Source organism: Heloderma suspectum, chromosome Z (assembly GCF_057233095.1).
Source record: "Heloderma suspectum isolate Gila_16-S chromosome Z, 16-S_ref, whole genome shotgun sequence".
NCBI classification, from domain to species: Eukaryota; Metazoa; Chordata; class Lepidosauria; order Squamata; family Helodermatidae; genus Heloderma; species Heloderma suspectum.
Window position 1 is genome coordinate 10,664,081 of NC_139476.1, and position 54,780 is coordinate 10,718,860.

Sequence of the window (54,780 nt, forward strand, 5' to 3'; positions counted from 1 at the left end):
CCTCACCCCCATTCTAAGCTTCTCCTAAGGCTTCGCCACTGGCAGTAAAATCTTTACGTTGAAGTATACTTGGTCTTTTGGCCCACCGGCTTTTCCTTTGGCCCTGCCCACCACTGGAATGCGGCCCACAAGTGCTTCTCATGGGATGCAGCCCTCATTCTGAAAGTGGTTCAGCATCCCTGCTATAAGAAGTCCAACCCACCTGTCTCCACACCGTCTCTCTGCTCTGTCCAACGAAAGTGACTCCCACTTCTGCCATTCAAGCTCCACCCATAGTAGCCCCTCCTACACCCACAGTGGTTCTGAGGAGCTTCCATGTTCAAAAGCATTCTACCTCTCAATACCAGAAGCTGAGGACCCACATAACAAGAGGCTGCTTTTGCTCTCGTGGCTCACTCATAAATAAATCCCCCATTCCTTTTCCCTCTCAAAACTTAACTGATGGCACGGAGCATCTTTTATCAGCGTAAGCTAATACACTGACTATGACCCCATCTGTAGCCTAGATGCAGCTATCCACACACTGGGAACCTCATGTCTAGATTACTGCAATGCGTTACGTGTGGGGCTGCCTTTGAAAATGGTCTGGAAACTTTAGCTGGTCCAAAATACGGCAGCGAGATTGTTGACGGGGACTGGCTGATTTAATTGTATTACGTCAGTACTTTTATGATCTCCGCTGGGGCCAGTCCATTTCTGGGCCCAATTCAGAGTGCTGGTATTAACGTACAAAGCCCTAACCCATTTGGGACCAAGTTACCAGAAGGATCTTCTCCTCCCATATATATATACCTGCCTGGACTGTAAGTCCACCTTCTGCAGAACACGCTCCCCAGAAAGGCTTATATTGTGGTCTTTTTAGCACCAAGTGAAGACCTTTTTTTATTTTCTCAGGGTTTTTAGTCCTTCAGTTTAAGAAAAATTGTGCTAGTGCATTTTATTTATTTATTTATTTATTTATTACATTTATATCCTACCTTTCTTCCATTGTGAGACTCAAGGTGGCTAAATATGGTTCCCAGGAGGTCTCCCCTCCAAGCACTGACCAGACCCAGACCTGCTTAGCTTCAGCAAGGTGGCTCCCTCTGGTGCCTTCAGAACATGCCCTGGAATTTTTAGATCTTTGCACTACTGCTGACTTCTACTCTGTTTTTTACTGTTTTTACTTTGGTTTTATACCATTTTAAACTTAAGGTTATTATAGTATGTTTTACTATGTTATTTTATTTTGTGTTAATTTTATTTTGTGAACCAGAGGGCTTTGGCTATTGGGCATTATAGAAATGTAATAAATAAATTAATAAATAAAATGAAGAACTGTCACCCCCAGCAGCCATTCCAGCAGGCTGTATGGAGGGAGATGAGAAGAAGAGTAGGGCTATTCCACCAGCTCTGCCTTGGGTTCCTTGCAAGAGGAATAAGGGCGGGATATAAATGCAATAATAAATAATAAAATAATCATCTCAGAAGAGGCATTCCAAGCCCTCACCCTTAGAAGAGGCATTTCCTCTCGTAGAAGAGCAGGAAACTGCCTCTTATAAAATAATATGATTAATATTACCAATTGTTGTTGTTCAGTCGTTAAGTCGTGTCTGACTCTTCATGACCCCATGGACCATAGCACGCCAGGCCTTCCTGTCCTCCACAATAATAATAATAATAATAATAATATGATTGCTTTGTCAAATGGATGAACACAGTTAGTTGACTAGCAATACATGTCTGCTCAAAAATAAGTCCCATGGAGTTTATTCAATGGCGCTGGCTCCCAGGTAAGCTTATACAGGATTTCACTGTTTATATTTACACAGATGTAGGCCCCATTTCGTTCAGTGTCGCTTATTCCTAGGGTACTTTATGCATACAATTGCATTGTAAAGTGCCTTCAAATTGGGAGGCAGGTAGCCCCCACCCCACAATACAGTTGCCAGAATTGGGAGGGGGCCGATTTCACCAGGACTCCCAAAGATCCCCCTGCTCAGATCAAGAATCAGAGATTCGGGTCCTCTCCCTCCAAACACACAAGTATACTGAGCGCCCCCGCCAACCCCCCCACCCAATTTCTTCATAAAGCTTTTTCAAATTAAAAAATCGGGGGTCGACAGACTCAAGCCACAGTATCAAAAATAGGTGCTGGTTTTATCCTTTTAAGGAAAAAAATCTGATTTGTTTTCTTTCTACTTTACATTGTAGGTTTTAAGATACGGACGCTGCCTACAGAACTTTGTAGCATTGGGCGGTTTTAAATAAATGACACAAAACCAGCAGCGCCCTCCCCAGTTCGTCACTTCCGACGCGGGACGGCTCGCCCTCTTCCCACGCAGGACGCTCCCCAGTCGCCGATACCTGCAAACGGAGGGAGGCTGCAACAGCCAAAGGACAGGAGCATCACCGCCGGGAGCGCAGGCAGGCAGACAGGCAGGTGCCGCAGCCCCCAGAGCCGCCTTCCAGCCGCCGCCGGGGGAGGGCTGCCCGGCCCCATAACCCTCCAGCCATCGGCCTCGGGAGGAGCGCGGCCGGCCGCCAGAGTAGCGAAAGAGGCGAGACTGGAGTTGCGCGTCTTCCCGCTCCACTGCTGGAAGGAGTAACGCGTTCTCCGTTTCCTTCATCCGCATAATTCCGAGCGCCGCAGCCAACCCGGTGGCAGGCACGAGGGCTGATTTGCATAACCAGAGAGGAGCTGGCCAATGGGAATGTAGGGAAATAGAAAAGAGACGGCGGCGGGGGAAGAGGGGAGGCTCATTTGCATATGATTACCTACCAGCCAAGCAGAAAGCTGTTTTCATCTGGCTGGTTGAGGCATTTCATAGACTCATGGAAGAGTAGGGTTGGAAGGGGCCTACAAGGCCATCTAGTCCAACCCCCTGCTCAATGCAGGAATCCAAGTCAGAGCATCCCTGACAGGTGGCTGTCCAGCCTCTTCTTGAACGCCTCCAGTGTGGGAGAGCCCACCGCCTCCCCAGGTCATGGGTTCCATTGTCATATTGCTCTGACAGTCAGGAAGTTTCTCCTGATGTTCAGCCAGAATCTGGGTTCCTGTAACTTGAGCCCATTATTCCGTGTCCTGCTCTCTGGGATAATTGAGAAGAGATGCTGGCCTTCCTCTCTGGGACAGCCTTTCAAGTCCTTGGAGAGCACTATCCTATCTCCCCTTGGACTTCTCTCCTCAAGGCTAAACATGCCCAGTTATCTCAGTCTCTACTCACAGGGCTTTGTTTCCAGTCCCCTGGTCATCTCTGTTGCCCTCCTCTGAACCCACTCCAGTTTGTCTGCATCCATCTTCAAGTGTGGTGCCCTGAACTGGACACAGTACTCCAGATGAGGCCTAACCAGTGCTGAGTAGAGGGGAACTAGTACTTCCCGGGATTTGGAAGCTATGCTTCTATTAATGCAGCCCAAAACAGCATTTGCCTTTTTGGTAGCCACATCACATTGTGGGCTTATATTCAGCTTATGATCGACAACAATTCCAGGATCCTTCTCACTTGTAGTAATATTGAGCCATGTATCCCCCATCCTGTAACTGTGCTTTTGGTTTCTATTTCCTAGGTGCAGAACTTGGCATTTATCCCTATTAAAGTTCATTCTGTTGTTTTCTGCCCAGCGTTCCAGCTAATTCAGTTGCACTTGGGAAGGAAATTCTCACCTTCTTCCCCCATTCTCCCTGTCAATGCAATCCTAGAATCATAGAATGGTAGGGTTGGAAGGGGCCTACAAGGCCATCGAGTCCAACCCCCTGCTCAGTTCAGGAATCCAAGTCAGTGCATCCCTGACAGGTGGCTGTCCAGCCTCCTCTTCAATGCCTCCAGCGTGGGAGAGCCCACCCACTGCCTCCGTAGGGAATCGGTTCCATTGTCGTATTGCTCTAACAGTCAGGAGGTTTTTCCTGATGTTCAGCAGGAATCTGGCTTCCTGTAACTTGGGGCCATTATTCCGTGTCCTGCACTCTGGGATGATCAAGAAGAGATCCTGGCCTTCCTCTCTGGGACAACCTAACAAGGACTTGAAGAGCGCTATCATATCTCCCCTCAGTCTTCTCTTCTCAAGGCTAAACATGTCCATTTCTTTCCATCTCTCCTCACAGGGCTTTGTTTCCAGCCCACCGATCATCCTAGACACATTTGCTAGGAAATGTGTCTCCTTACTCGGGGCTTACTTCCGAGTAAACATGCATTGGATGGCATTGGCTGCTCTTGCCAGAAAATAATAATGAGCGAGCCCATTATTATTATTATTTTCATTTTATTATTACCATTGTTATTATTATTATGCTACCTTGATGGTCCTGTTCCTGATATTTCAAGAGATGTTTATTTATAATAAATATATTTTGTCATTATTTGGATCAGAACCGTAATAAATAAATAGGCTATATAATCTGAGAGTACCTGAGAGTAAGCTCCATTGAAGTCAGTGCGATTTACTTCTGAGCAGACCTGTAGAAAGATGTCTGAGGGTGCATGGGTGCTCACAGGTGCCATTTTGCCTATCCCTCATCTTGTCATGCCTCCATCAGATTCCTCCGAGGACGAAGGGGAATGGCAGGTTCCAACCTGGGAGAAGGGACTAGCACAGAAACAGCTTGAGCCCCGTCTCCACCTGTTGACCATCAAGGCCCTGCTGCAGCCCCTCCTTTGGATTCAGAGGGCAAAATCCTGCTGACCCCAGCAGAGCAAAGGTGGCTTCATGTGAAAGAACAGCAGAGGCGAGTTTGTCCATTTCAGATTGCAGTTAAAAGCAGGAAGCAGGCAGGGGCAATCCTGCTGGAGAACAATGTCCTGCCTACATGTCGGATCTCATCAGCCTTGCCTTAGACCCTGACCCTGGATTCCACCCTATACTCTTGAATTCCTGGCGCTTGACTCTGGACTGCTAAAAGGACTTCTCTCTGCCTCGCCGACTCATTTCTGTTGAATTAGGGTTGTGCAAACTCACCTGAGTCCGCCCCATGACCCGCTCGGAGGATCCTTGCCTGCTGCTGGACCCGGCTCGGCTGGGAAGCGAGCTGTCTGGTGGTTTGCAGGAGCCTGGGGAGCTCCCCCCTCCCATCACCCAGAGCAACTGAGCCCCTCTCTGCTGAGCACTGGCACAGAGAGGCACAGTTGCTCTTCGCAGCAGGGTGGGAAGGCTTCCCATCATTTGCCCGACTCGGCATGTGCGGAGTCAGGCAAGAGCAGGGGTTCGGGGACTGGCAGGGCCCCGCCAAGCTCAAGCCCCCAGATGGATGCTCACAACAACCCTATGTGGAATTGATAAACTCCCCAGCTCTGGGAGCCCCCCCCCCTCTTTTCCCAGCCTTGGTCAGGTTTATTACCCAGCTCATCAGTAAGCGATTTATTGCAGCCATTGCATATTCCAGCTGTGGCCAGCCAGCAAGCACTGATGGATCTGTATCAACCATTTCTAAATAGCTGTAGGGGATTCAAGTTGTTGTTGGGCAGGTTTTGCTTAAAAGCCTCTCTACAAAAATAAAATGTAAAAATGCAAGTCGTGAAAAAGAGGTACCATTAGGTTCTATCTTCTATCCCCCCGCCCCCCCCCCGGCCATCTAGTGGCCAATCACTACAGCAAGGTCAAAGATGCAGAACTGTGGTGGGGTGGGGGAATTCAAGGAAAGCAAATATAAGAAATACATTTCTGGCAATTAAAATAAAACAAAAATATAATGCACAAGGAAACTTAAGATTGTTGAAGTATTTTATTTGTCTTATGCAAGTCGGAATGATTGCAACATATTAACTACACACTTGAAGAATGAGAATTTAGCTGCCATCCTATAGCCACCTCCCTGGGAGTAAACCAGATGGAACTCAATGGGATTTAAATCTGAGTAGACACATAAAGGACTGCATTGTTTTCCCTAATAACATGTCTCTTCTCTCAACCTAATTATCCAGTTTTGACATGACAGCATACTCATATATTTTACATTCCCAGTCCAATATTGGGATAGCTGACATTTTCCATGATTTAGCACAATATATTCTTACTGCCTCCCCCCCCCAAAAAAAAACTCAAAGTGAGGAACTGAAAATGTTCAATAGCCCCAGAAAATCAAAGAGAAAAATAGAAAACTTTGTGCAGAGTTCAATGATCTTACAATAGAAGTGAGGATTGCAGTGGAATTCTCTGGAATCCCAGAGGATATGACTCAGTGACAGGAACCCTGAACCCTTAGGGGCTTGAGCATATAATGCAATGTTGTGTTGCAGGTGCCCTGTGTCATATATAATACTAATTCTCGATAGTGCATAGCACAATTTTAAAATAATTCAACAATTGCGGGATTTTAATGGGGAATAGAGTCCCATACAGACCACCATTTTAATTCTACTTCCAGTTGACTGGGAAAGAGCAAATGCCTCAGCAGTGTAGAAAGGACATGGTTGTTTAACAACTAAACAACCTCCCCACGCCAATCAATTTCTGCATAATTTTATCAGTATACTTGATGGGAAGTTAGACTAGTAGGGCATGTTCTAAAGTCTTAGATTCCTTAATCTTTTTTCCTTGTTAAATGATCCCTGCTGTTGAGATTGGGCCTCAGGAGAATAATGTAGCATTTGGGGAGAAAGATGCAACCCAGGAGACCAGCCCCAGAGGCCAAGACGGAGAAGATCTCCACAGCCACCATGGACTTCCCCTTGGTGCTCAGGTAGGTGGGCACAAAGGAGACCCAAACACTGCAAAACACCAGCATGCTGAAGGTGATGAACTTGGCTTCGTTAAAGCTGTCCGGCAATTTCCTCGCAAGGAAAGCCACTGTGAAGCTGACAAGGGCTAGGAAACCCATGTAAGCCAGGACTGTATAGAACATGGTGACTGAACCTTCATTGCATTGCACTATGATCTCTCCATCCAGGGAATGGAAGTCCAAATCTGGAAATGGGGGAGAGGTCACCAGCCAGACAGCACAGATAACAGCTTGGATGAGGGGGCAGCCTAGGACAATGGAGTTTGCCAGTTGTCTCCCCAAGAGTTTTCTTGCCATGTTTCCTGGCTTGGTAGCCATGAAGGCCAAAACCACTGTGACAGTTTTTGCCAAAATGGAAGAAACACTAACAGAGAAGATGATACCAAAAGCACTTTGTTGGAGAAGACAGGTGACCTTCATGGGTCGGCCGATGAACAGAAAGGAGCAGAAGAAGCAGAGCAGGAGGGAGATGAGGAGGATGTAGGTGAGGTCTCGGTTGTTGGCTTTGACGATTGGTGTGTCACGGTGTTTAATGAATGTTGTCAGAATTAGAGATGTGATCAGAGAGAGGAAAAGAGCTAGAGAAACTAAAACAAATCCCAGAGTCTCTTGAAAGGAAAGGAAGTGGATATTCTTGGAGATACACTGGTCTTGGTTCTTGTTTGAGTGTTGATCATCTGGGCAAGGGTCACAACTATCTGCATCTGGAATGAGCAATAGCTACAGAAGTATCTTAGACATGATGAAAATGTTCAGCCCACACTGAATGAGCAAATAAATAAATAATTAAACAAGCAAAAGACGTCTTTTTTCTATAATTATAATTTCATTATTTATATTGATATAATGCCTTATCTGCTAAAAAAATCATGGTATGTAAAACAATAAAACCTTAAAATAAAAACATTTATTTATGTTTTATATTAAATATAAAAAGAATATATTATGCTTAAAACAAAAACAAGAACATTAAAACAGCAAAAAGGTTAAAACTACATATTTTGGAAAGCCAGACTGAAAAGACTCTCCATATACTTTCTAAAGGCCAAAAGAGTGGAGGCCAATTGTCGTTCTTGAGGGAGCACAATCTGTAGTTTGGGAAGACACAGGAGAAAGCCCTTTCATGGGTGCTTGTCAAATGAGATGAATATTACTAAATCAGAGTTGTTAACTTATTATTTTCCAGAACAGGAACTAATAATATTGGAAAGTGAGGCAAAATGTAAAGTACACAAAAAAATGAGCAAAAATATTTGGGGATTGAGTTTTCTATCACAAATGAGCAGTTACAAGTATTAAGATGTGACTGGGTTTAAATGCAATATGAATGCAACAGTTATCAAAGATCTATGAAAACTGTAAGGATATTTGTTGGAAGTGTGGAAAGAGCAAACTTTATGCATTGTTGCTGGAATTGTTCTGAGGCGAGAATATACTCGAAAGAAACTATTAATATTGGTAACATTTTACAAAATCTTATACCTCTGGATACTAGAATTTGCTTGCTAACTTAGCTGAAAGATGTAGTACCAAAGAACAAAGAAAAACTATTCTTTTATGTAATATGAGCAGTGTGTCTTCTTTATGTCAAGATTTAGAAAAGAATAGAAATGCTTCAACGAAGAGTGATGCATTGAAATGTGGGATTTAGTAATCCTAAACAAAATTGCATGGGTTCTTAGGGTTAAGCAGGGAAGATACAGGATATATTGATCTGAACAGGAATGGGAGCCATTTAGGAAGTTTGAAATGATAGATGTGAAGGTTTGGGGCCTACAGATGCAAAGGAAAAAAAAAGGGTCAGGCTTAGTGGCCTGGGTTTTTTGTTTGTTTGCTGGGAGGGAGTATCCCTGAGGGGAATAGTTTCATTTCCCTGTTTAGGTTTCAGTTTCATTTCCTCAGTTAATTTTCATTTCTTCAGGTTTGAAACAGTACTTTCAGTTTTGGGGCAGGAGGGTATAAAGAGAGAGACAGTCAGAAAGACCAGAGCAGCGAGAGCAGAGTCAGAAGACCAGAGCAGGAAGAAGCAGGCTAGAGAGTCTAAGTGCAGCTAGGGTAAAGGCACTTAACATAACATAAGAAGAGCCCTGCTGGATCAGACCCAGGGTCCATCTAGTCCAGCATTCTGTTCACACAGTGGCCAACCAGCTGTCAACCAGGAACCCACAAGCATGACATGAGTGCAGCAGCGCCCTCCCGCCCATGTTCCCCAGCAAGTGGTGTACATAGGCACACTGCCTCTGGTACTGGAGGTATCACATCGCCATCAAGACTAGCAGCCATTGATAGCCTTCTCCTCCAGGAATTTGGCCAACCCCCTTTTAAGCCATCCAAATTAGTGGCCATCACTACATCCTGGGATGGTGAGTTCCATAGTTTAACTATACACTGTGTGAAGAAGTACTTCCTTTTACCTGTCCTGAATTTCCCACCAATCAGCTTCATAGGATGACCCTAGTATTTTGAGAGAGGAAAAAAAAATCTCTCTATCCATACTTTCCACTCCATGCACAATTTTGTACACCTCTATCATGTCCCCTCCTTTTTTCCAAGCTAAACAATCCCAGCTGTTATAACCTTCTCTCACAGGGGAGATGCTCCAGCCCCTTGATTGTTTTAGTTGCCCTTTTCTGCACTTTTTTTTTCAGCTCTACAATATATTTTTTTAGGTGTGGTGACCAGAACTGTACACAGTATTCCAAGTGTGGCCGCACCATAGATTTGCATAGGGGCAGTATGATATTCGCAGTTTTGTTCTCAATTCCTTTCCTAATTATCCTAACATGGAGTTTCCCCTTTTTTACAGCAACCGCACACTGGGTCGACATCTTCACTGAGCTGTCCACCACAACCCCAAGATCTCTTTCCTGGTCGGTCACCACTAGCTCAGATCCCATCAGGCTAGACTTGAAGCTGGGTTTTTTTGCCACAATGTGCACCACTTTACACTTTATGAGACAATGCATAGTGCCTACGAGATAATGACTAATAAAGGGAAAAGAACACTGTTTTTGCATTGTTTTTGGGCTATGGGGCTCTCCAGTCCCCTTACTCTTTGCTGGCCTTTTTAACATTTGTATGTATATCCCACCTTTCCTCTAGGAGCTAAAAATTGTGTGCATGATCCACCTCCCCATCTTCATATTCAGAGCAACCCTATGAGATAGGTTAGGTTGAGAGGTAGTGATTGACCTGAGGTCTCCCAGTGACCCTCCAGGCTGAGTGAAGATTTAACACGAGTCTTCCCTGTCTTAGTTGGATACTAGAGCAAACGCCTTTTTAGACATGAAATCAGTGTGAGTAAACATGATATGCCACGGACAGAGTAGAGTCTTCGGCAACAGTGTAATTGCATGTGTGTGGGGGTAGGTGGAGGGAGCTCAGGTAGAGATCGTTGGTACTGGTGCTCTTAACCTCAAGACTGGATTACGGCAATGAGCTCTCTGTGGGGCTGCCCTTAAGGCTGCTTCAGAAGCTGCAGCTGGTGCAGAACTCAGCAGCCAGCCTCTTGTGGGGAGCTGCCCCTTTTCAGCATGCAGCTCCTTTGCTGAGGGAAATACAATGGCTGCCTGTTTGCTACCAGGCCAGGTTTAAGGTTCTAGTAATAGTGTGCAAGGGACCGCGGTGGCTCAGTGGTTAAGACTGCAGACTGGAAGGTCGGCAGGTCAGCAGTTCGAGATCCGAGTGCTGCGTGATGGAGTGAGCTCCCGTCTTCAGTCCCAGCTTCTGCCAACCTAGCAGTTTGAAAGCAAGAAATTGCAAGTAGATAAATAGGTACCGACTCGGCAGGAAAGGTAACAGCATTCCGTGCACCTTGGTGTTCAGTCATGCCGGCCACATGACCACGGAAGCGTCTTCGGACAGCGCTGGCTCTTCGGCTTAGAAACGGGGATGAGCGCCACACCCTGGAGTCGGACACGACTGGTTGGGGACACCTTTACCTTTAATAGTGTGCAAAGCCCTAAACAACTTTGGACCAGGGTACCTGACAGAGCACCTTCTCCCCTACCAACCTGCGTGGTCACTGAGGTCATCAGAGGGCTTGCTCCTGGTGGTTCTAGATGGATTTATGGCCGATTGAAGTCCACCAGGAGAAGAGCCTTCAGTGTGGTGGCCCCCTTTCTTTGGAATCCCCTGCCCTTGGAGATCATGCACGCACCAACACTGTGCTGTTTCCAGCACCTCCTGAAAACAGCACTGTTCCAGGAGGCATTCCTTAACTGACCAGTCACGGTTTCTATTGGTATTCTGTTTTATAGCATGATTTTAATCTGGCGTCTTAATTTTTGTTATCCTTTTACTGTTTTATCTCTGGTGTTAACTGCTCAGAAATCTATTCTAGAAATGGAGCAGTTTACAAATATTATAAATACATAAATACATAAAATTGGAAGGTTACAAGCATTTCCCTGGCTTGTAGGGTGGGGCTGCCATTTGATGCTCAGGCAGAAAAATGAATTGGGCTGGCCCACTCTATTAATGGTAGAATGAGGATGAGGATGATGACAGAAACAGAAGATTCCTTCAGGAAACAATGAATGTTGTTGTTCAGTCGTTCAGTCATGTCCGACTCTTTGTGACCCCATGGACCATAGCACGCCAGGCCTTCCTGTCCTCCGCTTTCTCCCGGAGTGTGCACAAGTTTATAAACAATGAATACTGTGTACAAAAAACAACAACTAAATTTGGAACTACAGAGGCACCCAATCCAAAGTTTCATTGCATTCCTAAGGAAAATTGCAGACTGCACCCCTCATCCATGATTCATGTCCCTCCTCTCACACTCTGTTCCCACCAATACGTTCCACACTTGAATATGTTAAAGCTACCTGTCCGGTTAGAAAACGTCCCTTCTGGGCAATGATTACATTCATAGCAGCAAACCGGCTTCCCCTCTGGAACTTTTCTCTGGTACCCTGGAGAGCACCTCTCCACACACCTTGCAAGGGGCATCTTCTAAAAGGGGAAAGAGAATTAGTTCAGTTTTTCCATGTGATGGAAATGGCGATAAAATAGGGTCACCCATTCTGGAGGACTAAATCTCTTCTGGAGAGGTGGAGGTTATTTAGGACCATGATAATAAAGTATTATATAAAACATATACTACTTGATATACACACAAATATTGTCACAAATATTAGAGAGCACTGTGGTCTCTACACATTTTAAAGAAAAGAATATACAATATTAAATAAACTCTCATTAAGTCTGAATAACTTTGATGGTAGCAGTTGGATTTACTCTGACATGCTGTAACTTTTGACCCAACAAGTGTTAGCCAAACAAGTGACAAGTTAAAAACAAGTTTGAACCATTTCCCACTAAAATGAAGGGAAAACAGTTTATGTTGTAGATAAGGAGTTTGAAGGAGGGATGGTTATTTGAGTAATAAAGATACTATTGTGTATCCTTTCAGCTTATGATATAAACAAGTAAAGATGGCATGAAATCTTTGGGGAAGTAAATGTAACTTGGCAAACAGCTCAGGGTTAAAATAGCCCAAGACAATACACCTGCAGAAGAGAACACAGATGTGATTTAAGATTCAGTATTTTGTTTTGGGATCTTAAGGAAATGCGTTTTTCAGGTGTGTGTGTGTGTGTGTGTGTGCGCGTTGCGGGGGGGATGAAATGAATCCATTAATCAATAACCATAGCTGGAAATTTTGGTAAAATTAATAACTCAGTGTTAGTGTCCTGAGCTTATGTTCCATTCTTTCTGAAGCAGCATGCAATCAGCTCATAAGAAATCCTATACATATTAGGGAGAAAGCTGAGAGTCATCGGGATGAAAACACTGTCCTCATCTTGACTTCTCTACTCCTTTGAAGAGAGCTCATAAATGTGCTGTTGGTGAGACGTTCTATTCTTTTCTAAGAAAGGCACGCTCCTACGACAATTCTCAGAAAAATAAAATAAAAGGTGCTTTGCTTGCAACAGCTACTTTTATATTTGTATACACATTGTGTTTTCATACCTGTGATTCTGTAAATATTGTTTGATATTTTGAAGTAGAAGATGGAAAGAAATGCCTAATCTCAGAGTCCTGTAAATAGTTTCTGTTTTCTATATCAGGAATTGAACCCACATTTCTTTGCTGACACTTGGTTGTTGGAAATCGAGTGTGACAAGTTAATTATTGATCCATGCTCAGCTACATGCATGCAAAAAACACAGCTCAGGAAATCCTGAGACAAGGCCAAATGAATCAAAAGGAAGTTGCCTTATACTGAGTCAGACCTTTGGTCCACATGAGTGCCCGACTGGGTTCAGGAGTCCGGCAGACTCCCACGCGCCTGGGCCACTGCTTGATGAGCCATGGGGCACGCTTGTACCAGCTCCTGGAGCACCTCGCAGTCTGGGAGTGGCTGGTAGCTGCTCACTCCTTGATGTGAGCTGCCATTTTTATGCAAGATGGAGGCTCCATAATTTTTGCATATTTAATGTTACACAAAATGGTGGCTGTACAGGACCATCTCTGCAACATTAGTGGCATAAACAAGCCCTTTACACCTATGTTGCAGCAGTGGCTCTGTACGCCCACAACATTAAGTATACAGATTTTATAGATCCCCATCTTGAATAAAGATGGCGGCTTGCAGCAAGGAGAAGGCAGCTACAGGGCACTCCCAGACCACTCGCCAAGCCCTCCAGGGTGAGTGGTGGCAGGCAGCAACAGCAGTTCAGGTGATCTGTCCATCACTAGATCCACCTAACCTGGTAATGTCTGCATTTGCTGTCAGTGGCTCTCCAGGGTTTCAGACAGAAGTCCTACTCAACACTAAGCGGATACGCTGGGGATTGAACTTGGGGGTGTATGAGAACTTCATTTCAGTTTGCAAATCTCTCAGAAATGCCCCGCTCACAGCCATAAATGCAAATGGGAGTGCATGTTCTCTGAAACTGTTTGCAAATTTCTAAACTGGTGCTCCCTCAATGACGTCGTGAGCTAAACCGTGAAGGGACACCCAAGACGGGAAGGTCATGGCAGAGAGGTCAGACTAAATACGATCCCTGGGGAAGGAAACGGCAACCCACCCCAGTATTCTTGCCATGAAAACTAAATGGATCAGTACAACCAGAGATATGTCAGTATACCATCGGAAGATGGGACTCCCAGGTCGGAAGATGGTCAAAAAGCTACTGGGGAGGAACAGAGGATAAGTTCAACTAGCCCCAGATGTGATGACGCACCTAGCTCAAAGCCGAAAGGACGGCTAGCAGCCGATGGTGCTGGTGGTGAATGACGAATCCGATGTTCTAAAGATCAGCACACCATAGGAACCTGGAATGTAAGACCTATGAGCCAGGGCAAATTGGATGTGGTTATTGGGGAGATGTCAAGATTAAATATAGACATTCTGGGTGTCAGTGAACTGAAATGGACTGGAATGGGCCACTTCACATCAGATGACCACCAGATCTACTACTGTGGACAAGAGGACCACAGAAAAAATGGAGTAGCCTTCATAATTAATAATAAAGTGGCTAAAGCAGTGCTTGGATACAATCCAAAAAATGACAGAATGATCTCAATTCGAATTCAGGGTAAGCCATTTAACATCACAATGATCCAAATATACGCCCCAACCACAGATGCTAAGAAGCAGAAGCAGATCAGCTCTATGAGGATCTGCAGCACCTACTGGATAGTATGCCAAAAAAAGATGTTATTTTCATTACAGGAGACTGGAATGCTAAGGTGGGTAGTCAAACGACACCTGGAATTACAGGCAAGCATGGTCTGGGAGAACAAAATGAAGCAGGGCATAGGCTGATAGAATTTTGCCAAGACAACTCACTGTGCATAACAACCACTCTCTTCCAACAACCTAAGAGACAACTTTATACATGGACTTCACCAGATGGTTGACACCGAAATCAGATTGACTACATCCTTTGTAGCCAAAGGTGGCGGATATCTATGCAGTCGGTAAAAACTAGACCTGGAGCTGATTGTAGTTCAGATCACGAACTTCTTATTGCACAATTTAGAACCAGACAAAAAAGAGAATAGGGAAGACCCACAGATCAGTTAGATATGAGCTCACTGATATTCCTCATGAATATGCAGTGGAGGTGAAGAATAGATTTAAGGGACTAGATTTAGTAGATAGGGTCCCTGAAGTACTATGGACAAAAGTTCGCAACACTGTTCAGGAGGCGGCAACAAAAAACCTCCCAAAGAAAAAGAAAACCAAGAAGGCAAGATGGCTGTCTGCTGAGACACTGGAAGCAGCCCAAGAAAGAAGGAAAGCAAAAGGCAACAGTGAGAGGGGGGATATGCCCAATTAAATGCAAAATTCCAGAGGTTAGCCAGAAGAGATAAGGAATTATTTTTAAACAAGCAGTGTGCGGAAGTGGAAGAAGGTAATATAATAGGAAGGACAAGAGACCTCTTCCAGAAAATTAGAAACATCGGAGGTAAATTCCAGGCAAAAATGGGTATGATCAAAAATAAAGATGCCAAGGACCTAACAGAAGCAGAAGAGAGCAAGAAAAGGTGGCAAGAATATACGGAAGATCTGTATAGGAAGGATAATAATATCGGGGATAGATTTGACGGTGTGGTCAGTGAGCTAGAGCCAGACATCCTGAGGAGTGAGGTTGAATGGGCCTTAAGAAGCATTGCTAATAACAAGGCAGCAGGAGATGACGGTATCCCAGCTGAACTATTTAAAATCTTGCAGGATGATGCTGTCAAAGTGATGCATGCCATATGCCAGCAAATTTGGAAAACACAAGAATGGCCACCAGATTGGAAAAAATCAACCTATATCCCCGTACCAAAAAAGGGAAGCACCAAAGAATGTTCCAACTATCGAACAGTGGCACGTATTTCACATGCCAGTAAGGTAATGCTCAAGATCTTGCAAGGTAGACTCCAGCAAAACGAGAATTACCAGATGTACAAGCTGGGTTTAGAAAAGGCAGAGGAACTAGAGACCAAATTGCCAATATCCGCTGGATAATGGAGAAAGCCAGGGAGTTTCAGAAAAACATTTATTTCTGTTTTATTGACTATTCTAAAGCCTTTGACTGTGTGGGTCAAAACAAATTGTGGCAAATTCTTGGTGGTATGGGGATACCAAGTCATCTTGTCTGCCTCCTGTGGAATCTGTACAATGACCAAGTAGCAACGGTAAGAACAGACCACGGTACAACGGACTAGTTTAAGATTGGGAAAGAAATACAGCAGGGTTGTATGCTCTCCCCTTACCTATTCAACCTGTATGCAGAACACATCATGCAACATGCTGGGCTTGATGAAGCCAAGGCTGGAGTTAAAATCGCTGGAAGAAACATTAACAATCTCTGATATGCAGATGATACCACTTTGATGGCTGAAAGCGAGGAGGAGCTGAGGAACCTTATGACAAAGGTGAAAGAAGAAAGTGCAAAAGCTGGGTTGCAGTTAAACCTCAAAAAACACACCAAGATTATGGCAATCAGCTTGATTGATAACTAGCAAATAGAGGGAGAAAACGTGGCTGCAGTGACAGACCTTGTCTTTCTAGGCGCAAAGATTACTGCAGATGCTGACTGCAGCCAGGAAATCAGAAGACATTTACTTCTTGGGAGGAGAGCAATGACAAATCTTGATAAAATAGTGAAGAGTGATCACACTGACAACAAAGGTCCGCATAGGTCAGGCAATGGTATTCCCCATAGTAACCTATGGATGCGAGAGCTGGACCATAAGGAAGGCTGAGCGAAGGAAGATAGATGCTTTTGAACTGTAGTTTTGGAGGAAAATTCTGAGAGTGCTTTGGACTGCAAGAAGATCAAACCAGTCCATACTCCAGAAAATAAAGCCAGACTGCTCACTTGAGGGAAGGATATTAAAGGCAAAACTGAAGTACTTTGGCCACATCATGAGAAGACAGGACACCCTGGAGAAGATGCTGATGCTAGGGAAAGTGGAAGGCAAAAGGACGAGTAGTCGACCAAGGGCAAGGTGGATGGATGACATTCTGGAGGTGACGGACTTGACCTTGGGGGAGCTGAGCTGGGGGTGGCGACGGCCAACAGGAAGCTCTGGCGTGGGCTGGTCCATGAAGTCACGAAGAGTCGGAAGCAACTGAACGAATAAACAACAAACAAAAACTGGTGCTCGCATTCACAAAATGCACAACTTTAAAAATGCACGAGTTAAAATGCACAACTTGAAAATTGCACAACTTTTGAAAAATTGGCACTTTCCCATTCGAATGAAATGAAAAACAGGTTGCAAGAACCACACTGAGTTTTGAAGGAAAGACTGGAGAATTTCAGTGACCTCAAAGCATTTCTGGTTCTCCCATCCCTACCTGTGACCTTTTGCATGCAAAGCATATATATGATCACTGGGCAATGACCCCTTTCTAGACTCAGTTGGGCTTTGGTTCTATCTAGAAAGATATCTTACATTCCAAAAGATAAGAACACAACATTATTTAATCCTCCCGCGACCTTAGGATATTTACTTCAACCCTACCTCTGTAGGCCACATGATTACATCAGAGTGAATGGTGAAGTCTTGGCCTGGTGGGGCCCCTGAATCCACCCATCCAACTTCCACAGGGACAAAAGACCGATTTGGGAAGAACATCCAGTTCAAAATATCATAAGTAGTTGATATATATCCAGTTTCAGTGAAAGAGACTTCTTCTCCAGCACTGTTATTAAACCGGACGTTCGCCAAAGAGGCAAGAATCTGAAATGAAAGGAACTATTAGAAAACAGGTTTACTCATTGTAATGCTGAATAATCTCTCTCTAACATGCTCTGATAGCCATCAAGCAAGGAAAGAGTTCATTTTCTTTCCTGTAATCCATTGTTTAGTTCAGTGGGCTCCTTCACACAGAGCTTTTATCCTGCTGTTGAGTTTGCTCACTCACAGATGTTTGCAGGTTCTTTTCATGACGTTGTTAACCTCCAGGGCACATCCAGAGGTATTTCCAGGTTATTTCACTCCAAAAAGATCTGGAACTAATGAACCATTTTTAAAAGTCAGAATGTAATGCGATTGAAACAGCCAGTAGATGGCACTGTTTCATTGTGTCGGATGGAACCTTGAAAATTAAAAGCTTCCCCTCTTACAATCACATGGTCGGTGCCTGAAAGCCCATGATAAAAGCAGAAAGGCTCCAGAATGGGAGGACTGCTGGGCTTTTTTTTAGTGTAAAGGCAGCCAATGCCTAAAGATGCTTCCACACTAGCCATGAGCAAGGAGCTGGAGGTAAGGGCTCAAAGGGAGATAGTTACCCAGCGAAAGTGGCTTATAGACATGACATCAACTACCTTTCTTCCTGGTTCAGCAGTTGCAGCTGGGTCTGCTTCCTTATAGTCTACAGCTGGAATTTTTCCCTCCTCCAAAGTAATCCCTTGTTCCTGAGTAGACCCTGGGTGAAAGGGTCTTCTGGCAGGCCAGTGGGTACTCTATCCATTACTCTGAACCTCCCACTTTGCCCTGGAGAGCTGCAGAACAAGGAAGGAACTTTGGGAACCCAGGAACAGCTTGGCGTGAGGTTGAAGGGGTTGTTTGAGACCCCTGGTAAAGCATAATTGGAAGGGGACTCCTCTGGCTGCCCCTACTTTTTCTGTGGGAGGAGGGTTCGCTGTGGAATCATAGTACTCCTCCTCCAAAGAGGTCTCCCTGAGCTGGGCCAGCTGGGACCCAGACACCCATAGGGCACTCATTGTCCCAGCCGTTGCAGGGGGGTGTCTACTTGCAGCAATGCACTCTCAGATCTTTGGGTGGGGTTGGAGGGATTTGGCTTGTCCAAGCAAAGAAATTCTGCAGCTAGCTGGCAAGGGGGTGGGGACCTGCCTGCTGCTTGCTTCCACAGGTTGCTGAGTGGGGCAGAGTGTGGGTCTTTAGGAAGGGGCACATCAACTTCTTGACCCATAAGTTCCATGAAAGTCATGGAACCCAACCTTTCTTCAACAGGAATAATTTTATTTATGATTTAGCCTAGTTGTACACCCCTTCAGTAGGTACAGAGTCTTGAGTTCTCACCTTCTTGCAAATGCGTAACCGAGATGAGGGAACTGATCCTCATCTGATTCTATGCCTCAAGTAATGAGGCCCTTCCCTTAGAGGTCCACCCCACTGACTTAAAACAGAAGCAAATATTATCTCCTTATACTGGAGCACACCCTGATGTTTCTCTTCTAGAAGGGGGTATCTTCCCACCATCTCCTCCCTTGGCTCTAGACCCTTGGGGGCTCAGAGCCAGGATTCTCCCAGCAGCTCCATCTTCAGGTTGCTTGTTTCTCCTGGGGGGGGGGGAGGGGGTTGAACATCCTGACTAAGTTCCCACAAAGAGTCGATATCCCTTCCCCTGGACTATCAAGGGTTGTAGGCAAGTATAGGAGAAGTTATCTGCTACTAGGTAGGTAAACCTCTTCCCTCATTTCCCCTTTGCTGTTTCTTCCAAGTTCTCTAGTCACCTCGTCTCTGTCTTTTTCTGATTCTCCCTCTGGCTCTCTTTCTTGCCTCCTTTTTTCACTCTCCCCATCACCCTGCCACCAGCTTCCCTGACTCTCTCCTTCCTTCTTGCCTTTGCCTTCAGTGTCCCTCTTGCCACTCCCAGCGAAATTCACCTGGTCCAAGCTGCAATTTGTCAAGGTAGTCCTTCCCCATCCACTTGCACCTTGACTGAGTCATTCTCACTGCCATGGGAGCCTTGGAGAAGGAGGTGAGCCCTAGCAGATCCTTGTTTGGACCAATACTGCTTTGTAGACTAGCACAGTGTGTTGTGGAGACATGCTTAATTCTCTGCTCCACAGAATCCACATGTGTAAGTAAATACATAATTATTATACATAAGAATATAGGAAGAGCCCTGCTGGATCAGACCAAGGGTCCATCTAGTCCAGCATTCTGTTCACACAGTGGCCAACCAGCTGTTGACTGGGAGCCCACAAGAAGGGCATCAGTGCAACAGCACCGTCTCACCCATGTTCACTGCCTCTGGTGCTGCAGGTAGCACATAGCCATCAAGAGCAGTAGCCATTGATAGCCTTCTCCTCCAGGAATTTGTCCAACACCTTTTAAAGCCATCCAAATTGGTGGCCATCACTGCAACCTGTGGTAGTGAATTCCATGGTTTAACGATGCGTTGTGTGAAGGAGTGCTTCCTTTGATCTGCCCTGAATCTGCCACCAATCAGCTTCATAGGATGACCCCAGGTTGTAGTTTTTTGAGAGATGGAGAAAAATGTCTCCATCTCCACATTCTCCATACCAGGCATAATTTTGTGCACCTCTATCATGACCCTCTTTTTTTCCAAGCTAAGAAGCACTATTATAGCACTATAAGCCTCCATTATGCACTACTAATTTTGTCATGCTGTTTAAGGGCACCAATGACCATGGAAGAATATTGATGGGTCTTTGGAACGAACTAAAAGTCCTTCTACCAGGCTCCACTCTTTACTTCCAGGACCTGACCGTTAAACAACCACCCAGGCGCTTTTTATAAGACTGCCACATCTTAAGGAGAGCATTACCTGCCACGGCTGAATGTTCAGAAGCTTCTTCTCTTCCCCCATCATTGCATGTTTGGATCCTGATATGTACACAGCATGTAATGCATGTGCCACGACATAGACGGCATTGTAGATGCTGTAGCTTTCACTGGTCATGCTCATTTCAGTCACCGAGGGTGGAAGGTCCTCTAGCTTCTCCTTCCCAGTACAGTTTCTCTCTTTTGCTTGATAGGTTTGGCCAGGTTCCAGAAAATTGCAGTCAAATGCCTTTTCCCACCAGTCACGGAGAAAGATATCTCCTTGTGGTTGAAATGGATCTAAAGCCTGAAGAAAGTGCTTGAATTCTGGCACACCCTTTGCATGCACTCTGAAGTGCAAAGCACCATGGAAAGGTTTTAGATGCTGCTGTCCGAAGTGGGGTCCCATCGTCGCAGTTTCCCTATTGGATGTTAGGATCCAGACATTTTTAAACTGGGTCTTGGTCTTTTTTTCATGAGCATCTGACAACATTGTGAAGTCTTGTATAACATCAGAGTATCCAAAGAGGATAATCACTTGGGACTCAAACCAAGAACTAGGAATAATTCCTCTGAAAAGCAGAATCGTCATGGTATATGGCATAAGCATGTCAGTGAAGGCCACACAGATGTCATTTTGCTTTAGCTTTGGTGTAAGGGTCTGAAGGAAATGTTCGCCACTGTCACCCTTGGGGGCAAGCAGCCCAATCCAGTTCCATTGGAAATGCAGGAGCAGCCGGACTAAGCCCACATATAAAGCAATTTCATCAGGATCAATCCGGTAGAAGGAAGGAAATACCATTTTCTCTCTCTGAATAGGCTTGAAGAAGCCATAACCAAGCTAAATGAAGGAATATTTAAAGTTAGCCCGCTAGTCTTTGAAAACGGTCCAGAAACTTCAGCTGGTCCAAAAAAAGGGCAACAGGATTGTTAACAGGGACTGGCCAATGAGTTCACATTACGCCAGTTCACATTTTTCAGCTGCACTGTGGCCAGTCCATTTCCAGGCCTGATTGAAAGTGCTGGAATTAACATTCAGAGCCCTAAACGCCTTGAGGCCAGGTAATCTGAAGGAAAGCCTCTTCCCATGTATGCCTGCCCAGCCCCTAAGATCATCTTCAGGGGTCCTTTTCCGGGAGCCCCTGCCAAAGGAAGTGAGGTAGGTGGCTACCAGGAAGAGGGCCTTTTCTGCTGCTGCACCCGGCTGTGGAATGAGCTCCCCAGAGAGGTTCGCCTGGCGCCTATGTTGTTCTCCTTCCAGCACCAGGTAAAGACCTTTATATTCTCCTGGTATTTTAGCATTTTAGCCACCTAATCTTTAACTCTGGTGTTTTATATCTGTATTTTAAATATCTGCATTGCTGCTAGGTTTTATTCTGGTTGTACTGGCATATTGTGGTTTTAAGCTTTCATACTGTATATTGTTTTATGCTGCACTATGTGGTTGTAATTTTCGTGAACTGCCCAGAGAGCTTCAGCTATTGGGCAGCATAGAAATAAATAAATAAGTCTATTCCTGCAAAAACAGCCCAGAGTTTTGTGGCACTTCAAAGACTTGCCCATTTTTTATAGCACAAGCTTTTATGGACTCGTATCTTAGAGGCATGAGGTTTTACCCTGAAGGAAGATGTCCATTTTAAAATGAAGCACTGTGATGACTTCAAGGATCCCACCATGTGAGTCACCTCAATAGCCAAGACTGCCGGAAGGCAATCTCAACACAATCTCTAACCATTACAATGAATAGGCCTTTACGTACCGAATATATTCAAGAAACGTGACTCTTAGAAAGCAACCTGGAATACTTTGGGACTTTAGGCCACTCCACAAATACCTCCACAGTAAAATTGTGTCTGGACATGTGAAACACAGAACAGGACACAAAGTCAGTAGGGCTTCACTCAGGCACCTCTGAACCGCCCTAACTCCCAACACTTTCTGTTTGCATCCAAGGCAGATAGCTGAAAGCAAAGTTGTTTTATATGGAAATGTGTTCCAGTATATAGAACAATGATAGGTGTTATATTGTGTGTGTGTGTGTGTGGGGTGCTTCCCCCAAACCCCAGAGGCGTAGCTGTGTTAGCTGGCTGCAGTAAGGACAGGGAGCCTTGTAGCATTTATCTATCTATTTTATTTAAATATATATATTTAAATTTATTTATTTAGTCAAACTTCCCAGTAACAAATATTCTGTAGTCAGATTACAAATGGTTAAAAGAATGAAATACAAAACAAAACAACAAATAACACAGGTATAGTTATGATATATAAGAATAACCATCACATCTTACAACTAAGACTAACCTTTGAGCGTTTAAGATGTCACAAGATAATATTGTCCCAAAGTTCCTGGCTACCACCAAGTTTATTGTGCAGCAGTTTAGCCAAACTGGGTAAGCACAAGGTGGGGTGGTGGTGGGATGTTTTCAAAGACTACCCCCTGGCATCTCTGTGTCTTTCAGTTTTGCCTATGGTCCATATCTATCCCCAGATAAGTCCTCTTACCTGTGGAATCTTCAAGATGCCCATTAGGGATGCTATCTCCCTTGAGGATTGGGTGTTGAGATTTGCAATAATGGAGAGCAGCTTATCCTGCCTGTCACATTTATAATTTGGAACCATTCGCCCCCGTGTGCACAGCAGAAACAGGGTGTCCAAGAAGACCCTTCTTATGATGTCGCTGTGGTCATAGATGCGGAAGCCAAGCGTGACGTTGGGTAGGAGAGTTGGATCCGTCTTGAGCTCATTGATGGTGAACACCAAGGCTAGGAACTGCTGATAGTACCTGAGTATCCTCCTGCAATGAGAGTGACATTGGGAGTTTGGGGGTGGGTGGAGTTGGAAGCCCAACGGAATCAATGAAAGGTGGAGAGTAGTGATGGTCATCTGGTCTGAAGACATACAAAACCTTCTCAACTGAATCCGTCTTCAGTCCTCTATACTACAGCCATATTCAGTCCATAAGAACAAGGATTTACAGATTTAAATTCTTCTGTTGACACTTACACACACAGACAGAGTCTGACTAGGTGCATTTCACAAAAAAGCGCATAAAAGCTCTGCTGGATCATGGATCAAAGGTCCATCTAATTCAGCACATTTTTTCTCTCCTTATTCAATTGTTTTATTTATGTCCCAGGCTTCAAGCTACAAATCTTCCAAAGGCAGCATACAATTAAAACCAAAATACAATAACAAACACACAATAAAACCATATAAAAACACATACCAATTCACCAGTGTCCTTCCCACGGCACAGCTCCACCAGGCATAACATTGATCTCGTAAGCTAAGCGGGGTCAGCCCTGGTTCACACTTGGTATGGAGAACTGCCTGGGAATCAGGCTTCCTGCATTGAGCAAGGGGTTGGACTCGCTGGTCTTGTAGGCCCCTTCCAACCCTATGAGTCTATGTCTATGATCCAGCTTCCCCTTTGAATGTGTGTTAGAAGAACATAAGAATAGAAACACAAGAAGAGCCCTGCAGGATCAGACGAAGCTGGTTCCATCTAGCTCAGCAAGCTGTTTCCAGCTGTGGTCAGCCAAGATATTTTCTGGGTGCACCGCAAGAAGGAGATGAAGGTGACACCCCTCTTTTCTTCTCTCCCTACTCTCAGCAAGTCCTATTCAGTGGTGGACTGCCTCTAAACATGGAATCTCTGTTTAGCTATCATGGTTAATAACTCTTATAGACCTGTCCTGCAGGAATTAGTCTAATCTTTTTTCAAGCAAACCTAATCCAGCAGTCATCAGTATGTCTCCAAAGCCTCTCCATTCTGAAGCAAGATTTTGTCATTTTGATATGGGATTCAATCACAAGCTGGATACGCGTCAGCAGCGTGATCTGGCTGCAAATAAGGCAAATGCATTTTAGGTTGCATTGACAGAAGTATAGTTTCTAAGGGCTTCTTCACATAGAGCTTTTATCCTGCTATTGAGATTGCACACTCACAGAAGTTTGCGGGTCCTTTTCATGATGTTGTCAACCTCCGGGGCATATTTCCTGGTTATTCCCTCTCAAAAAGATCCAGAAACAACGTACTATTTCATTTTATTTCATTTATTATATTTCCATACCACCCCATAGCTGAAGCTCTCTGGGAAGTTCACAAAATTTAAAAACCATTAAGATAACATTATACAAAATATAAAAACCATTCACATAATGACACAAAACAACACACACAACAACATATACTGAAAACAATTTAAAACGATCAGCCAGAGACCAGTCAGAGACTCATTATACACTGCCAAATGCCTGAGAGAAGAGGGCAGTTTTAACCTGGTGATGAACAGATGACAATGTTGGTGCCTGGCGGGCCTCACCATAAATGGGGACCCACCACCGGAAAGGCCCTCTCCCTTGTTGCCACCCTCTGAGCTTCTCTTGGAGGAGGCTCCTGGAGGAGGGCCTTGGATGTGGAATGTAGCATATGGGTCGGTTCATGCCAGGAGAGGTGTTCTGCCAGGTACTGTGATCCCGAGCTGTGTAGGGATTTATAGGTCAAAACCAGCACTCTGAATTGGGCTCAGAAGCATATAGGCAGCCAGTGCAGGCGGGCCAGAGTTGGTCTTATATGTTCAGATCTTCTGGTCCTCGTTATCAGTCTGGCTGCCGCATTTTGCACAAGCTGCAGCTTCCGAACCGTCTTCAAAAGCAGCCCCACATAGAGTGAGCGCATTGCAATAATCTAATTTAATGATCTGTCAGTTTATTGTTGTGCCATTAAAACAGCCACGAGATGGCACAGTTTCATTGATCTCTGTGGAACCTTGACATTACAAACTTCCCTCTCAGCAATCACATGGGAGCCGCCTGGGAGCCCGCTATGAACGCGGGAAGGCGCTACAACGGGAGGACTGCGGATTTTTCTTTAGTGTAAAGACAGCCTAATCATGGGGAGTGATAGCTCCGCTCCACTCTGTGCTGGTCGGACCTCACCTTGAATACTGTGCCTAGTTGTGAACACCACACTTTAAGAAGGATTCATATAAATTAGAACAAGTTCAGGAAAGGGCAACACAGATGGTCAGGGGGCGAAAAACTACGTCCTACGAGGAAAGATTAAAAGGCTGGGTATGTTTAGCCTTGAGAAGAGAAGACTGGGGGGGATATGATAGCACTTTTCAAGTACCTACAGGATTATTGCACAGACGAGGGCCGCAACCTGTTCGCTATCATGCAAGACTGTAGGACATGAAATAAAGGGTGTATGTTACAGGGAGGCAGATTTAGCTGAACATCAGGAAAAACTTCTTAAGAGTCCGAGCAGTCAGACAATGGAACCAGCTGCTTAGGGAGCTGGTGGGTCCTCCATCACTGGAGGTATTTGAGCAGAGACTGGAAAGCTATCTGCCAGGAATCCTTTAAACCAGATTTCTGCACTGAGCAGGGGTTGAGCTTGTTGGATTAAATGCCCCTTTTCAGCTGTATGGCTCTATGGCTCTAAGAAGGTGGGGCGCTCTCCTCTGACTCTGAATTGCGAGAGGGGAGAATCCCCGGCCCCCCGGGACCCTGGCTCTCCTTATGCGTGAACGCCAGTCATGACGTTGCGTACACGAGATGCTCTCAGTCATTCCTCCTGGTGAACACGGTCCACGTGAAGTGCGCACCAGACCACTTTGGAGTCTGTCACGGGACCCCGAGGACGTGAGCCGGGACACCTGGCTGGTTCCTGGGTGATGGGGCGTCCTTTAACCTCCCAGGTGTCCCGGCTCACGTTCTCGGGGTCCCATGACAACGACAAGTGACTGAGGGTCATATACCAAACCAGGAAACTGCAAACATCAGCAACATCATTAATGCATATTCCTGGAAGTAGAGCTCTAATCTGAAAACAAAGCAGACAGACTTCTATACCAGACCCATCCTGTGTAAACTTACAAAAAGGAAAAATGATTCAGCCACGGGCCTTCCATGAAGTTTGGCGTTGGTGGTAAAAATGGCTTGTCACGGGGTAAATTCCCACCTACAATGAGGTCTCCTGGCCTGTAATAGTCTTCCTCGATTTGGAAAGGGCTGGTCAAGAGGCACGTGGACCTCAGCATTGTCTGGGTGACCTGAGGCAGGATCCAAAGCAGCAGCAGCAGTAGCAGCCAGATCACCATCAGCGCCCCTCCGAGGTCAGTGACCCACAGAACCTGAAAGAGAGCGGACTATACAGGCCCCAGCTGGGGAACGGGACCTTAGGAAATGATCAGACCCCAAGTGATCAGACACCACCCAGGCCCAGCCCCACATGAAACGGCTCACGTTGTGTTTATATTAAGCATGTTTTGTCCTGGATTTCTTTGTTATTCATCTGGTGGATGGAAATCTATGGGGACTCATCAAGAATTGCTGTCATTTTAATAATTCCAGGATAGAGAAACAGCCACAGCCCCGCAGTGCTGGGCTTCCTTTGCAGTTTGGAGTGATGTTTGCATCACTCTTTGCTCGCCTGCAGACCCGCTGGACTTGAATTTATTTGTCCAGTTCTGTCCTTCAGCCTGCTCTATGAAATAACTGCTCTGTCTGCAGATAAATGATCTTGCAGGGATCAAAGACCTGTTAGGATGGTCTATGCCCAAAGACCTATGGAATCCAAGGGATTTCTGAATGCTTTGGGGCAGTGTCCAGCTGGCATGGCAAGCACTCCCGCTGAGACCCTAGTCTCTCTGTTCTGCCTAAGCATCCTCTCTAGTGCTGGGCTCCCTTCACCACAGAGGAGAAAAAACATCTTTGCAACCGTTTCTGTATGTCCATAGGCCAGATGGGCTCAGGAATTTGACTGTGGTTGTCAGGTTTCTGGCCTTGGGCTTGTGTGAAACTGAGGTTCTAAATCCAAGATGGAGTCAGTCCAGGCTTGTGCCAATGTTCAGTAGCCCAAACTGATGGCTGAAGAAAGGGAGGAGTTGGGTATGGCACAGTGGATGAAATAATAGAATCATAGAATGGTAGGGTTGGAAGGGGCCTATAAGGCCATCGAGTCCAACCCCCTGCTCAATGCAGGAATCCAAGTCACAGCATCCCCAGCAGATGGCTGTCCAGCCTCGTCTTGAATGCCTCCAGTATGGGAGAGCCCATCACCTCTCTAGGGAATCAGTTCCATTGCCATATTGCTTTAACAGTCAGGAGGTTTTTCCTGACGTTCAGCCGTAATCTGGCTTCCTGTCACTTGAGCCCATTATTCCGTGTCCTGCACTCTGGGATGATCGAGAAGAGATCCTGGCCTTCCTCTCTGTGACAGCCTTTCAAGTACTTGAAGAGCGCTATCCTATCTCCCCTCAGTCTTCTTTTCTCAAGGCTAAGCATGCCCAGTTCTTTCCATCTCTCCTCACAGGGCTTTGTTTCCAGTCCCCTGATCATCCTTGTTGGCCTCTTCTGAACCTGTCCAGCTTGTCTGCATCCTTCTTAAAGTGTGGTGCCCAGAACTGGACACGGTACTCCAGATGAGGCCTAACCAGTGCTGAGTAGAGGGGAACTAGTACTTCCCGGGATTTAGAAGCTATGCTTCTATTAATGCAGCCCAAAACAGCATTTGCCTTTTTTGCAGCCACAACACATTGTGGGTTTATATTCAGCTTCTGATCTACAACAATTCCAGGATCCTTCTCACTTGTAGTATTGTTGAGCCAAGTATCCCCCATCTTGTAACTGTGCATTTGGTTTCTTTTTCCTAGGTGCAGAACTTGGCATGTATCCCTATTAAATGTCATTCTGTTGTTTTCTGCCCAGTGCTCCAGCCAATTCGGTTGCACTTGGGAAGGAAATTCTCACCTTCTTCCCCCACTCTCCTCGTCTATGCAATCCTAGACACATTTGCTAGGGAATGTGTCTCCTTACTCGGGGCTTACTTCCAAGTAAACATGCATAGGATGGCATTGACTGCTCTTGCCAGATAATAATAATGAGTGAGCCCATTATTATTATTTTCATATTATTATTATTATTATTATCATCATCATCATCATCGTTGTTGTTATTATTATTATGCTACCTTGATGGTCCTGTTTCTGAGATTTCAAGAGATATTTATTTATAATAAATATATTTTGTTATTTGGATCAGAATCATAATAAATAAATAGGCTATATAATCTGAGAGTACCTGAGAGTAAGCTCCATTGAAGTCAGTGGGATTTACTTCTGAGTAGATCTGAGTACTTCTGTATAAGCATTGCAGTGTTAACTGTTGTTTTAATAGTTGGTATTATGATCATGTTGTGTTGCATGTTTATGATTATTATATTTTAGCCTTAGGAGGGTTTCTTGTCCTGAAAGGCACCTTAAAATGCTTAAACTAAATATATAAAGCAGCGGTCTTTGCACACGCACCTGCAATGAAGTCCGATTGAAGTTAGCGGGGCTTGTTTCTGAGTAGACATGCCTAGGACATTGCTGTATCCAAAGGTCTCATTCCGCAAACTCAAATAGCACTAGTGGGGCTCCAGTGAATATTTCCGTTGTGCAAGCGGTTGCCTGTTATGCTTGCGCAAGCAGTTATGCAACAACTAAAGCTTGTGACCATGGGTTACACCATGAGTTGCACAAGAGTTACGTGCAACTGGTCACACAAGAGTTATGCAAAACCACTTGCCCAACCGCACTTGTGCAAACATAACTTTAGTTAGATTCTTGTGCGTAGTTCAGAACCCAGTTTCCACTAGTGCAACATCATTTGTACTAACGGAATGGCACAGCTGGATACTGTTCAAAGACTCCCTAGGGAAAGGCCCCTTTTTAGCCATCCCATCCTGGATTAGTAGTAGGATGGCTGGGGTTCAAATTCCAACCCAGTCATTAAACTCCTTTGGTGAACTTGGGTCTGTCTTTCTCAGAGTCTAACCTACCTTGCTGTGTCATTAAGAGGACAAAATAGAGGGAGAGAACCATAAATGTTGCCTTGAGCTCCAAGGACGAAAAGAGGGGTATAAATATAGTAAATAAAGGCAGAAACCTGCCTATTGGGGGCTCCCCCCTCAGTGCAACAAAGAGGGTTAGAATTTGTTTTGTTTTGTTTTTTAGGGTGATTGAAAAGGGCAGTTCTCTGAAAACCTTTGCAGAATCAGGCTCGAAGCCACATTCATAAGCATGGCTCAATTGCAGGCATGTCACTTTTTTAATACAACAAAATTCCTTCCTAGTCAAGAAGAATTTCTGGGAGCTAGCAACCTTAGCTGCCCACAATAATAGAAGTCGACAGCTTTAATCAGCCTGTGTGAAGCCAAATAAGGCTCCTTTGGTGACCTGGCATGGTGGATCAAACCTTCCTTTTTGGCTGTGCCGGGGACGCTGCTGGGCCTGTAACTGGAAAGGACCCCCAATCTGTCTCTTTCTGGGACTCTTCCTCTAAACTTTTCACCTCCTTTGCACCTTTAGCGTTGCCTAGATTGCTGGATTTTGCGGAACTGTGATACTGGAACAACAGACAAAGGTTTATATTGAAAGCATGTGGACATCACTGGTGCAGTCTTTTCAAACATCAGGACTAGAAACTTGTTTGGGTTTTTTGTTTTACAAAAAGCAAGCTAAGATTCTGAAATCTACTGGAAACCCATATGCCAACACCACCTTAGATTCTGTCCTTTTTCTTTTTCTCTGTCCTTTTCTAGACTAGGAGTTGGGAGAACTGGCTTCATGTGTCTGCTCAGCCATGAGGTCAGTGGGGCTGCAACCCCCACACACTTAAGTTCAATAGTTTTTACTCTCACATATGTATGCCTAGAATTGCAGCACAAGTGGGGCTTCTTTCGGAGTAGGCATGCATAAGGAGACTGTGGGCCAGTCACCATCTTTCCTTTAACCTACCTCACAGGGTTGTTGTGAGGATATAAGAGATGATGCAGGCAGGAGGACAGGGAGAGTGAACTATGAAGGCTGCCTTGGAACTCCTCAGGAGGTCATAAAGGACACCAACGCAAGAGGCTTTTATCATGCACTCGTAGTGGGTCACTCACAGAAGTTTGCAGGTCCTTTCTGCGATGCCGTCAACCTCCAGGGCACATCCAGTGGTACTTCCCGGTTATTCCATGTTTAAAAGATCCAGAGATAATGAGTTATTTAAATATCCTGGATTTCCGCTCCTGTGTACACTCGTGGTTGTGCTATCAAACAGCCACTAAATGGAACATTGAAAATGTGAAACTTCCCCTCTCAGCAATTGCGTGGTCACTGTCAGGGAGCCCGTGGTAAATGCGGAAAGGCTCCATAACGGGAGGACTGCGGGTTTTTTCCTTTAATGTAGAGATGGCCAAGATGTGACAAGGAAGGGGAGGGAAAAAATAAAGATGAGACACCGAGTAACAATGTCCACTGTTGCTCAATGCCTCCATCTTGAAGTAAAGAATTAGGAATGTTGTCCAATGGCACTGGAATAGGAACAAGGGGGAGTGCAGCTCCAGGACTTCTTTTCAGAGCAAGAGCAACACCCTTATACATAGTTCATACATAGTTAAACATTAGTGCATAGTTAAACTATGGAATTTGCTACCACAAGATGTAGCGATGGCCACCAATTCGGAGGGCCTCAAAAGGACAAATTCCTGGAGGAGAAGGCTATAAATGACTACTAGTCCCGATGGCTATGTGCTACCTCCAAGATCAGAGGCAGTGAGCCTATGTGCACCAGTTGCTGGGGAACATGGGCAGGAGGGTGCTGTTGCGCTCATGCCCTGCTTGTGGATTCCCAGTCGAGAGCTGGTTGGCCACTGTGTGAACAGAATGCTGGACTAGATGGACCCTTGGTCTGATCCAGCAGGGCTCTTCTGATGTTCTTATGACTAACAGCCCTTCTCTCAGGCTGAGCATTTGCTTCCAGGATCAGACCACTGAAAATCTAACAAGGCAGTTCAGTAGAGGCTGGGGGCTCCGATTTCAGTGGGGCTGTAAATCCATTCTGGGTTTCAGTCAGAACCACCCAGAACTGTAAAGGAGCAATGCAAAGTGCTGAACCCTATCCCCAAAATGGCTGGTTAGAGGCATATAAAATGATGCATGGTGTTGAGAATGGGTGACATTTTTCTTCCTCCCTCATAATACTAGAACCCAGTGGGGTCACCCCATGAAGCTGGTTGGTGGGAGATTCAGGACAGATCAAAGGAGGGACTTCTTCACACAGCGCAGAGTTGAACTAAGGAATTCGCTACAGGATGTAGTGACGGCCACCAACTTGGATGGCTTTGAAAGGGGGTTGGACAAACTCCTGGAGGAGAAGGCCAGCAATGGCTCCTATTCCTGATGGCTCTGTGCCACCTCCAGGACCAGAGGCAGTGAGCTTGTGCACCCCAGTTGCTGGGGAACATGGGCGGGAGGGTGCTGTTGCGCTCATGTCCTGCTTGTGGGCTCCTGGTTGACAGCTGGTTGGCCAGTGTGTGAACAGAATGCTGGATTAGGTGGACCCTTGGTCTGATCCAGCAGGGCTCTTCTGATGTTCTTGTTCTTATGACCTCATCTGGCAGAGCACATGGAGAGATTGTCCTTGTGTGAACAAGTGAACAAGGAGATAATGACACAGTCCACCTTCAACGTTGCTTGAGAAAGTTTAGTATAGAGGACGTCAAAGAACGAGGAAGATAATCACCCAAGCGGCCAGATACTTTTTTCATTTCCTTTGACAGCGTTCCTACTTCACGTGAGCAGTTTAAACGGGAACATCTCTTTGCAAATGGGTTGCATTTCTCATGAAAAGCTAAAGGTTGCTTGTGGGCTGGCTGAAGGTCTTTTGTTAAAGCTAGATATGTTTTTACGGGTCTAAATCTATGCTGTCGGAAGCCAGCCCCGCTGAGTTCAACGGAGTTTACAGGCAGGATTACAGTCCTGTCTGTAATCCTGTAATGTTACAGGATTACAGTCATGCTGATCTGAATAAACTGGATATTGTGCTATGTGCTGTTGCAGTTGCTGTGTGTGCTTTGCTCCCATGCGTCAAAATTTACCACTTCACCACAGACGCCACCAAAATTCAGAATTAGGTGGTCCATGTGTCCATTAAATAATTCTTAAATGTTAAAATGTGTAACACGTCTGGACTTCGATATAGTGAATGGATGTTGTATTCTTAGTTTGGCTTAGTCTTTGGATATCTCTGTGAGAGACTGATTTGTGTTTCATAGAATCATAGTAGAGTAGGGTTGGAAGGGGCCTGCAAGACCATCGAGTCCAACCCCCTGCTCAATGCAGGGATCCAAGTCAGAGCATCCCTGACAGATGGCTGTCCAGCCTCATCTTGAATGCCTCCGGTGGAGAGAGCCGACCACCTCCTCAGGCAATGGGTTCCATAGTGGTATTGCTCTAACAGTCAGGATGTTTTTCCTGATGTTCAGCTGGAATCTGGCTTACTTGATCAAAAAATGAGATCAGATTCATCTGGCAGGACTTGTTCTTGACAAATCCATGTTGGCTTCGAGTAATCACTGCATTGTTTTCAAGGTGCTTCCAGATGGATTGCTTTATCATGTGCTCCAGAATTTTCCCAGGGATTGATGTCAGACTGACTGGTCTGTAGTTCCCAGGTTCCTCCTTTTTACCCTTTTTGAAGATAGGGACAACATTAGTCCTCCTCCAGTTTGGGTGTGTGTGTGTGTGTGTGTGTGTATCCAGATTTAGGTGCGTGCAATTGGACTTACAAAAGCAAACTTCCTTTCCTCCTCCATCCCATGGCAGTCTCTTCACCTCCCCGAACATGCTGCACAGAAGTTCAAGGGACCCCATTGAATGGGGTGAGCTGTGGAGTGGAGCCCTTTTGTTTATTTAGGGCAGATCCTGGATTCAACACATAGGTTTTAAAACAACAACGACAACACATTTTTAAAGAGACACAGAATGCCATCTCAAAGCATGGCCCCTCCATTGAGATTTACCACGAAACATATTAATGAATGAAATAATCAATTACATATTTTTCTCCCGCACCTGAAGACGAATCTGTGTAACCTGAAAGCTTGCTCGCACTCCCTGCTCACAAATACATCCCTCCTTAATACACCAAGGCAGCATCACTGTTGACAGCGTTTTTTAAGGCTGATTCTAAAAGGGGTGCCTCTTTTTCCACACAATTCTTTGTCTTTCTTCTCTCTCTCTCTCTCTCTCTCTGTGTGTGTGTGTGTTTAAATGGTTAAAGGGTCACATTACAATAGAGGAAAGGGAGAACAGCTGCATTCAAAGCTATTCCCAACCACCAACTAAAATAAAAAATCCCATTTCCTCCTCTGAACAGTGAATAATTTTGAAGTGTCCTAGTCTTAGGAGGACGGGGTGGCTGGAAAGTCTTTCCCCATTAGCATTTGGATACTCACCCGGAACTGTCATCTCCTTCCCTTGTAACAAAAGGATCTGGGAACAAAAGGCAAACTTTTTCCTCAGTTTACTCCCCCCACCAACTCTCACCCAGAGCCCTTTGGTATTAATCCAAACACCAGAGCTGTCAGACAGCTAGGGCTGGAGGTGTGTGTGTGTGTGTGTGTGTGTGTAGGGTATGGATGGGCAGGCTGAAGTGTAAGCTTAATTTTTTCAGGCGGGGAATGGTGGTGAGGCGAAACCAAGCCTTGGGGTTTTGCTTCTCTTTGCTTAGAGGAGGCTGGTGGCTCCTGTGTCACTGGGGTAGTGAATCCGCTCCGAATTTCACCCAGAATCAGGCAGAACTCTAAAGGAGCTATCCAAGGTGAGGAACCACCTTGGATAGCTCCTTCAGATTTCTGACTGAAACCCGGAGCGGACTCACCACCCTGCCGACATTGCAGCCAGCAGGCTCCACGGCGTTTGCCCTCTGCAAAAGAAAATAAAAGAAAAGGAATGGGGGAAAGAAAACACAATCTTGGTTTCTTGGGCCTTGCTGCATTGGCTTTCATGGGTCACTACATAGCCTTTGTCCAACTGCTTTTCTCAGCCCCTGCCCCCCAAGCAGCTCATTGCCTCCTTTCTTTCACCTCTCCCTCTTCCAGGGAGGGAGGAACTGTCCACTTCTACAAAGAGCAGAATGAGGGAAGGGTGAGTAGCAGGGGAAACAAATTACACTTTTCAAGAGAGAAAATATTGGGGTACAATCAGGGTTGTTGACTCTCCCTCCAACCAACCCCCCCCCCCCAGCCTGGACATTTAAAAGGAATGTTTTGCTTTGAGGTCACTTTATACAAAACCAAGAAGGATGACTTAAAAAAGAAAAGAAAAGCTGTAAATCTTAAGTCAGGCTTAGGCAGTTTTGTGGGATCAACTTGTTTTTACAAGAAGACCAAGGACCATGGAATCATATAGCCCCTGCTTGGCACACAGAAAGTCCCAGGTTCTATCCCCAGCATCTCCAGGTTGGGCTGGAAAAAACCCTGCCTGAAACCCCAGAGAGCGGCTGCCAGTCAGTGTTGACAATACTGGGGCAGATGGACAATGGACTGACTCAGGTTCCGATGTTTCTAGATTTAAAATGGTGGCTCAGGAGGGGAGGAGCAGGTTGAATGTGCTTGATGGCTTCACGCCCCTCATTTTCACCATATCTTTGTTTCTCTTTCTCTCCCTCTTCTCAAGGCTTGTTCTTCATCTTCTGTCTAGGATTCAGCCACCACTGCCTCCATATTTCAAGGTTGGTGGACTGCACCCTACAGATTCAAACAGACTCTGCTTCCAAACAAACTTACAAGTTTTATGTCAACAAAGAGTCCTATACAGAGCTCTCTCAGGCTGTGGTCACTCTCTCCTCAAGCCAGAAGCAATGTCCTTAACTACTTCCTGGTTTCTCCTAGGAAGCATAACCCACTTGGTCTGAATCCAGCAGCTCTTTCATATTGTTGCACAGACACAATTTTGGGGGAGGCAAAAACCAACATTTTTTCTTAGAATTCCAGGCCATGTGTTGTTCACCCCTACTTTTGAGATCCTCATCTACTTTTTGCCTTTATTAGGCTATTTTTGCATTAGGCTCCACTTCTGAACCAACCTACTCATCTCTAAACTGCATTGTGGGATGCCCAATGCCCAGGTGCTGAAGTTTTTAATGAATTTATTTCAAGAACTGCCAAGCTTAGGTACCACAAAAGTCCAGCATATTGTCAGTTATTTAGTTCATTATTGTATTTTGGGATGGGGAATAACCTCTTGAAAACTCAGGTTCACAGGTTTGGGGTACTCCTGCATCCAGCACTGCTCCTGAATGCAACTCCCCTTTTGTAACAAGTTCACTGACTTCTAGTTGGTTGTTGGCCCCTGGTTCTTACCGTCAAAGCCCTAAATGGCTTACAGCCAGGACAGGTAAAAGTACAGTCTCCACCAGGGCTCATAGGGCCTCATCCCCAAATCTATTTTCCAGGGCCTCGGATATATCCCCGCAAACCTTGAGTGTCCATTGATGCATTATTATTTTTTAGCTTAATTGCCACACCAGGGCGATTTTCAAGGGGGCTTGCACCTGGAGAAGGTTAAGCTAAGCCTCTCCTCCCTACATGCTGCAACAACCCCCCCTCTAAATCCCACCTACATGGCAATGAAGTGTAGAACTAAACTTCCACTGGTGTTAGTGGAAGTTTTTCTTCTAAGCTTAATTGGATAAGGTGGAGACAAATTTCTTCCAGGTGGGAAGGAGAGAAAAGTGGAAGGGTGGGGAAAAGTGGAAGAAAGGACAGCAAGTGATTGCAAATTATTTGTAATTGAAAAGGAACTACTGTTTTGGAATGATTTAGGGTGGGTGCAAATTAACTGGAGGTGATTTGCATGAGAAATCGATTGTCTGGCTTTCCCTTCTGTGCAATTTAAATAAATTATAGTCACTGGAGTGGAGGTGGAATGGAAGGCCCTGCTTGGGCCACTAACAACTTATAGTGGGGGTGGGGGCATGGCAGGAACCCTGAGCAGGAGTACTCCTGCTAGGAGGGGAAGATACACTGCAACACTTTGTTGCAGGTCTCAGTCATGTGATGTTAACTCAAGTGGAATGCGGAAGGATTGCCAAAGCCTTATGGCTCAGAGCCCATAATGCTAGTTAGGCTGTGGCATAAGGCCAAGTATCTATTAAATCAGTCTTCCGTAACCTGGTGCTCTTCAGATGTCTTGGACTACAATTCCCACCAGCCCCATGCATCATATCCAATTGGAGCTGATTGGAGCTGCAGTCTAAAACATCTGGAGGGCCCCAGGTTGGGGGAATTGCATGAAATAAGAATGGGTTGGAAGATACAGTGACTTTCTCCACCTGCTGGTAGAGCTGGGATTTGAACCAGAGCCAGAATTCTGAAAGGGCCCCTCATATGTATGGGTGTGTGTGTGTGTGTGTGGGCAGGGTGGGTGGGATGCTTCATAGGCCTCAAGAAATGTTCTGAAAGTTATTCCTAATACAAAAAGTTTTTTTTTTACAAAATTCTGAAACCCAAGCCCATCAGGGTGGGGAGGGCATGTGTGGAGGGGGGTGGAATGCACTGCCCCCCCCCCCACAAACACCTGATGAAGTAAATTAATCCATCCTTCAGAGACATCTTGCTGGCAAAAGTCGTACAAGTGAAGCATAAAAGGATGTCGTCACCATTTGCGGGAACACCACTGCATGGTATGTGGGAGATTTGATTAGCCCGGAGAGGGGAGACTGGCTTCCTTAATCTTCCTCAGGTGTGACTGGTTGCATTCCCACAGCAAAAGGGCACCTTTTATAAATAAGTGGGGCTGGGGGGTGGGGCTGGGCTCTTATGAGGAAACGCAGGCCAGCAACGTTGACTAGAACAGCGAGGAGAGAGTGAGCGAGTGCAAAACAAACAAAATTTGCAACCCCCCTTTTGTTCTGGGTTTGGGAGCTGGACAGCCTTTCTTTTCTAGGAGTACAAACAGCATAAAATCATATACTTGGCTTGCTCATTTTCCAATACTGGTTATTAAAATTGTTTGGCTACTTCCAGAGAGGATGAACCTCTCAATTTCAGTTTCTTGTTTCTTCAGACTTGAGTTCGTCCATCCCATTTCTGCATCAGTTTGTGATTTTAAAAAAATAAAAGTCCACATGAAAAATTGTATGCATTTTCTTGCACATTTTTCCTAATAGGTATATTTTTGTATGCAATTTTGCCGTGTGTGTATCCATGTCTATATATGTGGGGCATATGAAATGTGTCAGTTGTAATATTTACTGGCTAGACTGGTAAAATAATCGATGCAGGCAACGCTTTTTATTTTTTCCAACTCCTCTAAAAATTTCAAGGAAAAATTAGATGCATTTCTTGCTAAATCCACAGAGTGGCATTGTTTCTATTTCTGGCTTGGTAAACCAGGAAAGAAAGCTGGAATCAGTAGCATTTTTAGTTTGCAAGGATAAACACAGCAGTCCTGTGAGACCACTGAAGGCTGCCGCCAGCTGGCAAAACTGTGTGTTGTGCTTCTCATGTGAACTAGACACCATTACATATACTGAAGGGAGATCCCCCCACTTCCCTTGTGGGATTGGCTTGGAAATGAACCAAGGATCAGAAATAGTTTTGATTATTTCCTTAGCCATTCCAACATTTGTAAAATAAGCTCTCCTGCCATCTCCCCAAACCCCAAAACTGCCACCCTGAAAGTTGTAAAATATGGAAGTGAACAGGCTAAGACCTAACATTGTCACCTTTCAAAGCAGCTCACCAACATTTGAGAGTTAATGCTCTACATGTATATTATCCTTTTCTCTTTGGCCATAGCTCAGGTCGCACTAAATCGCTTCTACTGACAAGTACAGAATTTGTTGTGTTTTCTTCGATATTCACATTGGCTCAGCTCTTCATCCATAATTTTTTAAAAATCATGATTCCAACCTCGATTGATTTGACATCAGACCTGAAGCTTGTTTGGGCGGGATGCTCCATGGGGCAAGTGGTTGGTCATTCTTGTAACCATCGGAGCAGAATGTCTCAATGCCAAACAAATTGCTCATTTTCCTATAGTGTCTTCCGCAACTTGTTTTCCAGCTGCCGCAGACACGCACTTCCTGAGGGACATAACCTGAAGAAAACAATAGTCATTTTTTTTAATTGATTTATTTATTTGCTCATGCAGAAGGCACTGCAGCTGACAGGTTTGGGTTTTTCTTCCTAGCAGAATACTGAACATGTGTCTGGTACAGGGGGTCATCAAAGAAGAAGAAGAAGAAGAAGAAGAAGAAGAAGAAAGAGCTTTGTACCTTTTCAGACTCTGGTCTTATGAAATAATTTGCTGAAGTTTAAACAGAGAGCAATCAAAGGGCTGTTGTATGCTTAGGTGTACAATAAGCTACAGAATGGATATTTCCAGCTCCTTCTTTGTGGGCTGAACTGGTCTCCACAAAAAGAGAGATATGTGTAATTTTTAATAGACTTCAGTAGTTATTGCTCAGTCCAGATGCAGTTAGCTGTGCACTATGTCCAGAAGATCAACACTCAAACAGGAACCAACACCAGTGTATCTCCAATATTATCTTCCTTTTGTATCAAGGAACACCAGGATTTGTTTTAGCTTCTTTTCTGCTGGCAACCATCATTAAATATTGCAACTTCCAATTGTCAAAGCTAACAACCAAGACTTTCCCCAGATCCTTCTCGTCTCCCTCGTGCTCTGCTTCCTTTGCTCTTTCTTGTTCATCGGCCAACTCATGAAGTTCACTTGTCTTCTGCCACTAAATGCTTTCAGCAGCATCTTCTCTGTTGCCATTTCTTCCATGTTGGTGAAAACTTCACAGTGGTTCTGGCCTTCATGGCCATCAAGCCAGGAAACATGGCAAGAAAACTCTTGGGGAGACAAATGACAAACTCCATTCTCCTGACCTGCCCCCTCATCCAAGTTGTGATCTGTCCTGTCTTGCTGGTGACCTCTCCCCCATTCTCAAACATGGATTTCCATTCCCTGGCCAGAGAGATTGCAGTGGAATGTAATGAAGGCTCCGTCACTGTGCTTCACACTGTCTGGGCTACATGGGTTTTCTGGCCCTTGTCACCTTCATGGTGACTTTCCTAGCAAGGAAATTGCCTGACAGCTTTAATGAAGCCCAGTTTATCACCTTCAGCATGCTGGTGTTTGGCAGCATTTGGGTCTCCTTTGTGCCCACCTACCTGAGCACCAAGGCGAAGTCCAGGGTGGCCATGGAGGTCTTAGACATAGACATAGAATCATAGGGTTGGAAGGGGCCTACAAGACCATCGAGTCCAACCCCCTGCTCAATGCAGGAAGCCTGATTCCCAGTCGGTCTCCCATCCAAGTACTAACCAGGGCTGACCCTGCTTAGCTTCCAAGATCAGATGAAATCAGGGGCATCCATGCACTTCTTCATCTTGGCATCTTTCTCCCCAAAGGCTACATTATTGTGTTGAGATCCATTCTCAGCTGCAGAGATCACCTCATAAAGAAAAAGAATCCAGGAATCCAATGCTTTGGAGAATTCCCTGCTAATTCAGTTTCTATTCAATCTCAATTTCCCTCATATTTATCTATATGGGAGTTATGTGATCCAATTTTAAAATAAAACTAGCCAGTGAAGTCTCTTATTACTATACATGTATTTTTTGCCTGATACATTTACCTTAGGCTAAGCTGTTCCAAAAGTCCAGAGAGGGACATCTTGTTAAGTGTTTTAATGTTTGCATTGAAGGTTATGAAAGAGATAAAAATAGCCACAAATTTCAGAGGAATGCAGTGGCCTAGATATTTGGTCAATTATGCTGGTTGACAATATAGATTGTAAGACTGTTGGCAGCTCCTGTCTTCCATTTTAACATAATTAAACACCTAGGAAAGGATATATGCCACATCAAATGTAGTTTGGGCCTGCAACATTCAGAAATACATTCAAGAATATAAAGTAGGATGTTTATTGGATTTGGTTGACACCTGATGCTTTGGAATTGGGCCTCTTCTAACCATTTCTGGTTCTTCCCTAGATGAGATGGGTTTCCCTCCGAACTGACCAGTACTGAAGCTGCTTTATCTTGATGTCGGGTGTAGTGATTGTAGTAATTTAGAGACATTTCCTTACAAGAAACATTGGGATGGGAATTTGGAGATGATCCTTGGAGAGTGGGGTGAGGGGGTGGAGCCAGGACTGGCTGAGGATGCTCGAGCAAAGAACTATTCATTGTTGTAACTCTATTTAATAAAACCACTATGTTACCTTCTTAAGATAGGGGCCCAAACTTATTACAACAGGGTTCCACTTATGACCTGGACCCGCTGAGCAATTCCTTGAGGATCTCTTGCCTCCTTAAGAGTCCCACCTTCCTTCTTTTAAACTTCCCCTTCCCAGTAACATGGGTTTTTTTTAGGTTGCAGTCATGGGGAGACTGACACTCTAGGCACAGGGTTTAACCACAACGGTTTGCTGGTAAATGTAAAGCTAGTAGATCACAATTAAAAGTATTTACACAATAGAGCGGAGTGATATGAAAGAAAAAAAAAGTTGCAGAACTCAAGTTCCTTTACCCTAGCTTCTCAAGTTCCTTTACCTACCTTAGACTTTTCTAGGTTGCTTCTTCCTGCTCACTCTTCAGACTCTGCTCTAACTTCAGGCTCTGGCTGTCTCTGCTCTCACTGTCTCTCTCGCTTTCTTTATATACCCTCCTCCCTCAATACCGAAAGTACTGCTTCCAACCTGAAGAAATGAAACTTAACTGAGGAAATGAAACTGAAACCTAAGCAGGATAATAAAACTACTCCTTTCAGGATTACCCCCTCCCAACAGAAAATTACAGGCCTCTAAGCCTGACCTTTTCCCCATTGCCTCTGTAGGCCTCAAACCTTCACAGTGTTTTAAAAACAAAATATTCCTTTTTTTAAACATCTATTTTTATTTTATTTTTATAAATGAAATAAACAATACCAACAACATAATCAGAATCTTCAGTTTCCAACAATACAGTATTCTGAGGGGAAAAAGGGGGAGGATAGCAAAAGAAGGAGGGGGGGGAAAGGATTATATCTAAAAGCAAACCAAATATCCAAATATAAATCCAATTGCAGATTATACCTATACAGCATTCTTCCAAACATTGCAGGTATTATTAGATCTTCAATCCGCTGCACCACAAATGATGAACCTTATCTTTCAGTGTCATAACCTCAGTCTTATAGCAAAGGAATGGGAGCAAACAATCCATTTCCATTGGCCATATGTTACCATTCAATTATCACATATTAATAAACATTAAAGGTTTAGCCAGCAAGGAATAATCCCATAATGATGTTAACAACAACAATAAAAAGATAAAAAAATAAAATACACAAGCAAACCATTTGTATATTTTAAGTAATATCATATCTAACAATATATTTATATGTGTACACACACATATACACACAAACAGGCATTTTATTACAATACAACTTAAAAAAGGAGAAAGAAAATAGAAATATGCAAACATTTACTCTGGCATACTGCCTAGACATCTTATCAACTATAACACCCAAGCAGCGCTTCAAAAGAACTGTAAAGATGGCTCAGTTCCAACTCAGGAGGCTAAGAGAGTTGGTTCCCTGAATTTAATTTTAATACCAGTGAGGAATGTCTCTGCAGCATCAGGATTTAAAAACCTTTTCATCTGGCCTTCCAAAAGAATGCAAAATGTAGCTGGATATTTAATATGATATTGCAGGTTAATTTGCTTTGCCAAACTTCTTGCCTTGGTAAATTGCCTTCTTCTGTCAGTGATTTCTTTAGTATAATCAGGAAAGAGCATAATCTTGTCATCTGCTGGTCCTCACTGAAGCTCACCTTGTTCTCTTGCCAGACGCATAAGATAATTTTTTGTAGACTTGTGAAAATTGAACAATAACAGTCCCAGAAATCCCTTTAGTGCCACGTATTGAACCAGGAACACGATATCCATGCTCAATATCAAGCAGAAAATCAGATGGTAAAACCAATAGCTCATGCAAAAGTTTATTGATAAATTCAGCCAAACATATATCAGTAGCCATGTCTTTAATACCAAGGATACGAAGATTCGCTGTATGTGTGAAGGCCTCCAGTTGAGAAATTCGAACAGACAAAATATTATGAGAAGCTTCCATGGCAGTTTCATGAGCAGTAACCTGATCTTTGATGGCATTAACCTTCGATTCCATCTTTTGAAAAAAGATAATAATTAAGTCCACAGCCCCTTGAAGGGCAATGATTGAGTCCTGAATTGTTTCAAGTTTCTTTGACTGCTCTGGTAGCTGAGAAGACATAGTTTTTATCCAAGCAGGCAACTCCTCTTCATCTCCGGCATTTCTAGAAACCTTTGCTGAGGGAGCAATGGGGGGGGGGGGCGGTTAGGTGGCTTTCCCAAACCTTTCTTTTTTTCCTTTGGTACTGCCATCCTCCACTTTCAAAAGCACAACAAGCAAGTATGATTGCAGAAACAGAAAAACAAACACTTAAGCAGACTTAATTGCAAGTCCTCAGATATTGCTGGTGGTTTAAATTCAGAAATTTTATTTGGAGCCGTCTGTCCTTATGTCTCCTAATTGCTTAGGAGTTTCAAACAGCGTTCAGTAGATGATACTCCAGCATCTAACCTTAGATTCCAGCCCCTCTGTTTCTCTGCAGAAACAGCTGTTCTTCCAAGATTTCATCCAGATGGTACTGTAAGCTTCCCCTTTTAATTCCAGGTGAAGATAAAAAAGTTTCTCAACCTTTTCATAGCTGTTTGAGATAAGCAACCTGCAGCGCTCCGCAAGTCACTGCCAGGACAACATGGCTCCGACCGTTCTAAACCAAAATATTCCTGAGGTGCACACCCCTAGTATGCCTTAGTATGCATGCCAAGTGTCTAGGTTTCCTGGTCTTGGAGTTATAGTGGTGATGGATGGATGGGCACACATCCTCTTTTATTTTTTATAGATTAAGCATTTAAACAACAACCAAACACTGTACAATGAACCCATTGACAAGCAAAGGGCTGTCCCCACAGTTAGAGTACCTGCTTTGTATTCAGAAGGCCTCAAATTCAACCCCTAGCATTTCCAGGTAGGGTTTGGAAAGAACTCTGCCTGAAACCCTGGAGAGTCACTGCCAGTCAGCGTAGAGAATAGTCAGCTAGATGGACCAGTGGTCTGACATGGCAGAAGGCAGGTTCCAAGTTGGCCCATTATGTTTTGTTTTGCTTCCTTTACAGATCACTCATAGAAGAATGGCTAAGTCTTAAGTCATAAGTTAAGTTATACAGATAAGTTATATGCATAAGTTATACAGATAGAGAATGCTGGCCATGCTGGCAGGGAAGGATGGAAGTTGCAGTCCAACACCTCTGGAAGGTGCCAGGTGGGGAGGTGAGGTTGATGGGAGTTGTAGTCCAACACATCTGGAGGGTGCCAGGCTGGGGAACGCTGCTCCACATCATTGGTACTGGTGTGTGTGTGTGTGTGTGTGTGTGTGGAGAAGGAATGTTATTATTATGTGATATTACTATGCATTACTGGGGAGAATCAGCTGACAAATCAGTGGGATAATGCTATTACCATATGTAATTGCACCACAATGCCCTCACCCCATCTGTTTCTTTAAAAATGTAATTCCTGCCCTTTAGGGGGGAACATGAACTTGACCTGAGTCAACCCCCCTTTGTAAAATCCCATCAGGAAAAAAGAGGGGTGCTTCTCTACCTAATTCATGGCATTTTACAGGTGGTCCAGATGTCATCACCTTCATCTAGTACCTCTCCCATGTTTTCCCACTGCTGCTTCTGTGGGAAAACCACTAAGGGAGGAAAAGTTGTCAGAGCTTCACAATGCCTTCTAAATGTTAGCACTAAGCCCTCACGCTTAAGTACATTATCAGGCTTAAAGGGCCTTGCATAATCCTCCCTCAAGAGTCTCCCCTCAGAAATGTTTCTCCTCTCACAGCATGGAGGCTGGGACTTAGTCCACATTGCACCCTGACCCACCTGTTCTCGTTTTTTGGCGCTGGCTCTGAAAGATGCCAGTCTCAGGGTGGGTTCACATGTCACTTTAAGCCACGGTGGCTTATAAGCTACTCACAGTAGCTTAATTTGAAAAAAAAGCCCACTGTGCCTGTCACATGATCAAACAGCTTATTTTCTTCCCCACTCTCCCTCCCTTGCCCCTCCTGCTGCTCTTCTCACAAGGTGGAGAAGTGTGTGTGCATATGGGGGGGGGTGAATATGGAGGGGCCAGGATCTCTGGGGATGAATAAAAATGCATGCAAGTGCATAGGGAAGAGGGGAAAAGAAGAAGCTAAAACCTGTGAGAGGAGGAGGAAAGGGGGGGAAGGGTGGAAAAAAGTTACCTAGGCTTGGGGGAGGGAAAAATGGGGGACCTAGGGATGGGGGGGGGGCTTAAGAAGGAGAAAAAATGAAGGAGCCACAGCCTGTTTCACTGGTGATTCTGGGAGAGACAGGGAGTGTGGGTGATGTATCTGTTTTAGAGGAATTTATGTAGAGGTAATTTGGGTGTTCCATTGGAGCAGCAAAATATGGGTTCAAAGCAGTGGTTTTGTGTTTTAGGGCTCAGACCCTACCTCTTCCTTATACTCCGCCATGCATTAAAAATGTGGTTGTTCAGGCAGGCATTTGGGGTGGGTTAGGGTATTTTAGAAAATGTTTTTATTGTAGAATTTTATTGTTTTAAATGGTTTTATTATGTGCTTGTACATTGCCCAGAGTGGCTGGGTGACCAGCCAGATGGGTGATTAATAAATTAAATACATACATACATACATACTCGGGGTTTGGGGCAAGTTACTTCTATTTTAGCCTCACCTGTTTGCCTTCTGTGAAATAGGTCATTAGTTGCAGTAGTAAACATTCTTATTGTTCACACTCCCAGGGCGGACATGTTAGAATGCCCACAGCACTTCCTCAGAATTTCAAATGTGCCCACAGGGCCAAAATGGTGGAGGGATCCTGATCTATTTTGTGCTGGGCATCTAAATTCATAATGTGCTGATTCAGTAATTGCCATCTCTATTTGTTTTCCTAATTTTTTGAATCTTTTATATTGATAAATGATACCATTATAAGAGCTTTAAAAGCATCCAGTAATGTAGTAATATGATTAACACATGCTGCATTACTTCTAAAAGGCTGGAAATTTTATTCTGAATATTTTCATCGCATAGCTAATCTCCATGTCCCTTCTCCATTTTGCAACTCTGCATCCTTCCATTCAGCTGAAATTGGCTCATAATCAGAGATGGTTGGTTTCAATTCCTTTAAAAACTGTGGAATGATATTAATAACATGTTGAAATTAATTATTTAATTAATCACTTCTCCCTCTCTAAATCTACCAACTTCTGTTGATAATCTCAGTGCTTAACATAAGAAAAAAATGGAGATGGGAACTGTTCACAGGCTTACAATAAATGTTGTCAAATTACACAAATTATCAAATATCTATACTAATTTATGCATTCAAAAGTTGTGACTAATGATTACTTCCTAATTACTTTTCATATGCACATCAGAGAAGTTCACAGGATGTCCCGATCTTGGTTTTTAGAACTGCTTAGTCTTAAGTAAATACATCAGGCAAAAAAGAAATACACAGGATACAGGATATAGCCAGTTTTATTTTAAAAGGGAAAGGACAGGATCACATACATTCCTGTATAAACAAATGTGCTGGAAAATTGTGATTGATTGGCAGGCAAATGAATTAGTAGAAAATTTTTACCAAACCTAAGATTCACAGATGTTTTTTCCATATGAGATGGTCTTTGCAATTGAGGGTGGGTCTCAGTACAATAATGTAGCATTTGGGGAGAAAGATGCAACCCAGGAGACCAGCCCCAGAGGCCAAGATGGAGAAGATCTCCACCGCCACCATGGACTTCCCCTTGGTGCTCAGGTAGGTAGGCACAAAGGAGACCCAAACTCTGCAAAACACCAGCATGCTGAAGGTGATGAACTTGGCTTCGTTAAAGCTGTCTGGTAATTTCCTTGCTAGGAAAGCCACCACAAAACTAATAATGGAAAGGAAACCCATGTAACCCAGGACAATGTAAAACATGGTGACTGAGCCTTCATTACATTCTACTATGATCTCTCCACCCAGGGAATAAAAGTCCAAGTTTGGGAATGGGGAAAACGTCACCAGCCAGACAGTACAGATCACAGCTTGGATGAGGGGACAGGCCAGGACAATGGAGTTTGTCAGTTGCCTCCCCAAGAGTTTTCTTGCCATGTTTCCTGGCTTGGTGGCCATGAAGGCCAGAACCACCATGACAGTTTTGGCCAAAACAGAAGAAACAGCAACAGAGAAGGTGATGCCAAAAGCCCCTTGTCGGAGAAGACAGCTGAATTTCATGGGTTGACCCATAAACAGGAAGGAGCAGAGGAAGCAGAGCAGGAGGGAGGTGAGGAGGACATAGGTGAGGTCTCGGTTGTTGGCTTTGACTATTGGTGTGTCACGGTGTTTAATGAAGGTTGCCAGCACTAGAGATGTCATCAGAGAGAGGAAAAGTGCCAGAGAAGCTAAAACAAACCCCAGAGGCTCCTGATATGAAAGGAAGTGGATCTTCTTGGGGGTACAGTGGTCTTGGTTCTTGTTTGGGTGTTGATCTTCTGGGCACGGGGCACAGCGAACTCCATCTTGAAAGAATAGCAGCTATTGAAGTGTCTCAAACATGACACCAGTGTTCATTTTGAGGTGGCCAGTTCAGCCCATAACAAATGAGCAAACAAATGAAGCCCATTTTCTGTAGAATATTAGCTATCACCCCAGGATATGTACTGGTACAAAAGCTGTGGAACAGCTTATAGAAGACATGATAGTAAGAAAAGGCAATCTGTTTGGGAGTGGATTGAGATATCATACCATACCCTAATAGTTGCAAGGACTGCCAACTACCTAGTGAATTATCTCTGACATAACACAGATGTTCTTTTGATGATGGCCAGTTCAGCCCAAAAAGAAAGATGGAATTAGCCAATCTATAGCTTCTTGTACACCCAAGAGTACAACTATCCTTTGATTGCTCTTTCTTTCAGGTTTGGAAATTTTCAGAGTCTGAAAAGGTACAGATGACTTTAAAAACAAACAAACGTAACAGCCCCATGTACATAAACCATGTTGTGTGTGGCAGTGCATAGCTAGTCCAACTAAAATAGCTAAATAATAATAATAATAATAATAATAATAATAATAACAGCTAAAACAACTTCAAACATAGACTTGGATGGGTTAAATAACTGGCCACAACTGTCAGGTGCCTCAGGGGGGTGGGCGGTTAAGTGTGCTGCAAGGGGAGAAAAGACCGAATTCTGTAACGAGAAAATAAACCAAGATCTGCAGTGCTCTCTGAACGTACAAATAAATAAATATCTGTCATTTTCTTCAGATTATGAACACATCCACCCAGCCCTAGGAAAGGTGTTGGTGCAGAAGTTGAGGAACAGCTTACAGAAGGCACTATAGGAAAAAAAGGCTGTCTGTTTGGGATTGGGGTATTATGCACCAATTTTTACCTTGATCACTGTTCTCAGCCTTTAATTAAAACCTCCACAAATGCTTCAAGCCTGCCTGATGCCAAAAGCCTGATGCCAAAAGCCCCAGACTGAAGCTGGGATCATGGGGTTCAATCCAGATTTTGTCATAGATCTTAGAATAGATCCATTGAAATCAGAGTGGGACTTCTTAGTCATGACCAACTTAAGTCTCAAGCACTGGAAGACATGTAAAACTTGATCTCATGTATTATTTAATCTATTAATGTATTTGATGTTTAATTCATTCTTAGAGATTTGTATGTGATGTTATGAGATATTTATTAATCTATTTGATACTCAAATCATTCTTAGATGTCTATATGTGGTGTTATGCTGGGTGTTTTTGCTGAGTAACGAATATAATTGAATGTGTATATTGGGGGGAAAAAACACCAACAAAATCTGAGAGAAGTGCATATGAAAGAAAACCAGTCTAGATACTACTGGACTGGGGAGTTCTTGCACATAAGAGTCAATGATTTACTGATATCATCATCAACATCATTGAATATTTCCTCAAAAAATTGTGAATGCTTTGGAAAGAAGTAAAACTGCAGAGGTTTGCAAACCAAAACTGAATTTTATCCAGATGAAAAATGACAGGCTCTGTCCCTCATCCATGATCTTACCCCACTCTTTTCCTGGTACTTTCTACACTTTAATATGGCTTTCAACGTTTCAGCTACCTGTCTCATTAGAAAAGGTCCCTTCTGGACAATGAAGGCATTCGTAGCAGCAAATCGGCTTCCCCTCTGGAACTTTTCTCTGGTACCCTGGAGACCATCTCTCCACACACCTTGCTGAGGGTGTCTTCTAAAAGGGAAGAGAGAAAAAGCTGAGGTCACAGAAATTGCACTAAGCAGGAGTTGGAGTTGGCCAATGGAGGTTCTTGTTGCTTGGTGAACAGAATCAGCAAATTTGGAAGGCCAAAGTTATTCTGGGTATCTGCAGATATAGTAATAGAGGCTCATATAAATTTGTTTATCACTGAATCTCAGTACATGGGTATACTCAGAGCAGGGCCTCAGCTGATTATCCTGGACCTGAGTGGTAGAGTGCTGGGTCCCAGCTTAAATCCTTAGCATTTCCAGGTAGGGCTGGGCAAAAGTGCACACATTTGCGTGTATGCAAATATACCCATATACGCAAGATTACAGGCAAGCAAACGCCGCTAACCTTGCCTATATGGCCTATTCACAGCCCCATATTATGTACCAGCAAATATGTGCATTTTTGTGATCACCATTTTTTTCCAAAAGATGCAGTTGCAAAGCTTGACGACAACATCCAGGTGAGCGCGCGCAGGGGACAAGGTCTCGGTGAGCATGGCTCAGGTGTGCAGGCAGGTGGGGTTCCATGAGATTTCCAAGGAATTGGGTGCCTGCCTGCCCCATCGCTATTTTGTAATGACTGACATTTCTGCACCATCTGCAGGGACAGCAGCACCACGTAGGATGCATGCAGTAATCTAACCAAGAGGTTACCAGGGCATGGATCACTGAAGCCAAGCTGCTTTTATCCAGGTAGGGTAAATGGCATTCCATGCCACAGAAGACACTTGCGCCTCTCATGACAAAGTTGGATCTACAAGCACTCCCAAGCTATGAACTTGAAACGTTAGCAAGAGTGCAACCCCTTCCAGAACAAATTGAACACCACTCACCTGGATAGATGAACCACCTACCAGTAGTACTTCCATTTTCTCTGGATTGACTTTCCGTGTATTAGCCCTCATCCAGTTCTGTTATCAAGAGCTTCAGCTATTGGGTGGTATAGAAATGAAATGAAATGAATAACAGCAGCCAGGCCTTGGGTTTGAATAAAGGGCTGATTAAATAGGAACAAAGGATACGAACGCCAGATCAATTCCCAGCCCTACTGGGAGATTCCAGGGACTGAACCTGGGACCTTTTCCATGCACAGCAAGTGCTTTACCACAGGGCAGCATCCCCTCCTGGACTCAACAGGCCTTTGGTTCTATCATCTTCTGTTTTCAAGGGGCAGAACTGCAAGATTCTTTAGTCCTCCCCTGACCCCAGACCATTCACTTCAGCCGCACCTCTGTAGCCCACACAATCACACTGGAGTTAATGGTGAAATCTTGGCCTGGGAGAGCCCCTGGATCCACTCCTCCTACTTTCCGTGGATCAAAAGACCCATTTGGAAAAAAGTTCCAGTTGAGGATATCATATCTCTTGCTATTTTCAGTGAAAGAGACTTCATCCCCAGCGCTGTTGTTAAACCGGACATTCGCCAAAGAGGCAAGAACCTGAAATGCAAGAGATGCTTAGAAACAGGGTGGCTGGTTGTGACTGTGAATGGGGTCTGGGGCCTTCTAAAATGCTTCCATGAAGTAAGGAGATTGTATTCTTCTGTTCTCCATTGTTTACTTTAAAGCCTAAGATCCTTCTTCATTGGGCAAAAACTGTTAACAGAAGCAAGTCCAGTGATTCTGACTTTTGTTAGCTGGTTTCTATTTTCTGCATATATTATATATATTAACCACTAAGGCTGTGGTGGCTTAGTGGTTAAGATGCTGAATTGCAGACCGGAAGGTCGGCAGGACAGCAGTTCGAGACCCGAGTGCCGCGTGACGGAGTGAGCTCCCGTCTTCAGTCCCAGATCCTGCCAACCTAGCAGTTCGAAAGCATGAAATTGCAAGTAGATAAATAGGTACCGCTTCGGTGGGAAAGGTGTTCAGTCATGCCGGCCACATGACCACGGAAGCGTCTTCGGACAGCGCTGGCTCTTTGGCTTAGAAATGGAGATGAGCACCACACCCTAGAGTCGGACTCGACTGGTTGGGGACACCTTTACCACCTTTTCTATTTTCTGCAGCACACCCTCACATATTTGGATGGCAGCTGGAGGGTGTTGGCTCATACCAGCAAAGAGACAGACATATCCATGGGGATCTGTCTTAGGATCTTTAGAATGGACTAACAGACCTTATCCCAGAGTCACCCTTTGCTTCTAGGCTCAGATCAACCCAACAAGGCAATCCCTTTAAGAGAGCCAAATTGGAAAGAGGATGTTACCTGCCATGGCTGGATGTTAATAAATCTCTTGCCATTCCCCTTGACTGTATATTTCAGCCCCAACATGTACATGGCATGTAACGCATGTGCCACGGAATAGACAGCGTTGTAGATGTTGTAGCTGTGACTGGTCATGCTCATTTCGGACGTGGATGCCGGCAGATCCTCCAGCTTCTCTTCCCCTGTACAGTTTACCTTTTTGTTTTGAGAAGCTCGACCTGATTTTAGAAACTGACAGTCAAACGCATCGGCCCACCAGCTCTGCAGAAAAATGTCTCCTCGTGGTTGGAATGGATCTAAAGCCGAAAGAAAATGCTTGAATTCTGGTACGTCCTTTCTGTGGAGTCTGAAATGCAAAGCGCCGTGGAAAGGTTCCTGGCACTGGTGGCCAAAGTGGGACCCCATTGCAGCAACCTCACAATGGGATGTCAGGATCCAAACCTTCTGTAATGAGGTGTTGGTCTTTGGGTGATGACGGCGCAACATGCTTCTCAATCGTAATACAGTTCTTGAGTTCCCAAAGAGAATCATAACTAGGGACTCATGCCAAGGTCCAGAAATATAAATGAGTATTTTTGCCAACATAGTGCGTGCATTTGCTGACTCCAGCATTTCCGTGAAGGCCACACAGATATCCTTCTGCTGGAGCATCAGTGTCAGCGTCTGGATGAAATTTTCACCTTCATCATCATTTGGAGCCAGAAGCCCAATCCAGTTCCACTGGAAATGCAGGAGCAGCTGAATTAAGCCAACATACTGAGGAATTTCATCGGGATTAATCCGGTAGAAAGAAGAAAACAGGGTCTTCTCTCTTTGCATAGGGTCAAACAAGCCATAGCCGAGCTAAAGGAAGGAATTTCCAGAGGGTTAGTCGTGTTAGCCTGCTGTAGCAAAACCAAGGTGGAATTTTGCGGCGCTTTAAAGATTAACACATCTTTGATGGCATAAATCTTTTGAGGACTCCTACAGACCACTTCATCAGATGAATGAGTTGTTATCCCATGTTAGTCTACTGTGTCCAGGAGGAGCAGGGGCGGACCCTCAGAGATCTTTGTGGCACTTTAAAGACTAACACATTTTATTATGGTGTAGGTTTGGACTACAGCCCACTTCAGAGGCCTAAAGTGTTATATTAAAGGAAGATGTTCTTTTAAAAATGGATTTCTAAATGTAAACTGAAGTGTGGTTCTCACAGTGTGGTTTTCCAGGGCTGCCACGGAGGAAACTCTGACATAATTTCTCAGCATTGCAATGAAGTGGCCTTTGTGAGTATATTCAAGAAGTGTTACTTGGGGACCTTTTGACTGTAGGGCGCCTTCTGAAATACCACTGAAGTACCTCATAAGGTACATGGGTCAAACCAGTTCCATTTCATGCAGAAGTCTGTGTCATCAGATGCATGAAGCGTTATCCTAAAAGAAGATGCTAATTTTTTTAATGGATTTCTTAATGTAAGCTGAAACTCTATAATGACTTCCAGGCTATCACCCCAAAACTCAGGGCTACCACAAAAGTAACCCCAACACATTTGGCCAAAACAAATACATTTGAATAAACTGAGCACTGACAGTTTTATACAGTTTTTATAGTGTGTGTGTGTGTGTGTGTGTGTGTGTGTGCGTGCGCACGCTGGGGGGAAGGGGGCTTCACCTAATCTCCAGATGAGTAGTTGTGTTAGTCAGTTGCAACAAGAACAGCGAGGAATCTTTTGGCATCTTGTTAGTTGGTGAATGTTTAGGGTCTCACAGGGCATTTTGTTGTGTCCCCCAATCAAAAACCTTTATATAAAAGACCAAATGCGTCACGCAACAGCCTCCCAAGATTCCTCATTCCTGACTATCACCAATGTTACTGACAAAGGTGGAAGGCCATTTACTTTTGCTATCCAGAATTGTGGCAAAACAGTGGCACTACACGTCCATTGTATTGTTTTCAGAGACTGGCCTCTCCGTGTCCATGTTCTTGAGTTCTGCAGAACCCCCACATCTCTCCCCACATGAATGCCCTGTACCTGTGGGATCTTGAAGATGCCGAAGATGGATGCCATCTGCCTTGAGGAGTCAGAGTCAAGACCCCCAATAACAGACAGCAGTTTATCCTGCGTGTCACATTTATAATTGGGAAACATTCGCCATCGTGTGGAAAGGAGAGAAGTTGTTTACGTAGTTCCTTCTTATAATATTCCTGTGGTCATAGATGCGGAAGCCAAGCGTGGTGTTGGGTAGGAGATTTGGATCCTTGTTGAGCTCACTGATGGCGAAAACCAAGGCCAGGATGTGCTGGTAGTACTTGAGTGTCGTCCTCCAATCAGAGTGACATTAGGAAGTGGGTGGGGATTCTAATCAAAGTGCTGAGAAGTGGAGGGTTAAGAAGTCCTCCTGGTTCAACCCTTCTAGACCAAAGCCATCTTCAGCCCATAAACCATTCCCAGAGAAATGCAAATTGATCTGTTGACTCTCCTTTTCTCCCTCTCTCTCATACACGCACACAGAGAGAGAGAGAGAGAGAGAGAGAAATAGTATTGCCAGCTTCATTTAATAACATCAATAGAACCCTGCTGGATCATAGATCAACGGTCCACATAGTTCAATACATTTATTATTATTTATTATCTATTTTAATTATTTATGTCACACAAATGAATAATTTATTACGCAAATCCTTCCAACAGCCCTCTTTTCACCTCTCCGCCTTCTCAGCAATTCATATAATTCAGTAGCAGAGTGCTTTCAGCAGTATAATTTAGGGTGGGAGGGAGCCATTTTGTTGCTGCTATTGTTAAGCAATTGAGAATCAAAAATCCTTGCCTACTGATAGATCACCCAGAGATTTACCAGTAGACCCAGCTCTACCTTCTGCTTGCCCCAGTTTTAGATGAAGAGTGCTTGGGGGGCAAACTTCTTAATCATTATCAAATTGTCTGCCTGAAATCAAATTATTGCTTAGCTCTGCCTAGCCTCTTTACACCTGACAAAATCCACAGCAGCCTCCCCCCAATCTGGTGGTCTCCAGATGTGTTGAACTGCAATTCCCATCATCCCCAGCCAGCATTGCTGGAATTGTAGTCCAACATATCTGGAGGGCACCAGGTTGAGGAAGGATGCTCTAGGGTGTTGTAGAAATTAACCACAATTCTGTTTTGGAGTACAGTTCCTTCAGAGACTTTATTTGGCCAAAATCAAATAACAGGGACAACAGTTAGAACTATCAGTGAGCAATGAATCTGACAGAAAAGGTGTGACAGGTTTCTTGTCACTGCTGGATACTCTATTCTGCATGAATATGTAGTAAGGTGAACTGTTTGGCCATGATAAGTAGCCTTAAAAGAAAAGACTATACATACTTATTTAATTGAAATAAGATCCTACCCAAGAAGGGGCAGAACAGGTGTTCTCCCAGTAAACAAGCAGACACATAGGTGACGGAAAACACTCCACAGGTCACCTCCTCAGCTCAGTTCAGAAAAAGACCCTGCAAAACCAGTGTGTATCTGCAAAAATCTAAAAATGGTCTTTCTAGAAGTGACTTCATTGCGGGGTGGAATGAAATCTGAAAGACCATCCCAACCACTCGGCTGAGTTCTGCAATCCCAGCCTCTGTGTTTCTGTTCTCTGCTTGGGGTAAGCACTTTTCTCCCTCACCCATCCCACTACTGTATGAACTCAGGGTCCATGGTTTCCACCACCCTTTCCACCTGTAACCGTGTGCAGTGCTGAAAGCCAGCATCTCAGCGCTTTTGGACCCCATTGAGCCACTGTAGTGATATTCTGAGGGCACTGGAAGGAGAAATTCAGAGGAGGAGAGAAAAAGAGACAGAGGTTTTTAAAAGAAGGTTCTGGGGAAGAAACTGGGAAGAGGCAGAGGCAGGGACAGAACCGTGAGGTCCTGTGGAGGCTGAAGAAAAAAACAAAAAAGAGAGAGCAGCAAGATTCTGCTTTTCATCCAGTGACCCAGCAGCAGCAGCCCCACAAACATTTGCCAGTAACTGAAGCCCATCTGGTACAGCTCCCTCCAAGTCCTGGAGTGGACAGCTGAAGACATGTTTTAAGAAATCACCTACATGTGTGGATTGTGTAAACTTGAACTCCCTTCCTTCCATTTTATTTTTTTTAGAGACTTACTTTAAACCATCTATTAATTTGAAAGTTTGTTTACTTCCTTCCCCCCTCCCCTTCCTTGTTA

The 54,780-nt window shown here is 44.4% G+C and overlaps 3 protein-coding genes across 3 annotated transcripts in view; all 3 read right to left on the reverse strand.

Annotated features, from left to right (window-relative positions):
• LOC146333664 (repulsive guidance molecule A-like) overlaps nt 1-2,573 on the reverse strand; it is a 6,212-nt gene extending 3,639 nt beyond the window's left edge. Inside the window, exon 1 of the mRNA XM_084826277.1 lies at nt 2,347-2,573. Coding sequence (XP_084682403.1) covers nt 2,347-2,482 — 136 coding nt within the window. The 5' untranslated portion in view covers nt 2,483-2,573. The remainder of the gene's footprint in view (nt 1-2,346) is intronic.
• Nucleotides 2,574-6,496: 3,923 nt separating this feature from the next.
• On the reverse strand, nt 6,497-39,223 carry LOC146333665 (vomeronasal type-2 receptor 26-like). The gene is made up of 11 exons (XM_084825666.1): nt 39,192-39,223; nt 38,907-38,985; nt 33,887-33,931; nt 29,435-29,584; nt 26,072-26,328; nt 25,801-25,965; nt 22,691-22,982; nt 20,190-21,026; nt 17,171-17,389; nt 11,524-11,650; nt 6,497-7,398 (listed from the first exon to the last, which is right to left on the reverse strand). Exons 1-11 carry the CDS (start codon nt 39,221-39,223, stop codon nt 6,497-6,499), a joined length of 3,105 nt encoding a protein of 1,034 aa, XP_084681792.1.
• Nucleotides 39,224-45,758: 6,535 nt separating this feature from the next.
• LOC146333666 (vomeronasal type-2 receptor 26-like) lies at nt 45,759-51,950 on the reverse strand. The gene is made up of 5 exons (XM_084825667.1): nt 51,792-51,950; nt 50,599-51,441; nt 49,620-49,829; nt 48,247-48,373; nt 45,759-46,663 (listed from the first exon to the last, which is right to left on the reverse strand). Exons 1-5 carry the CDS (start codon nt 51,948-51,950, stop codon nt 45,759-45,761), a joined length of 2,244 nt encoding a protein of 747 aa, XP_084681793.1.
• Between the last annotated feature and the right edge of the window lie 2,830 nt (nt 51,951-54,780).

What these genes read in the sequence shown, in the direction of transcription:
- LOC146333666 (XM_084825667.1), bottom strand. Translation starts at nt 51,950, where the DNA reads ATGTACCTTATGAGGTACTTCAGTGGTATTTCAGAAGGCGCCCTACAG. An exon ending in TTAACATCCAGCCATGGCAG is followed by an intron (nt 49,830 to 50,598) that starts GTAACATCCTCT and finishes CTTGCATTTCAG; the next exon opens with GTTCTTGCCTCTTTGGCGAA. An exon ending in TGATTGTGTGGGCTACAGAG is followed by an intron (nt 48,374 to 49,619) that starts GTGCGGCTGAAG and finishes CTTCCCTTTTAG; the next exon opens with AAGACACCCTCAGCAAGGTG.
- LOC146333665 (XM_084825666.1), bottom strand. Translation starts at nt 39,223, where the DNA reads ATGGCCACCCTGGACTTCGCCTTGGTGCTCAG. An exon ending in CAACTTGGATGAGGGGGCAG is followed by an intron (nt 33,932 to 38,906) that starts GTCAGGAGAATG and finishes TTTCTTTTGCAG; the next exon opens with AGGGCAAACGCCGTGGAGCC. An exon ending in CTGAATCATTTTTCCTTTTT is followed by an intron (nt 25,966 to 26,071) that starts GTAAGTTTACAC and finishes TGATGTTTGCAG; the next exon opens with TTTCCTGGTTTGGTATATGA.